The sequence below is a fragment of the Hipposideros armiger genome, unplaced genomic scaffold, assembly GCF_001890085.2.
Source record: "Hipposideros armiger isolate ML-2016 unplaced genomic scaffold, ASM189008v1 scaffold_16, whole genome shotgun sequence".
NCBI classification, from domain to species: domain Eukaryota; kingdom Metazoa; phylum Chordata; class Mammalia; order Chiroptera; family Hipposideridae; genus Hipposideros; species Hipposideros armiger.
This window is the reverse complement of record NW_017731366.1, coordinates 7,318,579-7,379,578: the sequence shown is the minus strand read 5'-3', so window position 1 is coordinate 7,379,578 and position 61,000 is coordinate 7,318,579. Positions and strand designations below refer to the sequence as shown.

General features: G+C 37.7%; 1 protein-coding gene across 1 annotated transcript; it reads left to right on the top strand.

Moving 5' to 3' along the window:
- The first annotated feature begins 32,678 nt into the window (after window positions 1-32,678).
- On the top strand, window positions 32,679-38,654 carry P2RY1 (purinergic receptor P2Y1). The gene has a single exon (XM_019627810.1). The coding sequence runs from the start codon at window positions 32,965-32,967 to the stop codon at window positions 34,084-34,086; it is 1,122 nt and encodes a 373-aa protein (XP_019483355.1). The 5' UTR covers window positions 32,679-32,964; the 3' UTR covers window positions 34,087-38,654.
- Window positions 38,655-61,000: the final 22,346 nt, after the last annotated feature.

Sequence of the window (61,000 nt, the reverse complement as noted above, 5' to 3'; positions counted from 1 at the left end):
CTTCAACCAAGTATTAGAAAAGACTAATGAACAATGCAACCCATGTAATGTTGAGATGGTGCCAAACCTGGCCCACAAAGGTATGATACTTGCTTAGTATTGGCCTACATGGTGCTTGAAATTTGGATTATTTGCCAACATATATTAAAAGGGGTTGCCTAGAAATCCAGATTTATGGCTTTTCTTTAAACGATAGGCATATAAATATACATTATACATATATTAAACTTTAAGTATGTATATAATATAATATACAACATAAATATATACATGTATCTCTACATTAAAATATAATATAATATAACAATAATCTTACATTATTTTGTGGCAACATTTGGCTTAGCATCTTTCCTCTTTAGAGAGAATGTGCTCTCCAGGTTTTCACAGTTCCCTCCCCTCCCAATTTCTCCCCGACACTGAAAAACAAGTTAGAGCAAACTGTTTCATTCGTACACATAATCTGCCGAGTCCTTGCCAGAGATTTTATTTTAATTCCCTATAACACAAGCATACTTTAAAAGAATGTAGTGATCATAATGACCATATGTTTTCCATAAAAAACATAATTACTTTACATTACAAATTGATGAAATGTACATGAATGAAATTGTTTTTTATGTCACCTTCTACAATAACCCAACCTTCTCTGGACCACCTGGTAGATACCACTGGTGGTTTGTGGAAACTACTCTGAGAATCTTTGGCTTATAGGATAGAGTAGTAAGTACTTAGCATTGTATTAAAGGCCAAAAAATATCATCAGGCTTTCCTTTGCAAGCTTGACTCATACAAAACCTATTTCTTCCCAAAACCTTTTTTCAAAATCATAAGGTAAGACTTATAAGTATTTGAATTTGCATGCTCATTTATAAATCCATTTGTTTATGCATTCCTTTGTCCAGTATTTTTGCTCACTCATTTGTCTATCTGGCAAAATAAATTTGGCTTATATATAAGCCTTCCTGATTTATCTGTGAACCTAATGAATAGGAAAATTCTTGTTTAATTTTGTATGTCCAGCATTTTCATAGTTCATGGAACAAATTAAACATTAGGTAGTTCAAAACATGCTTATTGAATGAATGAATGAATGATTGAATGAATAAATGAATGATATTGCCGTGATCAATTTGAATCAAACCTAAATCTACAAATTAGGTCAAAATCTAATCAACAACTGTGGTGATTTGTAGAAAATGTGATTCATGTACTGAGTCTTTATTTTCAGAAGATAACCTAAGAGAAAAGATTATGTGTGGGCTAGGGACCATTCCATTCAAGATAGCTCTCACATTGGAGGATTTTCTTTATGTCTCTTACAAAAATCTCTAGACATTCTAATATTTCACCCTATTTGTTGAAACTTTGGAATTATTAGAGTTATTGTGGATTTTAGATTACAGATGTTTAAGCAGGTAGGACCTATTAGAACATTATTTTTTATCCATTTAAACAGGTATTTTATTTTGTTAAAACTTCTCTCACAAAAGCAAAAACAAATGTTTTGTTTTGGAGTTCCATTTCTAAAAGATATTTCACAAAAAGTTATGGAGCTTTTAGAAAAGCTTAAACATTGGGTCACAAATGATCTGTATTGAAGAACTTTCTGGAAGAAACTTCACAATGAGATTCTGGTGTTAATTTTTCAAAATTATCTGGGCTTCTCCACATTAGATACCAATTCCTTGACAATCAACGACACTTTTGCAATAGTCTGAATGGTTTCCAGTGGTTGTCAGCAGTTATTAACGAAAGTTATCCACAAACGTTTGACTCTTTACATTGTGAAATTCATTGAATAAATACTGCCTTTTCATGGAACCAATTTTACAGTGGAAGGTAAATGAAGAAATCTAGTTTCTTTATTGCTTATCTATTCTTCCCCCCCCCCCTTTTACACCCAACAAGGAGTTGGTGCTATGTATAAAACAGGCAGCAATACAAAATTCCAATAGAAGCATGCCTTCCATGTGTGTAATAGGTTGGGGATATAAAGCAGTTGAAATGTTAAGAGTCCTAAGGCCTCTTCGTCCTTCCTTCCCTTTATTTTTCCCTGGCTGCTCACCAGCTCTGCAGCTTCTCGTCTTCAACCTTTGGGGCTGGATCCTGGGCTTCGCTCCTTCTCTGAAGGCATTTGTATTCAGGAGACCACTTGGGAGGAGGGCTCTGCTGAGGGTTAGAATGAACATCTTTTGGTGCCCAAAACAGCTTCTGCATCAGAAGCAAATTAGTTACCCCTCCAAATGTCATCAAGAATAGCTGCTATGTGATGTCAATTGACTGTAAACAGTTGTATTCTGCTTTCAATAACTGAAACACTATTCAGCTGAAATATAGTTTATCTGCATTTTAGTTGTAGTGATGGAAAGATTAACCTTTCAGAGAGGTATACTAATATCGAAATTGAAGATCAGATACCACATTCAGTTTAAAAATCTGTCAGTGAAAACAGCTGGAGTTATAGCTGTGCAAAAGCTTTAGAAATTACTTCATTATGGTGTATCACAGAAGTAAATGAGGGAACAAGTTTCTACTTCAATATTATGCAATTTTTGAATGCAGGCTAAAAACAAATATTTTTATTTTTCACAATTATGGACTTTAATAATGAAGAATACATCTCCTTGCATCATTAGTAAGTGGCTGCATTGCCCTATTTATTGAGAATAAATGTGCTACCATGGGTGCTCTGAGAAATGATTTTCTAATGTAAGGCACCAGTTGGTCTGGGGTACTACAATTTACAAGCCAATAAAAACGAGTCTGACACTGCATCGTTCTATCATCCAGCCACGAGATACATTTTACCAGAGGCAGTGGACAAATTTCAATAGAATTTGTTTAAGCTGGCATTGAAACATATTTCTCTCATCTGTTTCTTCAAATTATGCTAAGAGCAAATAAACTGAGTGAAATATTATTGAATATGAACTAAACTATGGTATAACAAGTAAGATCATATTTCCCAAACATGTAATCCATCACTGACCTGTTAGAGTATCCTATACTTAAAAGAAATCCGTTTTTCAAAATGTACACATTCAAAATCTACTCTATGTAACAGTAACTGACACATACTAATGTGGATGGCAATGAAGGAAAAAGCTAACCTAGGGGTTTCCCAATGTTTAATGTCAAAGAGTTTAAACATGTTTAAAAATAGAAACTTGACCAAGCAGTTACATTATTCTATTATCTTTTTGGTTTAGATTTCAATTGCACTTGGGAACACATGCATCACCATGGAGTGACTTTAAATATGTGGTTTAGAGTGAGAAAGGGGGAAAGACTAGATTCAGTGATCATTTCAGCAGGAAATAAGAAAAAAGTCATAATTGTAAGCAAATGTCTAGAGGTAGCCCTTCTTCGTTGATAATACACCAATGAATCTCAGCACATTTTCATGGAATCCTAGGATTATACGGAAATAAAAATTTATGAAAACTTTACCTAGAAACCCAGTTCCATTAAATTTTCTTTTTTTTCTGTTTTTCCTTTTTCTTCTCTAACAGGCAGAAAACTTCCTTAAAATTAATACAGTTGAGAGATAACAAACATTTCCTGATGATTAACTTTTAATTTATGACCCTTAAACTGTAAAAAGAAATTTTAACAGGAAATCTATTTAGGTTAGAGAGATTCTTTCTTATCTTGACAGAAAGGAAATGGCTGCCCAGCCCCCACCTTCCCTGGTGAGGAGCAGAGGAGATAATGTATGTGGACACTCTGAGGGTCTGTGAAATGCTGTATAAATGTTACTTGTTGAGAAGTCAGAGGATAAAGGGGGAGAGGGGTTAGAGAAGGGTACAAGGAGTCAAACATATGGTGACAGAAGGAGATTTGGTTTGGGGAAGTGAACACACAATACAATAAAATGCAATAAAAAGATTATGTATTATAGAATTGTACACTTGAAACCTATATGATTTTATTAACCATGTCACCCTAATAAATTTAATTTTTTTAAAAAAAGCCAGGTAATCCATAAGGTGTATTTACCTTTCGTGTGATTCTACTCCCCACAAATTTTTTTTTCTTCTTTCCCCTGCCTTCCCCCGAAATGAATTAAAGAACATTACAAGGTTGCCTGATATTAAGGAATTGCAATTTGTTAACCTGATACATGAAGAGGACCAATTATTGGGTTGTCGGAAAAGTCATGATGCATTTTGCAATGAAAAACATAGAAAAATCAGTCATGACTTTTCTGACAACCCAATAATTTAACACAATAGGGCAACATGAATTCTCGTCTAGCTCCATTCTAGTCTTCATCATGGACCTGCAATCCAGTTTAAGTATAATCCAATACAATACTCATAAAGCAACTTGTCTCTTCCATTCACTCAGAAAGCCTTTCTGCAGGGACTACTTGGTGTGAGACTCTCCTAAGGGCAGGGGAAACAACAATGGACCAAACAGGAAAACAAAAACAAAACAAACCCTGCTATCATGGAACTTATACTCGCTTGCTTAGGTACTTACTTTTATATCTGTTAAGAAAAACTCATTCTCTCTTAGATAAAAGTACTCATTTTCTTAGATGGTCTGCCCCTTCTCTGCTTCTTTCTCTAAGATGATATCCTGGTGTATATAAGTAGAGGTATGTGCTTATATGAGAAAGTGATGAGTCTGCTTTTTTAATGTATTGACTTCTCAGGTGTAATGTCCCTTGTCCACTTCGCGAGACAGTGAGAAAAACAAGTCAGCAGGCAGTGACCTGACAGTGTGGTAGACACATGTACTACTATGGCTACTACATGTAATAGCCATGGCTACTACATTGTGCAACTCTAGGGGCACCAGTCACACAGACCATGATGTGATAGCACCTGATGGAGTTGTGCAGTCCAGGACCTGGGCAGTACAAAGGAGAGGCATATAATTCAGGGAATTAGAAGGAATAACATATGAGTAAGACCTAAACAGAGGGCAGAAGTTAGCTGGAGAAAGGTGCAGGAGGGGGAATATATAAGAATCAGATAAACAAAGGCCTAGATTCGAGGCAGGGAAAATATAACTTAAGTTCAGTTTCTGGAGTGCTGAGTAGAAGAGGAAGGAGTAATGAGAAGTGAGGAGGGGGAAAGAGGCAAACATCATGCAATAAAGTATCCAGTAACTGTAATGAGAAATCTGACCTTTAATCTAAGGACAAGTGTGTACCATTGTAAGATTTTAAGCTGGGGAAATACCAAGGGCAGATTGCATATTAGAAGCATCGCATTTGGAATTTACAGGGTTAGATTTGCTTTTTATTTGCTTTGCAGTGAGTAGATGAGCAGTTGGGTGGCTTTGGCAATAATCTGACCTGAAGACAAGGAGACTTTGGCATGGATTTATATTTGGAATGGAGAGAAAAGAAAGGCTGAAATAAATATCTGACAATTGGGATTAAGAGCACTTCATTGATTGGATGTGGGGGCTGAGGAAGACCGGGGAGGTAGGGATCATGTCCTCTTCATTCTTGACTAATGTGGTAGATGGCTGAGCCATTCTCTGAGATAGAAACCTGAGGCAGGTGAGGCAAGGACTTGGAAGGAAAGATGAGTTCAGTCTTTTTTTTTTTTAATTAAAATTTATTGGTGTGACAGTGGTTAGTAAAATTACGTAGGTTTCAAGTGTACAATTCTGTAATACATCATCTATCTATGACATTGTGTGTTTACCATCCAGAGTCAGTTCTCCTTCCATTATCATATATTTGACCCCTTTTACACTCATCTACAATCTCCCTCTCCCCTTTCCCTCTGACTAAACTATTGTCTGTGTTTATGAGCTTTTGTTTCTTTCTTTCTTTGTCTTGTTCCTTTGTTGCTTTCAGTTTTATATCCCACATATCAGTGAAATCATATGTTTGTCGACCTTTTCTGTCCAATTTATGGCAGAATAATGTTCCATTGTGTATATATACACAATGGAGTTCAGTCTTTCACATGTCAAGTTTTAGGTGCTTGGTGGGCATCCAAGAAGAAATATCTAAGGAACTATTGAAATACATGCTCTGGTATCCAAAGGAGTAAATTGGTACAGGGGGATAGACTAGGGCCAAAGGGAAAAATTTATGGATGTTCACTAAAACCATGATATGGGAAGAATTTCCCAGGGAGGACATGGCTGTTTATATATCTTTTAGATTTTTGCGGTCACAATAAAAGTGACCCAGAAAATGAAAATACATATACAAAACATGTTATGTATATGGGGTGTAATGGGCTTCTGTAATTGTTGGTAGTTTCCATCCATTCATCTTTATTGCATACTTATATAACTATAAACAACATAACATTTAATGGTGTGTTTCTGACGTTTTATAAATGGTATCATGCTGTTCTGATTACTCTGACTTGCTTTTTTTTCATTCATTTAATCATTTTGACACATGTGGATCTAATTCATTTATTTAAGTGCTTTATGATATTGCAAGTGAAAATAAGGCACCATTCTTCCAGTTTCTTGTTGATGGGTTATATCTAACATATCCCTCCTTTTAAGAAGCCATAATGGGAATGCCTATGCATGATTCCTTGTGCACCTATGCAAGGTTTTTATCCAAGGTGTACACTAAGTCAAAGCATTTGAGCACTTTTAACTTATTACATGTTTCCAAATTGTCCTTCTCAGTTATTCAACCAACTTATGCTCCAATCAACATTAGGGGATTTACTCCATATTCTTTCCAACACTTGGCATTATCAGATTTAAAATTTTTGCCGATCTAATTATGAAATACTTTGTTGCTATTGGTCTAACTGAATGTTAAATATTTTTATACATTTCCGAGCATAAGCATTTTTTTTTGGCACTTGGATAACTTAGTCTCTCAATTTATGCTTTGTCCATTTATTGATTTTGGGGTATTTATCTTAGTAATTGAAATAAACTCTTTGTATATTATAAATAATAATCTTTAATTTTTTTATATAGTAAGCAAGCATATCTTTCCTTTCTATGTTTATCTTTTGTATTTCTTTATGATACCTTTGGAAAGCAAATCAATCTTTTATGTTACTGTTTTTCTTTAGTCTTATTGTAAAGAAATCTTTCCATACCATAAGATCATAAACTCAGTCTCTTAAATTTTCTTCTAAATACTAATAAGTTTTGTTTCTTGTTTTTTTGTGTTTTTTTTTCTTTCTTAAGCTGAGCCATCCTGCCACCAGTTGGCAGCTCAGCGGCTGCTCAGCTCGGGCCAGGAATCGAACCACTGTTGCTCAGAGCTCAAACTCTTGAGCGAGCTCTTAACCAACTGAGCCACTTGGCCAGCCCAGTTTTTTGGTTTTTTTTTTAAGATTTTATTGGGGAATCGGGGGAAGGGGGACAGACAAGTTGCTGTCCTTTTGTTCTTCAGTCTAGTTGTGGGGGATGTTGCTTCACTGGCCCAAGTTGGCACCATCATTGCGCTCTTCCCGGATGAGGCAGTTCAGTCGCCGGCCTCTGGACGGCTGCTCACAGCAGCTCTTGGCAGCTCACACTGGCTGCGGCTGCTCATGGTAGCTTATGGCAGCCCACTGCAGCAGGGGCTGCAGCCTACGCCGTTGTCGAGCTGCTGCTCACCATCTTAGCTGTAGAGGGTGCAGTGTCACTGGCCCTCAGGTGGGATCCAAACCCGGGCTCTGTTGCTCAGAGCTGGCGTCCCAAGCCAGTTTGGGTCTTTAGACCATGTCAGAATTCTTTGCTTAGGTTAAAAAGTATAGGTTTCTTTTATAATAAGAGCAGTACTTTTTTAAATGCAGTATTTTAAACAATATTTTAACAATCTAGCCATGTGTTGAATAGTTCATCTTCTCTCAACTAATCTGTAATGCTATTTATGTCACATTGCAAGGTTTCTATATGTGCAGGGCTCTCCATGATGTCTCATTGTTGTATTTGTCGATCCCTCTGCTGACATCACACTTTGAATTACTATAGCTTTATAATAAGCCTTGATGTTAGATATAGAGCTTATTGATGCAACTCTTCCTTCCCTTCCTAAATATATTGGTTACTCTTGTTCTTTTGTTCTTCTATGTCAGTGTATGATTATCTCACCAAATTCTACATAATTCCCACTGAGGTGTACATTGAATTTACGGATGACCATGGGTAGAATTATATTATCTTTGAATTAAAAAAGTTTTGAAAAAATATACCGTATTTCTCCATGTATAAGATGCACCCTTTTTCAAAAAATTTGGGGTCTAAAACCTGGGTACATCGTAAAAAAACTACAACAATGAGTGCAAAAACAAGCGTGAAAAAGTGGGAAAAGCAAGTAAAAAAATCTACAACCACTGTATAAGATGCATCCAGTTTTTAGACCCCGAATTTTTCAAAAAGTGTGCATCTTATACATGGGGAAATACGGTACATTTGAAATTAAGAAGAGCTCTATGTTACTAGATTATGCTATCCTGGGGGGCAGGGCCAAATTCCGTTTACCTTTTCACCAATAGCACAGTAACCAGCAGATGCTGAATAAATATTCCCTAATTAACTAATTGACACAATGAATAAAGAAATGAATGTAAGCTTCTTTATGATCCTATGTGGAGTGAGACTAATCTATATCTGTAATAAATGACTAATAAGGAATAAAGATGGCTTGTTTCCTTAGTATCTTAATCCCTTATGGTAGACGCCCATTATTCCTACTAATAGTGTCAAGAACATTTGACAATTAAATGTATAGGAGGTTTTGTCATTTCCTTCTAAGAAGCCTTTGACATGTAGATCATAAATCTTAGAAACAACTTGCATAGTCACCCATGCAATGTCCTTTATTGATGCCTACTAAGTTCCAGGTACCATTTTAGGTGCTGGAGATATAGCAGTGAGCAAAAGAGACAAAAATCTCTGCTTTCATGAGGCTTGCATGCTAGAGGGTATAGAGACTAAAAACTTAATAAGTAACTCAATGACATTGTGTGTTAAAAGTACTGGGTGTCATGGAAAAAATAAAGCAGACAACAGTTGGTGTTGAGGAGATTGCAATTTTACGTAGGATGAGAGAGAGACCTCAATGAGGCGATGACAATGGCATGAAGGAGGGGACAGAGCTAGGCATAAGACGCCTGGGTAAAGAGTGTTTCAGTACAGGCAGTAAGCAAGGCAAAAGACAGGGGCAGGACCCGATCTAGCATGTGTGAAGAATAACAAGGAGCACCGTATCACTAAGGTAGAGTGATCAGTGGAAAGAAGAACAGGAAAGGGACGACTGCAGACATAGTACAGGGCTTTGTAAGCTACTGTCAGGATTTTGGCTTTCAGCTCCTGGCTGCATAAACCTGCATTTCCGTGAAAATTGTTTCTAGAAGATTGCTCTCCTTCTAAAGGAGGTTTCCTTGTTTTTGTCCACTAGGTCATTTTTTTTTTAAGTTTGTTCACCTTCTAAGAAAATGTTGAAAAACTTTATATAATCATATATTTTTAAGTTGAGTTCTAAGTTTTTCATAATTATTTTAAATGCTTGCAAAGGATATGGCTTCTGATGTATTGTAAATATTTAAAATCAACTGTTCTATTACTCTTTCCATTGTAATGGACTCCTAATGCCTTAGCAATTTATGACATAGGCACATTGTCCCTATAAATGATACATGAACAAGCTCTTTTACAGTTGAAAACATTACATGATTTCTTTATCTCCTTGAATTGCTATTTCATTCCAAATCCTATGCAGAATTTTATTTTTATGTAATATAAATCTATACTTTAAACCATTTTACTGATCATCTTAACAATTTTGCTACATCAAAAAATATATATGTAAATTTACATTTAAGGCTTTATTGTTATTATTACTATTAATAGTAGTAGTAGTAGTGATAGTATTTCCCGTCACCATAATACTCTAAGTGTTAAAATATATTTCCAAGATTAGGCTACATTTACAATAGTAAAAATATGTTATTAATCAAAACAACATAAACGGGAAATAAGTTTAATAGGGTAATATTTAACATAAGGTATAATTTTATTGAAAATGATGTTGATAAGTGGGATTGCTTCCTAAACTGAGATAAGTTTAGTATCAATTTTATTCCTATTTTTCCTTTTCAATTTTGTTTGAGGGAGAAGGTAAATGCTGAGAAATGTATTCATATGAATTAAGCACATGAGACTAGAAGTGTTTCTGTTAGAACTGTGTTTCTCAATTCTTTGAATTCATTCAGAATTATATGCCAAAATCACACAGTGATACATCATAAACAACTCTAATGATCTGTCAGGGAGCAACTTATTTGGATCCTCCTTCAGGTTTGTTGAAATTAAATAATCTGTAACAACTCACATTGCACAAGAATAGTTTAAAACCAAGTCTGTAGAGTAACTCACTTTCTCAACACTGACACTGTATTAAAATATCTCTTTGTGTGTCAGAGATTTTTCTTCCTTGGGTCAATGAATCATAGTAAGATTCAAGATGGATGAGAAGGGCGATTGTAAAGGGAGCAATTCAAGTTGGAAGAGAACATAAAAGGAGAAAAGGAAAAGGATAACCCTCCTCAGGAACGTCCTATAGCTTTGTCTTCCCCTCTGCCAACCCAACTAGTTCCTCCCTGTGGAGGAAATACCAGAATGCATTCCCCAGGAATTCTAAAGTTCTCCTCAATTTTCCTTACAAATACAATTTCTGAAGTTTGCATAGTAAGTTTATTTTGAAAGTTATTTAAAAAACAAATTTAAATCAAGCAACTCTGTTTTTCAATTACTTAAGGAATTATAACTTTGAAGTTTTAAAAAAATTAACTACTTGCTTACTCTAAGCAGAATACTGTCATAAAATATATCATAAAAAGTAAATCCATAATAAATGCTATTGTAATAGAATCCAAACCTCTTAACTTGGCCTATAAGGCCATTCAGGTATGAATTCTGAATCTCCCTCCAGCACTCATTGCTGTTTTCCCTCACCCTCACAACTTCCCACACACTTGCCTCTTCAATTTTTCATCATTGCCAAGAGGGTTTCATCTTAAGACATTATTACTCCCTTATCCAGGAAAGCTGGTTCACCAGTCCTTCACTTAAACCTACCCTCCTTTAAGTCCTTGTCAAGATGCTGCCACAACCTTGGAAAACTTCCCTGACCATTGCTTTTAAAAGGGAAATTCTTTCCTTTGGCAACTTGAATTATTTTATTAGTTTGTTCATATGTTTATCCTCCTCTAAGTGGCAAGAACCTCATCTGTCTTGTTCACCCGTGTAGTCTCAGCATGTAGAGTCACACCTGACCCAAGACAGGTAGTCAAACGTGCTGATGCATGATTGAATAACAAATAAAAGGATTAGACCAAAGTTATGGAAGAAAAGTGGGTGTAAACAATGAAAATTTATACAAATGAGGTGGTCTATTTTCAAAGCACTCACAAATGGATTTTATATTTACTTAAATCTGTTTTCTTATATTGGAATATCCATCTCTTAACATGCACTGTTCATACATGTCAGGATATGTATGACCCGTGTATTGGGTCCCCTAATGCACATGGCCTAAGATATATTTCTTGACCTGGTTTAACAAAAATCTATTTGAGTGGTCCAGTTTTTCATTAAAAAGTTGCACCCCCACCGTTTTACATCTCAGTTGCCTCTGGCATCTATCTTTGCACCTCAATGATCCAAATATTTAACTACAGATGGACTTATAGGAAGAGTATTAATATCTTCAGGAAGAGTGTTGGCCAGGCACATGATTGATGCCTCTCAGTTTGGGTATGGAAAATCTACACCGGTGTTGCTTGACTGGTCTGAGTAGCTTTTTAAAACTTACTAAGCTAAAATGCACCAAAAAAGTTTCCTGATTCACCTTCCCTATGCCATAAAGTAGACAAAATTCAACTACAGGCTTATGGTCTAACCTCCCCAATGGCTCTTAACAAGTAGAAGGGCATTATTATGGAAGGCAGATGAATTTGCTTCCCTGGGTTTTTCTGTTTGGATGATATAAATCTCTCTCACTCCTGCTGATAAAAAAAAAATAATCTCTTTGTCTACATCTCAGCATATTCCCATGCAAGTGGCTCTTTTGCAAAAGCTGTTTAAATAATTACAGATCTTGGAAATAACAAATTATTAAGTCAAAAATTAGGCTTCTAAAATAAGTGTTACCTATGTCTGCATCATTAAATTTTCACCAGGTACTAATAACTTAATTCGAGCTTCTCTTTATGTAATTTTGGAACATTGTACACTTCGTGGGACAATGCCAGCAAGTTGTTTTCATTTTTATTTTAAAATTAAAAGTATTACTTATTTTAGAAAGTCACATCTCTATTCATTAAAGACCTAGGGCACCATATGAAGTAATAGAAGAAGCAACATTTGGGAATTATAATAGCTGGATCTCTGAATGCCATATTACTTCATTGTAAGTCTAGGTTCTAAAATTAAAGTAGCTTTAGTATATTTTATGGTTGTTAACCAAAATTGGGCTACTCACAATCTTTTCAGTCATGACTGAAAAATGAACTACACAGATTTTTTTCATTAAGCCCTTAGCATTTTGTGGTGTCTGTGTAATGTCAGAGAAAGATATTTTTTCAATACGTATTTGATAATTAGAATTACTTTGATTACCTATATTCAGAATTTCACTTTTTCTTTTTTTATTTATAGCATCAAAATAAGAAGAGAAAGGGGAAAATATAGATAAAACTTTATATTTTAAAGTTAACTTTTTAAACATAATACATAATAGCTTTAGTTATATAATTAATAATAGATGCCAACCCAACATAAACAGACATAGACTATTGTTAATATGACAACAAATCCACAGCTTTGTTTGTTTTTAAAACTGCTCTTTGTATGGCTATTTCCATGCAATTTCATCATACCTGTAGATATGTTGATAGGTAAATGCAAATATGTGAATCATAGGGCTGTAAAAATCTTCAAAGTGATGCCAGTTTTAGAATCTGACTAGACTGCTGAAGTCATCTGCTATGCCACTCACTGAGATAGCCTGCCTTTATTATCTACATTTTCACTTTATACTTAAAATCTTCTTAAATCATGTCCAAAATCAGAGGTTTTTTTCTAGTCACTGAAAATTACTATTTAATGCTGCTTTTAATAAATCCTTTTAAATTTATTCAGCTATTTAAAATACTGGCTAAATTTATGTCAGATATATTTATATATGTTCTGTTAGGTGACATTAAACAGCTTTTAATGGGTGTGTAGTTTCTATTAGAAGCTGTACATAGCTGGACTGAAGGCTCCCTGAGGGCAGCACACAGAGTAAGTGTTCACTATGTGGTCATTAACTGACATACCTTCCAAAATACTTGAATAAAATTATATATTAAGCAATTTCAAAGTGGTAGACTGAATACAATGATAAAAATACCTATAATTTTTGGTGCTGCATGCTGTACTTTATACATTCAACCCAGACACCAATCCTGGATTTTATTATCTCCTATTTTATGGGTAAGGAAACTAGAGATCAGAAAAGTGCATTAATTTTGTCAACATCTCACAGCTGATACTAGCCCAAATCAAGTTTTAAACCCAAATCTTCTGATTCTCACCCACAACACAGTCAGCCTTCCTTATATTATAATTTATTTATTTCCTCTGTTCAAGCAGATCAGTCAAAGACTATGAAAGGTTAAAGATAGTTTTAATATCCAGCTGAACAAGCCTGTCCCATCTTCCTCTGAGAGTCTAAAAACTAAGAGAGTGTTATAATTGGACTGCAATGAGGAGAAGCAATTAACACACTAAAAGAAGGAGCACTAAGCAACGAGTTTAAGAAGAGTTTTTCTGTACATGTGAGGGCAGCTTAAAAGTACAACACTTGGTCAATGTAAGGTATTTTACAAAAAATCTATTATTTAATATCAGGCTGTAATTGATGGAGTCTCTCATGTATGTTTTGGAATAGAAAATACATTCATTGTCAGCTAACCAATTTTATAGCTATTTTACTGTGATTGACTAAAAATTTTATTTGATTCATTTTATTAAGAGGCAAACAAAGCACATTTCTATCTCCAAGCTACCAAAAGGAACTAAGATAATTTTAAGAGACTTTTAATGCCCAGGTTATCCTTAGAATAGATCATTTTGTGCAAACTTCACGTCACAATTGGAGCGCTAGCTTCCCATTACGCACTTATTATATTTTTCTATACACTTGATAATTTGGCCATTGACATTAAATTATAATTAGAAGTTCAAGGAGGACCCTTGCTTTGGTAACATCATTACAAAAGACAAAACAAACAAAAACAGAAACAACCTCTAATGCACATCAGTATTGGGTATTTGTTATTTATCTTCCCAATACTTGTTGGGTTTCCATCCTCCCTTCACTCTGTTTTTATACTTAGATGGTGTGTGGTGGGTTGAGTAACGGCCCTCAAAAATACCCAGGTCCCAATCCCTGGAAACTGTGAATGTTATTTTATGCAACAAAAGTGATTTTACAGGTGTGATTAAGTTAAGGATATTGAGATGTTGTGGTTATCCTGCATTATCTGGGCGGGCCCCAAATGTAATCACAAATGTCCTTTAGGAGGGAGGCAGAGAGAAGTTTGACTGCAGAAGAAGGCAATGTGACCACTAACGCAGGATGTTAGGCTGCTGCCTTGGAAAATGCAGGCAGGGGCCAAGAGCCAAGGAATACAGCTCTAGAAGCTGGAAAAAGCACCTAGAGTCTCCTACAGGAAGTGTGCCCCCCCACGCACACACCTTGATTTTGGCCCAGTAAAATTGATTTTGGACTTCTGACCTCCAGAACTGTAAGAGAATACACACGTTATTTTAATCCATTTATTAAAAGTCTGTGATAATTTCTTAGCGCAGCCATAGGAAACTAATACAGATGGGGTTCTGGAGTGGAACAAGCAACCTAGATCTCAGCTAAACGTTATATCCCATTCTCCTATTTACAATTGTGAACTCTCAGGAATGGTTTACATTATCCCATGAGAAGTGAAAGGAAGCATTCGCCAGGGATGCTGGGCAGAGACTGGAGAATTCTCCCTCCTGCTAGACTGAATCTTAGAAGACGTGAGTGAGCCCTAGGACCGCTGAAGCCATCTACTCTTCCCAGTGGGAAACAAGATGGAGACCTGAAAAAGATGCAAGAACGGAGAGAGCAAAAGAGAGAAAACAGGAAAGAATAGAGGAGAGCAAAGGAGAGGGAGAGGATATGAGAGAGAGAGAGAGAGAGAGAGAGAGAGAGAGAGAGAGAGAGAGAGAGAGAGAGAGAGTCTGAGCGCATACATGAGTGAGCACAGGCCTGCCAACCTTCCCCTGTATTTCTGTTAAGTGAGAGAATCAGCTCCCTCTTTTCTTAAGCCAGTTTGGGCTGAATTTTCTGCCATTTGCAAGTGAAAGAGCTCCTTTGGACACATCTTTCAATTCTGAGGGTTTTTGTTTTGTTTTGCTTTTGTTTTCAATGACAAAGTATTATTAGTATGACTGGTAGCTAAAGTACTTCACTATGTAAATATAATTAGCATCCTCATCAACAAGTACATCTTAAGTCTTTTATTATAAGTGATAAATATTAGAGTTTGCCAAATAATCCTTAGAGAGAGAACTGGGAAGACAAATTCTAAGAAAAGAATTAATTCACGTGGTAGAATTTTAGTCCTATTTAGTTAGGGAAGGACCCTTTTTTCAAATCCTACTATGGGTTTTTCATACCGGAACTATCCAATCACATTATTCAGTCCCAAATGACTTATTCTTATGAATAAAATACTGCTTTAACTAGCCTTGTTTTCTGAAATTAAAGACCCATTTAGGGATTTCTTTTGGTACTGATTAGCTATTCAATCTTAGAGCAAATAAAGATCATCTTCCCCCCTCCCCCCACTTAACTTACCACCAGCATAGAACATTTTTTCTTCCATGAAAAAAATGAATATTGCATTAAAAACCTAAAGGCTATCACTTGACGTAGGCTTTGGAGTCTGCAAAGTTCCTGTGGTGAAGTAAATGACCTGATGTGGAAGTATTGGTATGTTCCACATTAGCTAAGAGACAGGGAAGACAATTCACAGACTGTACCTGAAGGTTTTGTAGGCTACAGTATCGTAAGGGGTTATTTCTTTATTATTTCCAAGAGTGGATTGTTCTAAATAGGAGTGGTGAGAATGGAGTGGTATAAATGTCCAAGGTATATGCACATTTTTCTTAAAGGTTTGCTTGAAAATAGGAATATTATATAACCCAGGCACTCACAGACATCTTTTAATTTTCCCTAAGCATTTGTTTTTCAGCTGGAGTAGTTGCTTTGCAGAGTGCATGTGATAGCTAGCATTGTAAATGACAACACTCATCCTTCCCTGAAAAAAATACAAGTTTTTTGTTCTAAGCCTTCCATTTGTTGAAACTGTCCTTTATTACTAAAAAAATTAACCATGTGGCAAACTATTTTTTCTGTCAAAATGCAACTGCATGTTGATCTAATATGCTATCTAGATTGTCAGTTGATGACCGGTGACTACATGGAGCTATCATATGAAGAAAGGGAGGAGGCTGGGGGCACAGATCCACCGTCAGTCAATGGTTCCATACGCAAAGGTGGTTGGTGTAACTATATTAATTCCGTTTCTCTCGTAAAGGCAGAAGAGTATAATTTTACTGTAGCACAATTGCTCTGGCAGGAAAGATGGGACCCGAAGTGGTTAGGAATTGCTGTACCTATCAACTCAGAACTATTTTATAATCTTAAAAACAAAAATAAATCTAGTTATGCTGAAGTGGCTTGCTGTTTTTCATTACATGATAGAGGTAGATCTTAATGCTTTCGTTAAAAACAGGGAACTAATATACTGTTTCTGTGTCTTCTTAAATGTGACCACAGGGTTATCAAACACCAGTCATATAATGTATTAGCTTCGGTTCCAGGTGGCTTCTTGAAACATTAATTTGCCAGTTCCTGGAGACATCTTCTAAGCTTTGTGATTAAGAACTCTTTAACTCAGGATTTTTAAGTGCAGTTTCATTATTCTTTTTTTCTCTGATGAAAGTTTATATTATAAATAAACATTTCAAACGATAATTGGAGAATTTCTAAACCACCAAAGAAATATTTATAAAGACATAATCTGTAAAACTTAATCCCCACTTGACCCAAATACAACAAAGTACAAAACTCTTTATGTATTAAATAGAAGAGTAAAAACAACATAGTGTGTGGTGAAAATAGTAGTCAAACATATATCAATGACATATATTTTGCAACTTTAGACACAATCTTAAAAACACTTTATTCATAATTGATAAAGAATCAGTAAAACTACAATGATTTATAATAATAACAAAATTGACTCCATCCTTAAGAAATACCAAGATTAGACTGTTAATTTAGGTGTGCTATAGCTAAATTAATTCAAATTAATCTTGTGTCATTAATTTGCTTTTCTGCAATCTGAAAAAATAAAAATAGATAAATCAATTATCACAAGAAAAATATCAGGGTTTTGTTTTTTTACTTGTGTTCTAGACTAGACATATATCCATTACAGTCTCTTACGCAGTTTCTATTTATATAACCAAAGTTGACATCCATAATGACTGACCCTGAATCACTGTTGAGTATTAAATCATCAGAAATCAAATTACTTGCTCTATACAGTATACTAATGTTGCTTTAAGAAAATAAATCATCAAAGACTTTCATTTTTAAAATGCAATCTGTACTTCTTTTTATCTATCGTCTATCTATCTATCTTTTTTTTTTTTTAATCACAGCCATTCATGCAAGCAGGAACAACAAACAGCAGTGCTAGGATGTATAGCCAAGTCTGTTAAATTTTAAATCCTTCTCCCCAGAAAAAAGACAGTGTCAACTTTTTAAGCTCTTTCATTAGGTATTTATCTCAATAGTCAATAATATCTATAGTGCTGATTTTTCAACTGTACACTTTATATATTACTGGTTTCTTTTAGGTCTTGGAGATTTACCTCTTTTAGCACTACCCCCATTCCCCTTTCTTTCCCCTATCCTCACAAACTAATCATATCATATTTTAAAATAATTTCCTAGCTTATCTTTCATTTATTATATGAATGCAATTATTGTTCACCTTGTTTCCAATCCTCTCCTGTACACATTTTCCCACTGGAATTAACAATCGATTTATTATAGTTTATTATAGTTACTTCACTAATTTTTGTGAGTTCAAACCTGATGTCACCCCAGTCTTCTATTTAACCCAAGGCTGCCTAATTCAGAGTCTCGGAGCTAGTGGTTGGCAGGGAGGGAGGCGTGGTCAGAGGCGGTCGCTTCCTCACTGTGGAGAGTGAGGGAGGCAACCTGGAGTCCTCAGCCCAGGCGTTCCTCCTCTATGCACAGGTTTTCAACCAATCCCCCCATGCTTACCATCTCTTTTGGTATCTGCCGTTTCCCAATAATCACCCTTTAAGTCAGAAATTCACTCTTTTCCTGTGGAAGTTCCTTATTTCAGATACAGCTTTCTTTTTTCTGCTAAGTCAATGAACACCACTATGCAAAACTCATTTAAATCTGTTACCTCTTAATTCCTCATTCTTTTTACCTTTTTATGGGTTAATGTTTTTTATCCATTACAACTATTTTAGCAGAGTATTGGAAAGAAAAGAATGTATCTACAATATTTAAGAGAATCCTAAAAAATAACTTTAAGGTCAACTATTGTAGATTTTTTACAATGCTGTTCTGAATACACCATTACTCTTGATTTTTCTCTACTGTCATTACAGTTATCTAAATTTAAATTTTTTATTTTCATTTTTATTTAAAAAATCTACATTAGCATTTTAATAAAAATATATTTAATTTATATTCATGAGGGTTCAAAATAGATAAGCTATTTAGTTTCTTACTCTGTACCTATATTCAATAAATATCTTTTGAATAAATTAATGAATGATTTTATAAAACAAAATAAAGATGTTACCTATAATAAACATCTCATTTCTCTTTTTTACTTTGCTTTCATCATAAACACTTTTTATTTAAATTGGCTTCAACAACAAAAAAATGGAGGTTTGAAAACTCTGGGAATTACAAGGGAAGAAGTAGAAGGATCCCTGTGCAAGCAGTAATTCTCTGTCAGGAGCGGATTTTCACTCCCTTCAGGATACCAGGAAAAAAAGAATTTGGAAAATCTGTCATTTAACTAGTAGATATTAAATCTATCAATTTCTCCTCTTCTTCCTTTCTCTAGAGGTTCCCCAGACATGCTGATTGTAAAGCAAGGGCTTCACATCAGATGGAATGACAAAGCAAGAGGGGAGAGAATTTGAACACTTAAGAACACAATGTCATGAAAATAAAAGTGTTTAATTTTATAGGAAGTTTAAAATGTATACAAATAAGCATTTTATTGTTAGCTTTGAATATAAAATATCACATAAACATATATATATATATTTATACGTATATACATGTGTATAATGTATACACAAGTATAGTCTTTCACTGCATCAGTTCATCAAGGATTTTAAAGGATAAAAAAATTGAAAAGGCAGAGGGTAGAGAAAGGAAGAGTAAATGTCATGAAGAAAGGTTGAGAGGCCCGAATTATCACAGAATACATGGGAAATGGAACAATATTGCCTTAACAGGAGGATAGGGTTTTGAAAGAAAGTCTTGGGGCTATCATAATGAGTCTTTTAAAATCTCAATTTAATGAAACTTGTAGGAAATTTAAGTCTTTTGATCACAGAAAACATTATGAAAGTCCTATTTAAGAAAAAGGAAGAATGAAAACATATTTTTGCTGCATACAGGTTTATATCACCTACTTCCTTGTGTTTCAAAAAAGGTAGCTTGTAATAAGATAATAATCCAGATTGCATGTTATTAAATAATAATGAAGCAAATGGTAAAAACAGGTACTTAGCAAACACTTTTATGATAGATGCTATATAAAGAGTGCATCATTGACTGAGTACAGGATCTCAAATACCTAGAGTTATGTTGCAAAACACAAGGTTATAGAACAACACTTCCTTAAGTTTATGTAGCATTGGTTTTTCCAAATAGCTCAAAGTGAAAGTCCATTATCTAATTCTCAAAATATCCCAAGAGATGGGTAGATACAGAAGTTAATACTCCCAATTCACAGACAGAGAAACTGCACAGGGAGGCAAAGTGCCCGTTGCCTGGCAGCACGGGAGCTGAGGCTAGACCCCAGTATGGATTCTACATTTGTAACCTAAGTGATATTTGTGTACCGAGGGTTTTGAGTTCTAGTCAATACTCATTTTTATCATTCCTGCAAAGTCATCCAAATTTACACTGAAAATACCTCATCATGTTAGTTGTCTCTATTAAACATTTTCACAGCAGAAGAGACACAAGAGACGTTGGAAGTACAAATTGCTGAGTTTAGAGAAGGAAAGTGTAAAGATTATTAGAAAGAATGAGGAATTATTACATGATTATCAGCACACTCTCCGTACTGAGGACAAAAGGGAAACTAATCATTTTCACAGGATTTACGGTAACTGTGAAGCCTTACTGTCTTTACTGGTGGAAAGCATGAAAATACGTAGTATTGAGATTCCCTTATTGAGAAAAAACAAACCACACATTGAGAGCACTGAGTTGTTATACTAGCTAGACTAGAAAGCAGTCATTCCCTTTTAGGTGCCTTGTGCCCCAAGGGGAACTGACCAAAGAGAACCAATTTGTAAGTCTTCCTGTAGTCTTCTTAATTTGACACCATTACAGAGAAGCCATTGGCATAACACTCGTATCTTCAATACCTTGAGCCTAATGGATCTGATTTGCTCATGTTCCAGAAATTAGCAAATGGAATAGCATTTGTGTTTTGATGTTTATTTTCTATATGCAATATTTTATCGTTATATATTCACTGTTATAGATATCATTTTAAAAGTACTACTTACGTATGCATGTATTACTCTTCCCCAACCAATAATTAGCATGGTTTTGAAAATCAGTTTCTTACATTTTCTTTATCCCTCAACTTTTTCTTCCTTTCTGTTCTATGATGTGCTTGACCCATCTTTTCTATAATGTGGCTTTTCCCTCTTGGCACATCCTCCTTCACTTATTTATAGGTTTCCCCATGATTAGGACTTTTGGATCATTTCTTCCTTCTAATAATTCCCAATGAATTTTTATTTAAACCTCCATTCGTGTCTGCTTCTTCCAGCTCCTTTCCTGTGACTTCTGCAGTTAATAATCTCAGCCATCTGGCTCCCAAATCTTTTCCTATAATACATTCCCTTAGTAGGAGGAACTTTACCCTTACATGCTTCTTTTGGAGAACTGCCATGTTTTCCTATATTGGTTTTAATCAGGACTTTGGGGGTTTTTACAAAACGTCCTGTGTGGTAGCTCTGCTTTGTTTAATTTTGTTTCCTGTAGCTTCTTGATGAGTTTTTGCATACCCTCATCATCAAATTCAGCAGCTTCTAGTTTGTGGGTATTGATTTTCTTGGACATTTCCTTGTATTTAACTTGCTCTATTTTCCTTTATTAGGTTTGGATCTTCACCTTTGTCTCAGTGCCTTTATGCCTCCTTATCTTTTCTGTTCTTTGCCTCTTGCCCATTTCTATAAAACCCTGCTTCTTCAGCAGAAAACTACCTTTTTATTATTTCCTAAGATTAAATTAGAAAAAATATAAAGTGCTGTGGACTTCACACAGTAAGTGCTCACTAAATATCTACTATTATTTTTATAACTATCTCGTTTATGGCTATGAATTGCCACCACACCTTAAACCACTTAGCTTAGCTCACTTTATTTTCAAAAACAACTATTTATGATCCCTTATTATGTTCACCTCCCTGTTTCTAATTTCTAATTTATCTTTGGACCTTCCTTATATTTTCCATGTAAATAATTTGTTGTTGTTGTTGTTCTTGTTGGTTTAATGGCTCTTCCTACAATTTCTTGTATAGGTTACAGTATATTTTAAATACTTCTCCCTTATGATTTTATTGTCTTTATTATTTCATCTTTGTCCTTTTAATTAATTCAGACTAAATACCCATTTCACTTTTGTACCTTAAATGCTAATTCTTCTGCTTTTTCTAATTTAATTTAGAACTACATTAAAATATTATATATCTGTGTCATCTGTCATGTTGATTACTTTCTATCTGCAAACTGGGCAGGAAATATTCGGTTATAATGATTTTGCAGTAACTTAAGGGATAAGAGCTTTATCTTTGTTATTGAAAAGAAAATTACGGTTTTTCTGATTCAAAGTCTTAATGTAAACTTAATTGATGCACCATAATATCTCTTAATGAAATGGGGCTCCATTTGTCCCATTATAGGGTGTCTCTGTATTTTATGTATCAAGACTTCTGCTATTGTACCAGTCTTTCCTGTTTAGTAATATCAGTAAACTCTAGTTTTCTTTCTTTTGACCTGTCGTCAGTAATGTGGTATTCTGTCAGCATTAAGAAAATGGTAAGATATGAGGTCAAACAATTAAATTTGAGAATTCATCCTAGAAAAAGTGCTACAAACCTCATTGTTGAATATCACTATGGTCACCTTCCAAGTACTCCCCTTGGGAAGCTATGCACCAATGCCAGCGCCTAGGCCCACCCTGCAAAGCAATTTTGGAACTCTTTTCCTGGAATGGCCATCAGAGCTGTCATCATATTACCCTTGATGTCCTGAATGTCATATAAATGTCTTCCTTTCAATATTTCCTTTATCTTCGGGTAAAGAAAGAAGTCATTGGGGGCCAGATCAGGTGAGTATGGAGGGTGTTCCAATAGCTATTTGTTTCGTGGCCAAAACCCCCCTCACAGACAGTGACCTGTGAGCTGGTGCATTGTCGTGATGCAAGAGCCATGAATTGTTGGTGAAAAGTTCAGGTCATTTTCGTCTTTTTCACGCAACTTTTTCAGCACTTCCAAATAGTAAACTTGGTTAACTCTTTGTCCAGTTGGTACAAATTCGACAGGTAGGTAGAATGCAAACATATAGGACCCTAATTTAAAATGTACACAGAAATGCATATTAACATGAATGTAATTGAAGGTAAAAATCTCTTGTTGAGTAATGATTAATATTGGCCCAGTGATGGAATTTTGCATCTGTTTGTGTGTGTGGTGTGTGTGTGTGTGTGTGTGTGTGTGTGTGTGTGTGTGTGTACACGCACGCATGCGCGATATCAGTTTTCTTCCCATAACAACCCTGTTCTTGGGTAATTAGTTGAGTCATTTTTATTAGAAATAAAATACATTTTAAAAATGATTGGTGAGCCTCTTTATTTAATCATACTTGACATTCTAACAGTCTCCCATAAGCCAACAATACAGGAGACAGAGTCAGTTCAAGCAGTCTACAGAAGGAATTCAGCTGAGGCCATTAAACTAGAAAAAGCTTCTTTTCTAAAAATGCCGTCACATCATTCACTTCTGGAATGTTGAAGTCTGATAATAATTAAATTCTTTCTTCAGTGCTGTCACCGTGGCATTAAACCATATCTTTTCTAATCGTATTTTAGATTATCCACATGATAATCAATAATCCTCCAGCTTCCTTTACTGAAGATCCACAAGTCCTCCTTCCTTCATTTTCCCTTTTGCTTCTTTTTATAACACACACACACGTGTTTCTGTGTACATATACATGTATGCCTTTCATTTCAGAATGCTATATAATCAATCTTGTTCAATTTTCTGAAGCCCCAAGTTATTCTTATTACATATTGTAACTTCAAGTTCTGCTTTATCCAGATTTGTAGCAAGTTTATCAATCCTTAAAGGTTTTTTGATTGTCAGCTTTTCTTTTACCATTGACTCTTTTCTTTCTTTCTTTCTTTCTTTCTTCCTTCCTTTCTTTCTTTCTTTCTTTCTTTCTTTCTTTCTTTCTTTCTTTCTTTCTTTTTTCTTTCTTTCTTTCTTCTTTTTTTTTTTTTTGCCTCTCGAGTAGCAACTGCTTTACTTCCCCTCCTGCTCTTGAAATGCCTACTCCATATCCTTTCCTTCTCTTAGAGCCCTACATCTTTTTCCTGCATTTTTTTTCAGAGCAGATGTTCCTAGCTTAATTCTTTCATTGCCCCTTTAGTTTGCTATAATATATAACATTATATTATAACACACAAGATGCTCTTGGTAAATATTATAAAGATAATCTTCCTCCCCAGCAAAACTATATGCAAATTTTCCTCTCAATGTCTTGTCTTTTCTTTTTAAAATAACGATGCATGTCAACATTATCCTCCATTTCGGAACCACTTTTCCGCACTTAGTGAACGCTAATTTCATGACTTCGTACAGTCTATTTTTGGCATTCCTCTGAATGTCCACATGCTGGTAATAACCTTTGTCTCTAAATGAAAAGTATTGGGTTGTAGTTAAGCTTGCTTCCTCTTGCCGTGGCTTCCATTCACACGTACATTTTTTGATCAAAACCCTTACCAGTCTGCCTCTTTGATCGTAGCATCGGCCACTTTGGAGTTGCTAATCTCTCATGGTGTCTTCCCTGCAAGCTCTAATGTATCCTACAGCCCAAATGTCATGCCTGAGAAAAATGAACAGAGCTTTTAGACATGACTGGTTAATGCAATCACCGCAAAGGTTCTCCAGCCTTGCTTTCCACTTTCTCTTGAGGCACTCATAATCTGAACCAAATCCAATTTCTCTGCTGCTCAGAGGCTCATGTCAAACTCCTCATTTCCAGGGACTTAAATTACTGTAACTATGTCCCTTGAGCTCCTCCCAACTGTATTAATAATTCGTGTCCCAGTGGCAACTAACACGCCTTGGGGCTGGTTTCCATCATGGAAGCAGAACCTCATAATTTATCTTTGATTGAAGGAAGACTGCCAGTTTCCTAGCAGGAATGCAGTTTTTCTTTCTCTCCTACTTTCCTTCCTTACATCCTTAGTGATGACAAATAGATGAGACAACAGTATTTTTCTGCCCTCTGCCTTCGTAGTTCATTCATTCTGTTCAGCTCCTCCATTTGCTCTGTAAATCTCCTCTTAGGAGCTCACATTGTTCTTAACTCTCACCAACTTCTCTGCCACAACAGTAGGCTCCCCGGGGCCTGCTCTCACCAATCCTGGAGCACTGCTTTCTCCACCAGGCTCTGCATGGCCATGACATGATCCTCTAGTTTGAGATTTGGGAGTTTGCCTGTCACAATTGCTTTCCCTGAACCCCTTTTCTTCCTCTCCTTCCCTCCCCATCCACCAATCACATCGACGCATGGTCACATTGCCTTCTGCACCAGAGATGATAACAATTTCATCCCTCGATCGCATCTTCCCTGAACCCATATCCCCTCTGAAAAAAAGTAGCCTACCACTCTCTTTACTTGGAGTCTGTCACTCAGCCCTGGAGGAAGGCTCTGATTGTTTGGCCCTTCCCCTTCTCATCCAGGCCAAATTGAACTGGACAAGGTCAGTCGACATTCTTTCCCCAAGAATTTATCACTGGAAATAATGCTAAGCTTTGAGTGACGTCCATGTTGAGTCATGTCCATGTAGAAAGAGAGAAAATTCATCAGCAGAGAGAAGAACAGAAAGAGGAGGAAGAAGAAAGGGAGGTAAAGAAGGAGGAAGGGAAAGAAAAACTGGTTGAATAGAGAAAGGCAGAGAACAGAGACACCCACGTCTCTGCAGAAGTAGAGAGAATAGGCAAAATCCCTGATTTTCAAGGTCTTATATCCACTTACTTGTGATGCTCATATTCCTGTACCCTTCCAAACAGAGTCCCTTTACTTACCCAAACTGCTTTTGATGAGTTTGGTTTCTGATATGCAAATGCCCCTTTATCAAGGTAAAAACAATACAAGTATTACAAATTATGGTGATAATAATGACCATAATAACTACTATTTATTGTGCACTTACTATGAACTAAGCACAGTCCTAAGCAATTTACATAACCACATTCTACAGCTAAATTGTGATATAGAGTTATTGGATAAGAACATTGATACAGGCCAGGTCTGACGATGTGTGTCTGGTTACACAGCTGTTAGGTGGCCCGAGCTGACCTTTGAACCCATTTCTGTCTTCTCCAAAACCATGCGCTACAGCTCGCTAATACATAAAAAGCACTGTAGGCCTTTTGAACTCTGTCTTTTGCTCGGCCGGCTCCAAACTCTTTGGAGTACACTTTCCCTTCTAATAATGGCCCTTGAGCCACTGCCTTCTGCTCGGGCCCGCTTCTATTTCTTTGAAGTGTGCTTTTTCTTTTAATAAACTGCTCTTTCACCACTTAAAAAAAAAGCATTATAAATAGCGCATGGAACATATGTCATAGTTCAATATTCCTAAAGCTTTGAGGTTTTTTTAGTCGCTGGATAGGAGGAGCTAGATCTGTTTTAAATTGGCATAGCAAAGCAATGTCAGGAGGAATCATAGAAAACCTTGCTACTCAGAGTGTAGTGGTTGAATAAGGAGCTTGAACATCAAAGGGAACTGGTTAGAAATGCAGTCTTAGGCTTCACCCAATACCTACTACCACCTTTGAGCAAGATCCCCTAGTGATCTGCATGCATATTCAATTCTGAGAAACTGTGCTAAGAGGCTCAAAGTAGATGGCAGTGAGCTAAGATAGTATGTTATCTACCTAGTTATAGTAACTATGATGCAGCCTCTAAGACAAGGATTAGCTGGAGTATCAGGTGTCTAGAACTAAAACTAAAGCTGAAAGATGTAAATCAGAATGAATTGCAGGTTCTGAGGTTTTGCTAAACCCTATCATTGAAAAACACAAGAATTTACCAAGAAGTAACTAATTATTTCTCAAACTTGAAGCATTATCTAGTCTCTATTTTGGTTCTTTGTCACCTCCTAATGACTGTTTCTATTGTATATTGATTTTTATTTTATTCCACTTCATTGTTTATATAGACAAGGGATGGGACTATTTCACCTAGTATGTTCACTCACTGGATGCTCTCTTTGGTCACCTGGTTATCTTCTCAGACGAGCGTCTGAAGTCTGGCTTGTTGAAGAAGACTCTGGGATTAGTCCATCATGCCAACATTGCTACAAGAATCTAAACTAAGAAGTTTATAAAAATGGACACAATGCTCATCTATTTTAAGTTGGTTCACATTTTGAGTGCTGCTGATGAAAACTTGTTATCATCTTTTCAGAGTCAAATTCCAAAATCTGAAATATGAGTGACAACAACTTCTATTAACTTTAATGTTGAAAAAATATGAAACACTCAGGACATAATTGAGATCAATACTCCCAGAGTGAGCCAATGGAAGACGTGACTTAACATTAAAAAACAAAACCAAAAAACATTTTTCCACATGATTTTCATTTGCCTATTTGAAATTTAGCTTATATATTCATTATACAGATGTGCTAAAAATCAACACTAGGGAAAATATAATAATGATGACAAATAACTTTAATAATGTCATATTCTTATCCTTTCTGCTACCCTGGAAAGCTTCCATGGGCCCATCATTATAGTGTAAGAATTCAGACATGGGTGCCTGACTCTAAAGATATTTGTGCACCCACAGGCTTTATGAACGTTTATTTCTCTGTCTTGTTAAAAGCTAAGTATATAAAGAAATTGTAGAAAAACTGGCGTGTAATATAGCATTTCTTATCTGTTGTCAGTAAATGTAAGACATGCCTTAGTAAACCCAGAAAGGTCAGAGACTAAGAGAGCAAAGGGAATATTTATCAGATAAGGATAATTAGAGAAAGACTGAGGCTTCAAAGTCAGGACTGGGGCCTTTTATTCTGGATTTAACAAAATTTTTTTGAAAATATTATACAGTTCCCAAGAGTAGGGGCTAAAGCTTCACATGGATGGGGATAAGGGAAGTAACTATTAAAAAGGGAATACAGGAAAGCAGTTCCCTTGAGCATCCTTAACTTCTGGGGGCGAGAAACATTCTGAAGGGTGGAAGATGTTAGGGGCCTGGGAGTTTATAGGTTCTTGCAAGTGGTAGGGCAAACCTAGCTCTATGTCACCTGCCAAGGGGCAAGTACTCAACAGAGACATTACTCTGACCACAGAAACATGTAGCCTGAGTCATCTCACCACCTCTCATACCATCCTCTCCTGACACCCACCCAGATTTAAAGCTGAATAATTGAAAAGCAATGCTCAGTAAGCTTTCCAAAGCCTCTACCTATTTCTCTGCAAGTACCTTGCTTTCTCTTCTTTCCTTTCCTGCACTTCCTTCTTCGTCTTGCCTCTCCCTTTTCCCCTGTCCCCTCTCTTACGCAGGGCCTCGCTGGTCTCTTGCTCTCCTCATTCCAACCTTGGAGCACCAGGCTGGCTGTCTCCTATTCTGTGTCCTATACCCCTGCTGTGATTCTTAATGAAATAAATGTCAGGAAGTCTACTGATTGGTTCCATGACAAGTGCATAATTTATAGGAGCAGCTGGGCCCTTCCCAGCACAGGACACTCAGTTCATTCTTTCTCAGTATCGCCTTTTCCACTCCCATTCCACCTCAGCCCTCTCGCCTTCTACTTCATTAGAGGACATCGGCTGCAAATTCCCTAGAGTCTTTCTTCTCCTATTTCTTTCTCCTGTTTTCTTCTTGGGGAATACAAGAGTCCCCTCACTTTTCTGAGGGATAGCTCAGAAGTTATCACATCTTATTTATTATACTTAAAACGCTCTCTTACACGCCCCTCTTATCTCCTAAATCAGGGTCTTATTGTCTCTCTCCTACAAAATCATAACAGTTGTCCTGCCCATTGACACTCCCTTCGGTCACACTGGCACCAATTAGGCTTAGCATTTGTAGTGTTGTGTTTATTTCATCAAATTTCATATTTCTTAGTCTCAACTTTAAAGTTGAGAGATTTTATGTTTATCAGGGTTTTTCCTTTTTCCTTTTTATGTTTGTTGCCTTCAGTTAGAATTTTTTTCAATGATCCTTCCATCCTCCATGATTGTTGAATTTTCTGTGACTTTAAGGAAAAAGAAGTGATTTCCTAAAGATAGCTATGAACATCTTTGTAAACACAAGATGGGCAGCCTTTTTTTTTTTTTTAAAAGATTTTTTTTTTATTGGGGAATTGGAGGGATGGGAACAGTGCTGGGGAATTGGGGGAAGGGGAACAGACAAGTTGCTGTCGTTTTGTTCTTCAGTCTAGTTGTGGAGGACGTTGCTTCACTGGCCCAAGTTGGCACCATCATTGCGCTCTTCCAGGGTGAGGCAGATCAGTTGCCGGCTTCTGGACGGCCGCTCACTGCGGCTGCTGGCCGCTCACGCTGGCTGCTGGCTGCTCACGCTGGCTGCTGGCTACAGACAGTAGCCCATGGCAATCCACTGCCACAGGGGCTGCAGCCCACGCCGTCGCCGGCGACCCACGGCAGCCCAGCTCCAGGTTGAGCTGTTGTTCAGCATCTTAGCTGTAGAGGGCAGTGTCACTGGCCCTCATATGTGGGATCCGAACCGGGGCCCTCTGGAATCCCAAGCGAGCTCTTAACCATCGCGCCACTCGGCCGGCCCTGGGCAGCCTTTTTATGAGTCTGAGGCTAAACAGACCTGACTTCCCCATAATCGTGAGTTCTTCTCAGATCATATATAAATTGTTGGCTATTTTAAATAGCATAGGTAAAGTAGAACATTTGGGAAGCTTCTGAAATGCTCAATCATTACCTTCAAGATCTGGCTCAATATTTTCTGTTTATAGAAGGCTTACGGGGATGACCCTTTCTTTGCTCAATCTGTAGTAGTCACTAAAAGATAACTTTCCTGTCAATGCCCTGTACTTGTGTGTATTTCATCATAGAATAGTGGTTAAATGTATGGGCTTTATGGATAGATGGCTGTGTGATTATGGATAAGTTACTTAACCTCTCTGTGCCTCAGTTTCACCATTTATAAAATAGGAATAAAATTGTCAACTATTATCATGGGATATTTTTAAGGATTAAAGGTGCTAATCCTTGTTAGACAAGCACAGTGCTGAGTATATAGGAAATGCTTATTATTATTGCTATTGTTATATGTTATTATTATGATTAGCTTAGCTATGTATGTTCTTTGTATTTCCAACTAAATGGTAAAACTCAAAGTCAGGCATTTATATCATTTTCAAATTAAACCAAATTAATACAAAATGTTTAGAGCAAGTCACTTAAATTTACAGAGCATATTCTTTTCATATCTTTAAGGTATTTATAATTGGTCTTCAAACAATAACTACGGACATGTGATTGGGTCTTTGATGGGTTTTATTTTTTCTTTCATTAAATCTATATTCAATGTTTTACAAATAGAGTTATCAACAAACATTAACTAAATACATGTAAATTATTTCCATGAGGCACAAGTTTGATTTAAAATATAACAAAATATGTAGTTAAATATGCAGAATATAAAAGCAGTGTTTACAAAATTTACCTTTTTAACATCATTAAAAAGAAGTCTGTACACTCAGGACAACTATCTCTTCCAAATTCCTAGGAAAGTGTTAAGTTTTCTGAAAGTACTTAATGCTATTTGGACTAAGTGTACATTTCAAAACACTCACATTATGAGTTAATGCATTTGCAAAGGACTTCTGAGTGAGGTTACATATTGCTTATGTTGCAAATGAAAAACGCAAAGGAGCGAGGAGTTAGGGCCTATTGAGTACCAATGAAATCCTTAATGGTTTTCAGGGCTTTTTTCCCCCTCTTAATAGAATATCAACCCAGTTAGTGCCATCCCAATCAAACAATCTGAAAATGTTTCATGTTAAGGCTCAGAATTATAGAATCACTTTATTGGGGACTGGAGTAAAACATGAAAGATAATCAAATCCAACCCCCTCATTTTATAAATGAGAAAACTAAGGCCTGTAGCACTTATTTCAATTAAGATGGCTTTCAAACAACATGCATGCCCTTCGTTTGAGTTATTCACTCTAGTTTTATCATTTATTTTCATGCTGCTCAATTGACCACAATTCAAAATACGAGTGTGCTCACCATTCCACATGTTTGGGTATGTTCCTTTCTGTATGTGTTTCTCCGATGGAATTTTCCTTTGTGGTATCAAAGCCAGCTCCTTTGAGTATTTTTAAAGATAAAACCATCATGCAACATCTAGGACCAGAAAGAAATCTTTATGGCATATATTTCACAGATATTTTCTTTTTGGATTTTTTTTTTCCCCTCTAAGAGAAAAGATGTTGTTAATATTTCACATAAAATATACTGTTAGTTAGTAAATGTCAAGAAATGCTAGATTATTTGCTGTGTGGGCCCATTCAAATATGTCTCTAAAGAGCTAGTAATTCTTTTATTTTCCAATTAAACGTAAATACAATTTTGAAATGCAGTGTTTAAAAATTTGATGCATTCACATGCCATGCAGAAACATTTTTCAATAAATGTGGTATTTAAGGAAGTCCCAGCCTATTTTGTTAAGGTAGGTATTTGGAGATAATTGTGACTAGCCACTTTAACCTACAGAAACAGGATTGGTAATAAAACCCAAAACCATACCTTAATCACTTTGGAGTTCTAATTGTCCTTTGCATCTACCCATATAAAGCTGTGTTCAAGTTATTTCCAAACGATATATTTTTAATTGTTTTTGTTTTATTGCAGCCTCTGATCTTAGATGTACTGGACAAGAGAATTTGGGGAGCTTGTGTTGTTGGTAGGTGGTAGGTATGAAGTTAAGTTGTGCTGTAGCAACCGGAAGTACCCACTAATAATATTTTTACAAGGCCCTTTTACCAAGTCTCATGTTGATGTTACCAGTGACGTCGGTTTATTAGCTTGCGGTTAATTAACAAAAACAATATTGAAATAAAAAGGAAAAGTCAGACTAGAAGAGCAGAAGGCGACTCTCCCCACCCTACTCCCAGCCCTCCCTCCTTTGAGAGCTCGAGCTCTCTTGGAGTAGCAGGTTCCTGCATGTGCCAGGAATCCAGTCTCGGAGCAGCGAGTCGCACTGCAACGCCAGGGCGTTCCCAGCGGGGGGACTGCTGGCTGCTAGGAACCTGCAGGCACCTGGTGTGGTCCTTGAGGGCCCTAGAGACTCCTGCCTCGGACGGGTCGGCTCTAAGCTTGTAGGCAGAAGGCTCCGGCCGGTCAGAAGGGTTTCCTGTGTGTCAGCAACTTCACTTTGCAGAGATAGCTGGCGGAAGAGCGAAGGAGCGCTGGCGGGCCAATCGCTCCCCAGCAGCCAGCCCTGACAGGGCGCGCCCCTCGTCCTCGCCGCCGACTCCGGTAGCAGCAGAAGGGCTGAACCTGAGCGCGCCGGACCCACGGCGGACCCCGACTCCGCGGCGGACACCGACTCCCCAGCGGACACCTCCGGCTCCGGACTAACGCCCTGGAGAGCGCCCGGGGAGCCGGGCGGGCTCGGGGGAGGCACGCCCCTCGCCTCCCGCGGAGCCCAAGCTCCGCCCACCATCGCGGGGAGCCGGCCTCTCCAGCCTGCCGCCCGCACTCGGGACCGTGCGGGACCTCGAAAAGGGTCCCGGAGCAGTTCTGACGGCGGACGAGGCTCAGCCCAGAAGCGCACGGGTCCGCGGCCACGCGCTCGGATGGCACCCAGAGGCTGAGCGCAGGGGGGCGCGGAGGCACCGGCGCGGGCTCCAGAAACAAACTGCTTGCTTGCGAGGTAGGGAGAAGGACGATGCCCACACGAAGTTGATCTCTGGGGAACGGAGGCTGGGGCGCGCCCTCCCCACGACGCAGCGCGGCACGGCGAGTTTGGCGGGACCCGCGCGGCCCCTCGGGAGAGCGCCGTTGGAAAGTTGTCGGCGGCGGCGCCCCGCGCGTCCTGTTGTGTAACCTCGGCGCTGCCAGCCGCACCGGGAAGTTGCTGGCGAGTCCGCCGGCCCGGTTCGGTCCCGGCCCCGGCCCCCGGGCGGATTTCATGGCCCGCGGCGAACGCGGGGCGGGAGCCGGCGTGGGCGAGCCCCCGCGCGCCCCCTCCCTCGGGGATCCCCGGCGCCCGCTCCCTTCCGTTCGCGCGCCTTTCCGATGCTGGCTGCGCCCCTCGCCGCCGCCGCCGCAGCCCTTTCGCCGCCGCTTGTCCCTCGGAGCCGCCGCCGCCTAAGTCCGGGAGGAGAGAATGACCGAGGTGCTGTGGTCTGCTGTCCCCAACGGGACGGACGCCGCCTTGCTGGCCGGCCCGGGATCTCCCTGGGGGAACAGCACGGCGGCCTCGACCGCCGCCGTCGTCGCCTCGTTCAAATGTTCGCTGACCAAGACGGGCTTCCAGTTCTACTACCTGCCGGTCGTCTACATCGTGGTGTTCATCGTCGGCTTCCTGGGCAACAGCGTGGCCATCTGGATGTTCGTCTTCCACATGAAGCCGTGGAGCGGCATCTCCGTGTACATGTTCAACTTGGCCCTGGCCGACTTCTTGTACGTGCTGACCCTGCCCGCGCTCATCTTCTACTACTTCAATAAGACAGACTGGATCTTCGGGGACGGCATGTGCAAGCTGCAGAGGTTCATCTTCCACGTGAACCTGTACGGCAGCATCCTGTTCCTGACGTGCATCAGCGCGCACCGCTACAGCGGCGTGGTGTACCCGCTCAAGTCCCTGGGCAGGCTCAAGAAGAAGAACGCCGTCTACATCAGCGTGCTCGTGTGGCTCATCGTGGCGGGGGCCATCTCGCCCATCTTCTTCTACTCGGGCACCGGCGTCCGGAAAAATAACACCACCACCTGCTACGACACCAGCTCCGACGAGTACCTGCGAAGTTATTTCATCTACAGCATGTGCACGACCGTGACCATGTTCTGCGTCCCCTTGGTGCTGATCCTGGGCTGTTACGGATTAATTGTGAGAGCTTTGATTTACAACGACCTGGACAACTCGCCTCTGAGGAGGAAATCCATTTACCTGGTGATTATTGTACTGACGGTTTTTGCTGTGTCTTACATCCCTTTCCATGTAATGAAAACAATGAATCTGAGGGCCCGGCTGGATTTTCAGACCCCAGAAATGTGTGCTTTCAATGACAGGGTTTATGCCACTTATCAGGTGACAAGAGGTCTAGCAAGTCTCAACAGTTGTGTGGACCCCATTCTCTATTTCTTGGCAGGAGACACGTTCAGAAGGAGGCTGTCTCGAGCCACCAGAAAAGCTTCCAGAAGAAGTGAGGCAAATTTGCAATCCAAGAGTGAAGACATGACCCTCAATATTTTATCCGAGTTCAAGCAAAATGGAGACACAAGCTTGTGAAGACACAAGAATTCCCCAAACACCCACTTTTGTAACATGGTAGGATGCTTAATAGAGCCAAGTGCTTCCTTTTTTTCCCCCTTTAAGTTTCTAAAAGTTTAGAGAAACATCAAACCAAGAAATTAGTGAGTTTTAAAAAAACAAAAACAAACAAGAACTGGAAATGCCCACACCCGCACCTAGCTTGTTTGGGTTTGGGTTTGCTTTCAAGGCCTCCCTCCCTCCCTTCTTTCTAATCTGAAGTATGTATAATAAAATAATACTATCCCAGTTAAACATTTACTTTCTTTTCTGCCTTTAAAATTTACAAGCTCTTCTGTTTAAAGTGCACTTGAGTACCGGAGCTGTTTTGAGGTTAATAATTTCTTCAAGAAAACTGACCACCTGAAACTTGAGTTTGCCATTCATCTAGCTTTTAATGTTTTTAATGATACATGATAGGAACAAATTGAAACTCCACATTCTCAAAGTTAGCATAGGATGTAGCAAAATTCTAATCTCGATTCATTCAGTATGAACAGATCTCAGCCGGGTGTCATTTTTGGTCCTGTCACCATAGGTGGTAACTAACTGAGTTTCTTGGAGACTTTGATAGAAAAGTAAAGCCAATGAATTTAAAAGCCTATAAAGTGATCATTTTCCAGTTATTTCTAGAAAACTGCTCAGTATATGTTGGGTCCTAAATGTTTGGCGATGGAAACCTGCATGTATTATCTTGTAGGTAAAATGCATTCAAAATAATCAAAGTGTATGTACTTTCCTTGTAAACACTGTGAACTCTGTTAGACTTCCTGTGATAAAGGGTATTTACTTGCATCACTGCTGTGCAATGCCTTAGGAGTTTGTGTTCCAGTACAAATGCTTACTCGCATCTGTAAAAACAATTTTAAAAATCACAGATAAATTACAGATGAAAGTTGAATAACTGAGCAAGTTGAGGGCTTGTAGGGCAGGACGATGGTATTATACTATCGGAGGGAGAGGGGTTGGCAGTCATTCACAATGCATAGCCTTCAAGCACATTCCCAAATGTACGAGCAAGTAGGGAGAAGACATCTTTAGAATAAGGACATTAGTTTAAATTAAAATTGTGGTGTAAAGGTTCTTCTTTGCTTCTTTGAAACGTTGGGGAACATTAAATGCAACATGAAAAGAAGGCAGAATGTGTTCAGGTTGTGTTGATAGAATGAGAAGTTATAATCCTTTACTAGATCCTATTTCCTCATAGTTAAAAGGGGAAAAAAAACCTTTAAAATATATGAGAAAAGGACATAAGGAGAATTAAATTTAAGTACCTAAGGTACCATAGCAGTGAAAAGTAAGTTGCAGAAACTACTAATAGTTTAAGAGAAGATCACTGGTCAGTGTTTTCTTTTATGTTTTTTTTTTCTGCGAGGCAGTAATGAGAAACCTGTAAAATACTTCAGTAATTTTAATAATAATTTTCAATGAATATTGATTCGCTGCATTTCTTGCCCTTAAAATCTTAAAATTCTACATAATATAGAATAATGAGGTGAGATAGCACAATTTATAACTCCAAACAAATAAATCCCCTGTCAAAGAAGTGTTTGATTGTGAGAACTAGCCTTAATAGAACTAGCCAACATCAGAGTCTGCAGCTGATGGCGGAGTAACTTGTTTGAAAGCACTTTATAAGTAAAATAATTTGGGGCCATGTCTTAAAGCTAGAAACAGCACCCGGTGGGACATAGTGACAGGTAAATCAGGGCTTGATTTCAGTTTGTGCAGTGCTTGGGTGGACTGCAGATTTATGAGACCTTCAGTTTCATCTTAGAGTTACTTCAGTTTATCCAGTCTCAGGCCACTAAGACCAATGAAGAAATGCTGTGTTTAGCTTCCTAAAAAGTTATTCTTTTTTGACATGTTCAGCGTTAACACACAGAATTATAGAAGAAACCTTTTAGATGAGATGTCCTACCTACACGTCCTCATTTTGAGGAAACTGAAGGTTAGCTAGGTTCTTACTTGGTTAGGGTCCTACAGCATTTTCTGTTGTGGACGTCTTGAAGAAAATGTCTAAAATATGTCATTACTATATTGTCCCTATCAAACAGAATGACAGCGAGACAGGATTCATATCACTAAATTGACCAAAGTGGAAATTTCAAAGCCTGTACCATCCTTGAACTCAAAGGCTAACGGTACACATTTCTATAGTATTTCCTCACCATTTACTTTAGTTTTCTTCCTTTTAGGTCTCAGGACACCCAGCCTAGTTTACAGTATGTGTTAAGTACATTGTTTCAGCTTCCAGAGAACTTTCTTACAGAGTGCGGATCTAATGAGAGATAGACAGTAACTAGAAATTCCCTTTTACTTCTTGGCATGTTTTTTTTTTTTCCAGAGTGTTTCTTCTTTAGCTCTATACATCACATCGTAGACAATAATGACATGTAAATGCATGTCAAATGGTAACAAGAATGATCTCACCAACTCCTTCCAGGCAAAAAGAGGTCTCTGGGAAGAGTCTGTGCTAATGGTGAAAACGTACAGAGGATCAAGAAGAAGCAGTGATGTATTGGCTGAAAATCTGATTTGTGACATATGATATGAGTCAGTATTTTAATAGGAAAGGCAAAAATCTGTTTGCATTTTGATGAAAGAACTAAAATTATAGAACTTGTCAGTTAACTAAAATTTCACAATGCAACACTATTTAAATGCCAAGTTCAAGGTATTTTATGGCACACAAAATACATCTCTGACTCTTTGAACATCAACATGTTTGCATTGAAATGATAAAAAGACAAACCAAGAAGCGATATAGCGTGAGTGTGTAGCTTCAGAGTTAAAACCATGACATTGCCACTCAGCGAGCTATGGAACTTTTGACCATTTCAGGACCATTATTAGTGGGTTAAAAAGGTTGGATGGCATCTGTCTGTTGGGGCTTTGAGGCATGTGGAAACATTTAAACTATAGACAGCCAGAGGTGTATTATATTTGTTACCAGGACTCTTCAATTCCTTGGCTCAAAATTCTTACAAAGTTCACCAGTTGTGATGTGGACCTATGACCTGTAAGTTTTCTCAATCTACTTGTGTAGTACACCAAACAGCATTTGGATACAAGAGATATCAATGCTTACAGCAGCTGGAATTGGACTAGTGACAATAAAGATGTGTAACTAGTTAGAGATCTATTGAAGCTTTAACTTTGCTGGTCAAATTGTAGCTATCATAATAGTATTTATTAATGAAGCTTACAGTTCTTTAGTTGTACAGGTTGAAAGACTTTCTTGAAAGACCCAACATACCGATGTAAATTATATTTATTACAATGTATAATATGAATGTAACACTGGTGTATTTTACATAATATATGATACATAGATAAAATGAGTTATTGTATATTATGATGCTTTTCAAATATCAGTATCCTGAAATGTGTAAGTCTTCAGATTTTTTTCTTATCTAAAATATGAAAATCTGTTTTGTGATACAAGTGATTAATTTTCTCTAGAAATGCTTTTGCATGTTTACCTTTTTTGTGTAGTGTTCTTTCTATACAGACACAATTTGGTGTCAAACTATCATAAGATCAATAGTAAATACAAAGCATCTTTAGCCAGACTGGATCTGTATTGTATACATTTTATATAGTATTATAGAAAAGTTTATATTGTCCTTTCAGAGCATTTAGAACCATGCCCTCAAATATGATCAGAGCTTCTATTTCTCAATGCAAAATGCTTGTCCTGAATTCACAGTAGATCTCTTAGGTTTTAGAAGTCTGGTGGGATGTGCATTATTGATACAGCATTAGAATTTAAGGAGAAACTTTAAGGAGATGGGGAAAGAGGCAGCTGGTGTAATCAGTTACAATGTTCAGAATCAGCTTAAATTTTTGTGTTGTGTTTCTTCTTAAGGTGAAATAGTATAATCTTAAGTTGTTAGAGATGGAGTTTCTAAGTAACACTACCAGCAAGTTTAACACTGCTATGAATTTTAATCTGTTTTATTTGTTCAGTGGATAATTTTAATTCCAAGTTTTATAGTGATAACTGTATTATATTTGGCTGCTGAATTCTGTTACAATTTTTATTCTGTTGTACATTGTATTATACACATCATTACAAATTAATATGAAGGGGAATATATGTGACATATCAAAATTTGTGAATTTAAATTCTGGTATGTTTTAGTGCTTTTGCAAAAATGTTTATTTTTATATTATCTGTGATTTTAATATAGATAATTGAACTAGGTTTCTTTGTGATTAATAGTGCCATTGAATGAGCGATATGGAAACAGTGTTACTTGACATTTTGAGCTTTCTCAGGTTTATCTAAATCAATGGTAGCTTAACAAATTCCAGACTAATTGTGCGCAGTTGTGTTTTTAATAAAAGGAATGTACATTTCCTATACGTTTGCATGCAGGAATGTACAATATCATGTGTGTGTGTGTGTCTAAGGCATGACAGCCAACTTTGCATCTGCTATTGATAATAACAGCAGAGCCTTGCTATAACCGTGGTCACTAGAATTGTACCTACCATAAACAATTAAAACTGAAAAAGTCTCAATAAAACTATGAAATGTGGTCTGATGCTTCTATGTTATTACAGTGTTAATAATCACAGGTTGGTTTTCTTAAATTTTGACATGTACTATTATACCACCTGGCAAATGCCATAGGATGTATAGAATCATGCCGTCATTTCTTAAGGTGTAGCTGGATTGTTAAAAGTGAAGAGTTAAAGAACAAATCCTGGTGTAAGATAATTGATAATATTATCGTTATTTGATATCATTAATAGGTATGTGACCTACTTCTTTAAAGAAAATACGAAATGCAACCTTAGTACATATTTCCCATGCTAGTGTTCTGTGTTTAAAACCTTAGCTGTAATGTTTTCTCTTAATTTGTAATCCATGCAGGTAATCATACTAAAAACCCTTTGTGGTTTCTGTTTATCTATTAGCCTACATTGCCGGTTTCTCTCAAGTTTATTAAAAAGTACATATCTGGTTCTGTGTGGTGAAAAAGTGTATAATGGAATGAAACCATGCTTAAAGCATCACTGTTTTTTCCTCAGCGTTAGAAGTGCACAATGGTCCTGCATTGGGTTTTCTGTTTGTCTGCTGAGACAGGTGCCCTGTCACAGAAACCTGTGGGAAAAAAAGTGCAAATCTCTTGCAGCCCTTAAAATATGTCTCACTCCATTTTAACTCCTTAACTAGCTATACCGTCCAGACTTCTCTGCTTGGGAATTGTCACTTATTAACATCAGCTTTGGTAAAGTTTTGTGGGTGTGTATGTATGTGTGTGTTTGTGTATGTTTATTTAGTGCATGTGTAGAAATTACACAGATAATTGTCGTTCTGATTTAAGAAGAATTTACTGTAAAGCTTTGAGAAACTTCTTTATTTTCAAACTCATTTTGGGATTGGAGCCAGTGAAACTTCTCTCTCCATCAGTAAATATACTGCTTTTAAATTCTCTTTTACTTTAGTGGGCTGGAAAGTTTAGATTCTTTTTTTCAGGAGGTTTAGAACATGGCCCCCAAATATGATCAGAGTTTCCATTTCTGAATGCAAAAAGCTTGTCCTAAATTCAAAGTTGATGTATTATGGTTTAGAAGTCTGATGGGATGAGGCATTAAAGACAAAACAGATGTCACTAGAAATCCATGTCAATGCTGTGCTTACTTGCTTTAACCTTCCAAGGTTATACCGCTATAGGGTCTACCCTATAGACCCTGGGGACTGACATTCCCAGGCACCATGGCTGCTGGGACCTGTGGTGTAGATGGACCGAGTCCCCTAGGCTGAGCCGCTGACAGTGCCACATGCAGTACCCTGGAAACAGACATGGATAAGGGGTCAGGGTGGTGCAAGGCACGGGAGAAGTCAGTACTGCACAGAGGAAAAAACATGCTGCCTTTTCTGATTACCTGATGAGGAGAAATTGCCTGCATGAAGGTTGAAAATCCTTGATGATAGATTTAAGCAGAAAGAGGCCTTGGCAATGACCCTGTCCCATCACCTCGGTGTGCTGGTGAAAGCCACGTTCTCACACTCACAGGTGGAGCTAGCTACATACTCAGGGCTCTCATCCTGGGAAAACATTCCTCTCACATCCCAGGGCTCTTCACATTGTGGTTCTTGACCCATTGGTGGGTCAGGAAATCAGTACAGTGGGTTATGACCAGCACTTATAATGAAACAAATAGAATAGAATAGAATAGATCAGAGTCCGTAACTCAGTGAGTAAGCATTGTGATTTTAATTTCAGACATGCACACACACACACACACACACACACACACACACACAACACAACACGTGTATTTATTTACATGTAACTTGGGCCACAGTAGACTTCTGATTTCTTATTGAGGACCTGGTCAAAACAGTTCCAAAACCACTACTCAGTAAAAGGTGTCATGGTGTTATAGGAATAGGGGTGAGAAATTGTTTCCTAAAACTATTTTTAAATAAACACAAACACAATCAGTTGTTAATTTTGTTATGTGTCCTCTTTTTTTTTAATTTTTTTTCTTTTGAAGACTATATTTGAAATTCCCAGAGACATTATTAAAGCAATATTTAGCCTATATCTAAGGATGACTATTTGCAGTTAAAGATAGAATAAACGAAACTCAGATTTATGTAAACTTTTACAGCATAACTCTTCATACTGTTCTCTCTACTATGAACAGTTAACAGCAAAACAGCAAACAAATGTCCACCATGTTTAAGAGCATCGGCTTTGCAGTCAACATGCCTTAGGTTTGGAACCCATCTCTGCCACTTGCTACTTGGGTACCTTGGCAAATTACTGAAACCCTTATGGCTGTGTGTTCCTCAACTATAAAATGGGCATAATAATTTTCAGCACATAGGATCTGGGGGAATTAAATCAAATAAAATGAAAAGCATCTATCACATAATACATAACAAATATATTTCTAGATACATCCTTCTTAAGGCTTCTAAGGATTTTGCTACTTCATGGGCTGCTTTGTTGTAGTTTCTGTTTCTAGTATTAATATTTCTATGGTTTTTCATGTCATAGAAGCTTTGGGGTCTCCTAGAAGTTCACATTGTGGGGTTTGGAGCGGGTCTCCTAAAAGTTCTTGTTAGATTGAATGCATTTAATATTGTTCTTTTGGACACTCCATTGACTATCGGAGGTCAGATAATAAGCAAGTATTCAACTTTTTGATGCTTTTCATTGTGGTATACACTGTGTGGGACAAAGACATGTCAGGCGAAGTGTGTGTGACTAAAAATATATCAACAAGAAGAGCCTGCTGACCTCCTTAGCTGGACCTCTCCTCTCAGGTTCATGGTCTATTTTCAATCACCACCATCCAGAGTCTGGTCTTCAGTTTAACAGGTCCAGAAACTCGATCCCTCAACAGTTCACCTAGAGTTCACCAATGCAGGGGCACTGACTCACACCAGGCAGACTAAGAGATTCATTTACCAACTAAAATGCCACCGTATGAGTATACAACAACTACATCCCAGGCACAATAACAGACATCTGCCTTTCTGATCTAATTATGTATCAGAAGGTTGCCTGCAGGTTTTAAAATAAAGATAAAGAGAGGTGGTGCTCTCAAAAGGCATTTTCTGTAAGGCAGAGGAGCTGAAAGAATTGCCAATACCTGGAGATATTGGTCAGGATAAGCAGCATCTATCCTGTACTTGAAAGAATTCTGCCTGCCTGGGACAGCTTAGCAGCACAGAGACTGAAATTCTCACATTTGCTTATTTTCTTCTAAAGTCAGTCCCACCATTATTACTTCTTTGCTTACAAATAAAGTTTTAATAATGTCTCCCAATGGTGGGTGTGGCGGGAGGGTGCTGGTGGAGAAGGCTACAATGCTTGCTAAGTTGGAGATACTTAAAGGACATCCAGTTAGAAAAGGTACAGTACGGCACTACAAATGCTATTCCAGAGCTCAGGACAGAGTTATAGCAAGAGACAGAGGCCTGGGAATTGTTCGTGTACAAATGATAGCTGGGGCAGGGGGTGAACTGTAGGCAACACCAACATTAGGATGGACAAGGAATACTGAGCAGGAAAAACCGGAGTCATAAGACTCTGGACCGCCTCCTGAAGAAATCAGTCTGAGAAGAGAGTTTTAGGGAAGAGGTAAACCTGTGTCACTTGTTTCAGAAAGGAACATAAAGTGTCTACTGGATTTAGAAATTAGAAAGTATTGGTGTTTCACTGAGATCACTTTTAGCCTCTTTTTTTTTTTTTTTTTTTTTTTAGCTGAGCCATCCTGCTACCTCTTGGTAGCTCAGCGGCTGCTCAGCTCGGGCTGGACTCGAACTGCTGTTGCTCAGAGCTCAAACTCTTGAGCGAGCTCTTAACCAACTGAGCCACTCGGCCGGCCCTTCATTGAGATCACTTTTAAACCATAAAATTAGTAATGACTACTGATCACAGAAGAACTGTCTTCGTGACAATCTTGAGGAAAATAGACTAGTAGTTTGAGGAAACGACAGAGATTAGAGAGAGCAAAAAGTTTAAAGAGAGATGTTTTTGGTAATGTCAGAGGAAAGCAGGCCCATGGGGAAATTGGAGTAGATGAATGACATCAACAGGGCAAAGAGGAAGCGACAGGTGAGGGAAGGAGCTGCTGTGGTTACTGAAGCTGAACAGAAGGCCATCAAAGTAGAGGAAAGCCATAAGGGTGAGTTTGGGATACTAGACAGGTCACCGAGTAAGCGGAAGACTGTCAGAGTAGTGGAGGACACTGATGCAAAGCCTGGTGATGAGAGCTCTGGGTAATGGGACAGCTAGCAAGGACTAGCTGGATGACTCTCAAGAGAGCGATTTACATGGCAGGAGGGGAATCATGTCAAAAGCAGTGGAGCGCTGGGAAAATGCCTATCCCTTTTCTGGTGTATTAGGGTAGCACGATAGAATAGCCTCTACTAGGAAAAAGGAAGGAGCAAAATATTTTACTGGGGTGTTGTTAGCAGCTTTTGGTAAGAGAAAGTTCAGGGTACAGAAGTTTCATTTGGAAAGAGTTGTATCTCCAGAACACATAGCTAAAAACAGGGTAAGAAGCATGGTCAGCAAAGGTAGAAGGGGAGGTAGTCCAAGCTTGCCTTTCATCTGGGGGAGAGGTGTGAAACAATGAGCAAAGATGGCAGATTGGAAAGAGGGTGGGCTTGGGTAGAAGAAAGGGAGAAAACAGATTCACTGTGGCTCAGGGGGTGAGAGAAATTAAAGTTACTTAGGCAGAATACAACCATACTTGGAAAAATAAGTGAAGAGGTTTGCGTTCATGTAGTAGGCAATAGAAAGCCATGAAAAGTTTGAAGTCTGGAAAATAACATTATGGAGAATCTAGCAAGGGGATAAAAAAGAGAGGTGCTAAGAAAGTGTTGCTGTCAGCAAGCTATTCAGAGAAGGGCGGCGGTGGGAAAGTTAGGAGGCCGAGCATGACATATTTCTCAGGAGGGAACGACCAGCTGTGCTGTCTGACACTGGGGAAGAGACAGAAAAGTCAGAGATGACTGAGGTTACATCTGGAGAATCCAGAACAAGGGTCATGATGTCAGATGCTGGGAAGGGAAGCAGAAGTGTACAAAAAGGCGAAAATGTGTATGATTCGACGGTTTCCGTGTAAGAAGTATCACTCCATTTATTTTTCTGTACTTCAACTTAATTTGTTTGTTTTTTTAAAGAAATGTTTATTGGGGAACAGCGTGTTTTTCCAGGACCCATTAGCTCTAAGTCAGGTAGTTGTTTCAATCTAGTTGCGGAGGGCATGAGAATTGAACTGGCAACCTTGGTGTTATGAGCCTGCACTCTAACCACCTGAGCTAACCAGCCACCCCAACTCAAGTTGAGTGCAACTCAATTTTTATAAGCCCTCTCCTGTTGATCTCACAGAAATTTATTTTCACTTTGTTCAGTTCCCCTGCCCTTGTCCTTGAAGTTGTGATGTAAATTCATAAAGGAGTGAAGTTGAATGGAGGGCACGTGGTCCACATTGTCATCTCTCAACACCAGCAACTCAGGAGGCAGCCTGTGTCTGCGCCATGCACGGCTTAGTCACCCCTTGTTTTCATTCACAAGAGCCCTTCATTTCTGGTTCTCTGAGCAGATACTCTGGCCTTCCTGGGATAATAGCATCTTATTGCTAGGTGTGGGGCAGGCATGAGGCATCTTCTGAGCTCTCCGAGCCCATCCCCTTAGGTATACCACAAAGCTACCTATTTGTACTCAGAGGTTTTTCAGCCTCCCAAAAAAATGTAGAAAGAAAGAATTTTAGAACATCAAAAGAGAAGGACACAGTGAGTTGAAGTATGAGTAAACAGAATAGATTTATTTTCCTTCCGAGTTTTCTAAAGCATATTTGATGCTTCAGGCAAAAATTGTAGTACTGTTTCATTTGGTTTGAAATGTACTCGTATGTAGAGGAAATATTTAAGATGATCATTTTATAAATGGGGGAGAGTGGAGAGTAGAGACATAAAAGGAAGTAAGATTTCTACACTTCACTTGAACTGGTAAAATGATGACAACAGTAAATGGGAAAAGTTATATCCATATAATCTAATGGCTAGAGCTATAGCTGTAGAGTAGTTATACAAAGAGCTACACTCAAAAACAGTATGGATAAGGCAAAATGGAATTCTAAAAAAATTAAAGAACACCCAGGAAGGCAAGAAAAATAAATCAGAGAAACAAACAAACAAAAACAGAGAGAATAAACAGAAAACAGCAAAAACAAAAGAGATAAACTTAAACATTAAATATAAATAGGTCTAAATATACCAAGTAAAACTCACAGATTGGCAGACTGGATTTAAAAACATGATCGAACTTTATTCTATCTGTAACAAACTCACTTCAAATATAGAAAAAGAAGAGCTAAAAGAAAAATAAAAACAAAACAATGGAGAAGAAAGAAATAAAGATAAGAACAAGATTTAAAGAATTTATAGAATTTAAAACAAAATTAATAGGAAATATTAATGAAATGAGGTCTTTGAAAAGATCAATAAAAGTGACAAACTTCTAGCAAGACTGACAAAAAAATACCTATTATCAATATAATGAATGAAAAGCAGTATAACCAAAGATGCTGCAGACATTAAACAAAGTAATATTGAAATACCACAAACAAAAATTTGATACCTTAGATGAAATCGTTCCAAAACTAAAAATTTATCACAACTCACCCAGTATGAAATAAATAATTTTAATAGCCCTATAACTATTAGTGAAAGTGAATTTGTAACTTAAAATCCTCCCAAAAAGAAATCTTCAGGCCTAGTAGGTTTCACTGGAGATACAACCAAATGTTTAAAAAAAAATTCATACCAGTTCTATACAATGTCTTCCAGAAAATAGAAGAGAGAACACTTAACCAGTTTACTATATGAAACTAGTGTTACCCTGACACTAAAACCAGACAGTACAAAAAACCAAAAATAAACTATAGACTGATATCGCTAATGAATATAGTTACAAAAATATTTAACAAAATATTAACAAATAAAATACAAGAATGTATAAAAAGAATTATGACCAAGTGGGACTTGGGATACAAGGATAATTTAATATTTAAAAATCCATCTATATAATTATTGTATTAACAGACAAAAAAAGAAAAATCGCATAATCATATCATTGATGAAGAAAAAGGATTTGACAAAATACAACATTTATTCATGATAAAAAGTCTCATCAAAATAAAAAACAGAGAGGAATTTTCTCAGCTTGATAAAGAGCATCTATAAAAAATACAAAAACTACAGATAACATTGTACTTAATCATGAAAGACTGAATGCTTTTCCCCTAAGATTGGGAACAAGGCAAAGATCTCTGCTCTTACCACTCTTATTCAACATAGTGCTGTAAGTTTTAGTCAGTATAATAAGGCTAGAAAAGCAAATAAAAGACTTCCATATTAGAAAGTAAGTAACAAAATTGTCTCCCTATTTGTAGATGATGTGATTGCCCATGCAGAAAAGTCCAAGGAATATCCAAAACAAAACTCCTGGAATTATAAAGTGAGCTCAGCAAGGTCACAGGATATAAGCTATATATACAAATATCAATTGCATTTCTACAAACTAACAATGAACATGTCCGTGCTGACATTAAAAATATAATACCACTTAACAGTAGTTCAAAAAATGAAATAATATCTATCAAAACATATACAGGACTTGTATGCTTTAAAACCACACAAGTTGACAAGAGAAATAAAATTGCTAAATAAAAGAAGAGACATAACATGTTACTGAATTAGAACACTCAATATAGTAAAGATGTCAATATTCCCAAAACTGATATCTAGGTTTAACACAATTTCTATCAAAATCTCAGCAAGACTTTTTGTAGATATAGACAAGATTATTCTAAAATATATATAGAAAGGCAATGGAACTAGAATAGCTAAAACAGTTATGAGAAAGAATAGCAAAGTGGAAGGCATCAAGACCACATTATTTCAAGACATTATATAGATATATTAATGAATGCTGTGCAGTATTGGATGACAGATAAACACATATATAATTTAACAGATTAGAGAACCCTGAAATAGAGCCACAAAAGAATGCCCAATTGATTTTTTGACAAAGCTTAAAAAATATATTGAATGGCGAAAAGATAGTACTTTTAACAAATGGTGCTAAAGCAACTGAACATCATCCATGGCTGTAGGAAGAAAGGAAGGAAGGAAGGAAGGAAGGAAGGAAGGAAGGAAGGAAGGAAGGAAGGAAGGAAGGAAGGAAGGGGAAAAAGAGAAAAGGGAAAGTGAAAAAAGGAAGGGAGGAAAGAATGAAAGGAAGAAGAGAGTAAGCAAGGAAGGTAGGAAGGGGAAAAGATCACCCTAAACCTCATACCTTATAGAAAAATTAACTCAAAATGGAGCATGAGCTTAAATGTAACACATACAACTATGAAACTACAAAACACACAGGAGAAAATCTTCAAGGTCTAGGACCAGGAAAAGAATTCTAGGCAAAACCAAAAGCATGATCCATTAAGGAAAACTTAATAAATTGGATATCACCAATCTTAAAATATTTGCTCTATAAAAGACCCTGTTAAGAGGATGAAAAGACTCAGTTGGGAGAAAATATTTGCAAACTTCATATCTGACAAAGATCTAATATCTAGAATATATTTTTTAAAACTCAACAGTAAAAACACAAATAATCCAAGCAGAAACTGGGCAAAAATCATTGGGATATTCAGATGACAAATACGCACAAGAAAAGATGTTCAACATCATTAGCCATTAGGCAAGTGCAAATTAAAGCCACAATGAGATGACTACACACTTATCATAATAGCTAAAATTAAAAAGTATGACAACACCAAATACTAGTGAGGATGTGGTGAAACTGGAACACTCATATATTAATGGTGTGAATGTAAAATGGTACAGGCTCTCTGGAAAACAGTTTGGCTGTTTCTTTAAAAAAAAACAAAACCCAACAAATAAAAACTAAACATTCAACTACCGTATGTTCCAGAAATTGTCCTCTGGACAATTTATTCCAGAGAAATGAAAACCTATATTCACACCAAAACCTGTACAAAAATACACAAACTTTATTCATAATAGACTAACATTGGAAACAACCCAGATATCTTTCAGTGGGTAATTGGTTAAACAAATTGTGTTACAACTGGCTTATGGAATAATACTGAGTAATAGAAAGGAACAGACTATTAATGTAGCCAATGACCTGGATAAATCTCCAGAGCTTTATGCTGAATGAAAAGAAATCTCAAAAGGATACTGCTACATTACTCCATTTACATAAGATTCTTGAGATAAGAAAATTTTAGAAATGGAAAACAGATTAGCCATTAAGGAAAGAGTGTGAGAGGGTGGGACGTGGATGTAACTGTACAGTGGTAACATGAGGGATTCTGTGGTGATGGAAATGTTCTGTATTTTGACTGCATTAATGGCAATATCCTACTATAGTTTTGCAAGATGTTACTCTCAGAGGGAAAAGGTGCATGATATCTTTCTGCATTGCTTCTTAATGCTGCGTGTGAATCTATAATGATCTCAAAGTGAAAAGTTAAGTGAAAAAATAATGAGAGAGGGAAAGAGAACTGCAGTAGCCAAACCTGGAAATAACTCAAATGTCCATCAACAGATCAATGACAAAATGTGTTAGTCCTTACAATGGAATGCTATTTAGCAACAAAAAGAAATGATCTGCTAATACACACATCACGAATGAATTTTAAAAATGCTACACTGAGAAAAAGAAGCCAGGCACAACAATACATTCTGCATTATTTGTGTGAGATGCTGGAACAGATAAAACCAACTTATAGTGACAGAGGAGAGATTAGTAATTGCCTAGGGCCAGACTATGTGGGCATGGGGATGACTGAAAAGCTGCACAAGGGGATTCTTGGGGTGATGGACGTGTTTTCTATCATGACTGAGGTGATATAGGAATCTACACTTGTCAGTGCTCACAAAAGTGCATTTTTGTCTATTTTTATTGTATGTATATTATTCCTCAATAAAATTCATTTTACAGAGGAAGAGAGAGTGCAGTTAAGAAACCAGAGTTGACACTGTTTTTTCTTAGTGGTGGTTTTTTTGTTTGGTTGGTTTTTTTGGTCAGAAACTTCAGCAAGAAAGGAAAAAATATACCCGGAATTCCTTTTACACAGAGTGGCAAGACTCAGAGTAGGAAAGGCTTTCTAAAGCAACAAAAGATCAGTTAGTGATGAGAAAGTCATGAGAACCGTATGAGAAGAAAGGAGTTTCTAGGCAGATTTGTGCAAACGAGAAGATGGAGGTAAGGTCTTGTAAACACACAGATTTCCAGGGCTGCTGGAGAGAGGCCCGTCTTCTCCTAAGAGCTGGGCCTATTTCCCTTGGGGCGGAGGGTAGACTGAGAGGCTGAGAGCTGAAACAGGTGCCTGTGGGTGAGGAAGATGTAAGGAGGACGGAGCAAGCAGGTGGTCCAGCGAGGCTGATGCTCCCAAATGCAGGCAAATTGCTTGCAGGGCGGCTCGGTTTTAACTCACGGGACCTGTGAGGAGACACAGCCAGGAGCAGAACTGGAGTGGCCACGCCAAGCATGCAACCAGGCTGACAGGTCAAGAGGAAAGCAGAGAGAGGGAGCTGGCCAGCAATGTGGCTAAGGCCCAGACTAAGACAGAGGAGGAATCCGGCTCATGAGACACAAACTTGACTAGACCAGGAGAGAACTAGGGAAGATCAGGGACAGGAAGGGTTGTTACAGTATCCATGGTGCCATATGCTGTCACAGAGCCCAGCCGTGACCCTTGTGCTGAGACTGAATCTGGATCCTTTTGAGAGTCGAGCATCAACCTCCCCCCCAGCTTCACCAGTTGATTTGTGAGCCAACATCTATTAGTTCAAAACTGAGTCTCCAGACCCTAGAATGTCATTATAGGACAGGACTGTGCTCATCAAACACCTGAAATGTGCAAAGAAAGGCCAGACATTGCATGTGCAATGGACGTCTCTTCCCCGACTTGCCCTGATCTCCCTTGGCCAGGCCACGAGGAAGAGGGGTAATCGGGTTACAGTGCAGACATTCAGATGTAAAGGAGCTCAGTCACCAGATGTGCAGTACGAGATGGAAACTGTCTAATAAATGAGGTGTGGGTAAAGAAAATCACAGCATAAAGTCAGGGCCAGTCTTGTTAGATGAATGCTTACAAATTACGGTCCAATATTCCATAGTGTTTAAGAGTGAGACTCAATTGGATTCAAATCCCAGCATAGACAGTTATCAATCATGAGACATTGGGCCAGATGCTTACCCTTTCTGAGCCTCAGTTTTCTCTTCCAAAAAATAGGATGGATAATATTTACCACATTGGGTCCTTGTGAGGTAAATGAGATCATCTGTATGGAACTCTGTGCAACTGCTAGAACTTAGCGAGTGCTCAGTGGGTGGTGAATGCTGGCGTGTGAGACTGGGAACCTAAGAAGCAGAACTGGCCAGAGGCTGCCTGAATATGTCAATGGAATCAGCTGTAGAGAGAGGAAAACGTGAGAGGCTTGGAGTCAAACTAAAAGGACTCAGCTGAGGAAGCCAGAACAGGATACCCAGAGAAGAACAAAGAAGGAAATACGTGTCTAAGAAACTCAGATGGAAGTAATGATCAGCAGGGGTAAATGAGGAAAGAGAAGGAGCATGGAGAGAGACAAGAGTGGTAGACAAGCAATAAGGAGGTGATTAGAGGGGAGGGTTAGGAAGCCAGGGGGCCGAGGGTCAAGAAGGAAGTGTTAAGAACACTGCGTTCTCAGGGACCGATCAAGAGAAGCAGTTGTTCTGAAAGGTTGAACAGCAAAACGTATTGATTCTGAAATGTGATGTTGTTGAATGTCTTTGTTTATATTGTTGTTTTGTTCAAGCCTCAAACTCTAAAAGAACAAGCAGACCCTGGTTGCCAGGATGTATTACTCCTGCTGCTTCCAAATCCGATTCTGGCAAGCGCAGCTGTTCCCCATGGTATTGCTGTTAGCATTCATACAGCACTCATTAGGACTTGAATTCTTTTCAGCCCTGTCAAATTCCATTATATGGCACAACAAATCTTGTAGGTTGTAGTGTTTCTTTTCATATCCACTTGGTTTCAAAATCAGCTGCTGAAAATAATATCAATCTTTCTGTGTTCTTATATTGATGCCCTTCTCCAAAATAAGAAAAGTATCACTGTAGTAGGTGTTTAGCAATCAAAAAATAAAACCTCCTTGTACATTTCAAGAAAAGAAAAATTAAAATACCAATACTGGGTTTTTTCAAGTGTTTCAACTAATCCATTATTTTCTACATATTTACATCCCATCAGAAATATCCAAACATCACTTTTAATCAGCCAGAAGAACAAGTAAATAAAAATAATAAAAATATTTAATACCACAATTATCTAGAAGTTTCAAGATTACTCTTTTTGATAAAAATAAATAACTTGGGGTGAAATTAGTTGATCTTAATTAGATGCAAGTAATATTACTAGGAAACTGCTTAATTACACCATTTGAATAATATGAATTTCCCACAATGCATTTAACTCCATATTGCTACTATTATATCTTCCAATGTTACTTAAAATTTACTCTGCTTTGCCATGAAAATTACCCTCAAGAAACTTCCTCTTTTCAATTGTTTTTTCTGGAATGTTTGACAATGATTCTTATAATACTACTTTGCCATTGAACAGCAACAGAACATTTTCTTCAGTACAAATTATAATATTAAACTGAAACAACTTCAGTTTCCAAATCTATACCCAATAAGAAAAGCTTTAATTATGTTTTTAATTATTTTTTGCAATTATATTTGATGTCATTTAGAAAAATCTATCAAATTCTTGGAACAATAATGTGTCTCAGGGTTCTCTTTAACCTTTTGGGGAAATAAAATATATTTTATTAAAAATTAAAAATCGTACTTGTTATCTATTTGCCTAAAAGTCTCTATATTTTTACCAATGAAATCTAGAATTTTCTTTGAGTTTTCAGTATGATTTTCCTTTAAAACATTACAAAAAGATGAGATATTAAACAACATCTTAAAGTAAGAAAATTTTTGGTTTTTATAGTCAAAATAGGGACTATTCCAAATGCAACAAAATATGTTGATTGCGTGATCGTTGAGATATGATAGTTGAGTGCATGATAGTTGAGTTGGCGCCCAGAGCTTGAGTGGGTGCCCCTGTGAATGACCAGAAAAGATATTTAGGAAGCACAATCAGTAAGATTCATTGAATGTGGAAGAGATGAGGGAGATGGAGCGGTGGAGGCTTCTTATGACTTCCACATGTCTAGCTTGAGCAACGAAGGGGATGCATGGAGTAGCCATTCTCTAGGCCTAGGAAAAAGGACGGAGAATTAGTGACTTCCTTTTTTGATTAATTGGGTCCAAAAATGGAGTTCTAATAAATATAATTTGTGTTTTCCAGCCTATTCATTTGCTTCTATTTAAAAGGTGTCTTATTATAAACAGAGCAAGATTTAACTATTCTGAAGAAATACTGGTTAGAGGGCCATGGCAATTGTCATATTATTGCTAAATAAGATTGCTAGGGTCATTTGGTTCAGAATTGGGCCTAATATCCAGTTTCGTCAAATAAAGAACATTTTTTATGCATTCAACAGATAGATTTTGAGTGCTTCCTGTATATCAGGCACTGTTCTAAGAACTGGGGATATAATAAGGGAAAAAACAGGCAAAATTCTTGTTCTCATCGTTTATAACCTGCTGTGAAACTATAAATGATGAATAAGCAGTAATGAAAATAAATTCATCTCTGACAATTATGAGCGCTATGAAGAACATAGTCAGGAAAGAGAGACTATGGTGGGGAGGAAGAACATGGCATAATGCCTCTTTGAAGGGCTGGCATTTGAGCTGAGCCTTGCATTGTGAGGAGCCAGCTGTGTGGCGATAGAGAAGAGCTTTCAGTCAGTGGACTGCAGACTTTCTATACAGCGTCAACAGTGTGGCTAGAAGTTTGAGGGGAGCTTTTTGGAAATGACATTTGCATAGAAAACACATCCTGTTTACTTACGGGACATATTTATTTGATACAAAACGACAGGTGACTGAATGTACTCCCTGCACACCCACCAAGCCGCTCTTTGGGCAACCGGTTAGAAGCAGAGAGCAAAAGTAAAGGCACAACTGCAAAATCTAGCTTGACTCTCCCAGGGGCGGGCAGAAGGCCAGGAGGCGGGAACACATGAAGAAACAGAGGCGTGAGTAGGAAGAGATGAGCTGGGGGAGGGGCCCACCTTGCCTGGCTTGGCAGACCAGTAAGAGGATTAGAGGGTCTTACATCGAAGTGAAGAGGCGGGAGGGTGATTTCTGTTTTATATACTAAATCAAGTCATCATTTGGTGTGATGGTCATTGATTTTAATAGTCACTGATAAAAAAAATAGTACATTTAGAAAAAAAGGCAAAATATTTGTTGTTACACTTTCAGTGTTTTTATGTAAAATACCTTTTCTGGCTGCATCTAAGTTAGAGATGCCATGTTACTATTTATCATTAGCACCTTCAAAATGTGTGTGAAGAGCTTGTCTTCAGGAGGAAAAATACAGCATTGCCTCAAAATGGCATTTGGTGCCACTGAATGCTATACTTTCACTCATGTTCTGAAGAGACGTTCTGGTTGTCACATGGGTAATAATAATAACAGTCTTAAAATTTGTTGAACTTCTTATTAAAGATAACTTGTATAGTTAAGGCAAGTTGGAATCACAGACAAACTCTGTGATCCATGAAGCTACATATTTGTCTCAGGACACTGGTCATGTTCTTCCATCAGTGTTACCAAACATCTGATGATATTGAAGCATTTTCTTTAGGGCAGGGTGGAATAGTGTATTAGATTTTAAAATTGTTCCTTAACTTTATCAAGTAAGGAGAAATCTCATATCTTCTCTAGCAATTTCTCATCAGTACATGCAACTAAACAGATCAATTGCCTCAGAATGTCATGATGATTTTCTTACATGAAATTGAAAATATATATGAGAGACTTTTTTTTGTATACACACACACACACACACACACACACACACACACACACACACACACACAGAACCCATAACAAGTGACAACCTGATCAAAGAAAGCAAGAGGTCTGTTTCTCTCTTGAAAAACCCAAACCCAAAGGCTTTTAGGATGAAAAAATGCTTTTAAAGTATGGTTAATACCAGGTACTTGAGATAATTGATTGGTTGATTGGACCATTCATTCTCTCATTCATTCATTCATTCATTCATTCATTCATTCATTCATTCATTTACAAGCCAATATATAACTACTGCTATTTTGGGTGATATCCCCAAAAACACAACAAAATAGTTACTAAATGTATTGTTTTTATAATCAAACTGTTTACAGCCTAGTTGATGAAACAAAGCAGAAATGTATAAAATATTTACAAGCAAGAGAATTAACATGAGACAGCAGAACTACCACAGAGCAGGACAGGGTTTTGAATGCTATAGACACTATGAATCACTCAGGGTGCTAAGAGCCCTAAGCAAGCTGAGTTCACTCAGTTTGGCTCCCTCTCGTCTGGACATTTTACTCAAAGTGTGCAGACAGGTTTGTTCAACAGTTTACACCTCACTGAGGTCAGATCAGTGTTGAAGTTTACATTTGAACAACAGAAAATGTGTAAGTCTCAAGTCAGTTTCACTATTAACAGTTCTACAACCTTAAAAGGGAAAGTTTTCCCCCTTATTTCAAAGATCTTTCATTTATTCCATGCTCTGTTATTTTTTTTACTGAACAGACACTTTAAATTTCATACTTGTAAAGCTTCTGAAAAAAACTTTTCAGAAATCCATCATTAGTCTTCTCTCCTTCAAATGATTAGATACTCTCTCTGTGTTCTTTGCTATAAACTCAGGAGGCACCACAGACAAGCATTAAGAAGATTTATTTAAAAGGATTTTCAAAACAATTTCTGACCAGTATGCCCAAATAGAGGTAAGAATTGCCTAAACGTGACTTGATGGTTTCCTTATGTGAAACTGAGAAAATGTAAGAGGAAAAAAAAATTGTTTTTAGTTGCAGAAATTTAAAGCTACATAGTTTATTGTAAAATTGTCATTTGGGATCTTTTTTCTTCTCCCTGCTCCTTGTCCCTTCCTTTCCTGAACAATTTAGTCCTAATGCCATTATGTGGAGCAGAGTGAGGTAGGCATCTGTGCTAGCCTGGGGGAGAAACAGTGACCCAGTGCCAGAGCCCCAGTGGGTTGAGAGGGCACCTGTGTAGGAGGGCAGCCGGGCATGGGGTGTCAAAGCCTAAGCAGAATGAGGGGTTCCCTGCATGGCCCAACCAGGGAAATATAGACATCAAAATAAATAATGTAAGGATGAATGATAATCCGCTTAATAATCATGAGTCCATTCAAATACAAATAAATAAATGAATAAATTTAAAGCCTGATAAGAAATGGGACAGTAACACAGTTTCTAAGTACCCTCCACAAAACACTTATTGATTACAACAGGGAAAACTAACTTTATAGTGGAGAGCTTTTACAGACTCAACCTTAACTTAGTGATCAAAAGAAGCTTCTTTGGTAGTGGAAGTAATCAAACTTGTGTGTCCTCTGCTGAGATACAACAATACAGCATTACTTCTCTGATATTCCTGCCAAAGATGCACAACCTGAATTGAACCATAAGGAAACATCAGACAAATCCAAATTCAGAACATTGTACAAAATAGCTGGCCTTTAAACTTCCAGTGTCAAGGTCGTAATAGCCAAAGAAAGATTGAGATTGTTCCACAGGAAGGAGGCTAAAGAGACTAAATGCATCCTGTGATTCTAAGCCGGATCCTTTCATTATAAAGGTTATTATTCAAACAATTGGTGAAATTTAAATGGGATCTGAGGAATAAATGTTAGTGATGCATTTGTGGTAATTTCTTGATTCCAATGATTGTAGTTGTGTAGGAAACATCTTTGTAAGAAATGCACACCATAGTATTCCCATAGTATTCTGGGGTGATGGGGTATTAGGTTGGCAATTCACTCTCAAATGGCTCTGAGCAATAAAAAGCTTTTTGTACTATTCCAACTTTTCTGTAAGTTTGTGATTGTTTTGAATTTCTCTAATAATTAATGGTAATCCTTCAGTTTTAATCATGCTTATTGTTGCTGTAAATATCGTTTTATTTAATTAGATAATCCAAGTAGTGTTGTAAAGCATTTTACTGATCACCTGACAAATGATGACAGTACAAACTGTCACTGGGGTTTCATTAGTATTCAAATGGTCATGTCGCATATTTTTTCCCCATTAAAAAAAGAAAAAGAAAAAGGTCTTGGTGATCAAGTGCTTTGTTAATACGAAAAAAGAATGATCTCTTTTTGTATTATATTTTCATTATCAAAGTCCAAAGAATGTAATTTATTTTTTGGAAATAACAGCAGAATAATAGATACAGTCTCATGGTTCAAAAACAGTCATTTTTTACTCATTAAAGATATCAGAGGCAGATAAGACATTGTTATCACAAAATTGACTAACTTAACTGCTCAATCCAATTTTATAAATTAATTTTATAATTTCTTGTATGCCCTCAAACTTATTCTTGGTTTTGCTTTTTAAAAATGCATAGAAACTTATCTAAATTGAACCTGTGATGAAAATACCCATTCAAAGAGATTGAAACAAAATTTAACCCCAAGTCAGAAGGAATAACAACAACTAACATTTATTAAGTGGTCATACATGAGAGAATGTTTTTCTATATAGAGATCCATTGTTCAATAGCTAGAGGTACATATAAATATACATGTGTATATAGATTTACAATAATATAATACAAAACTATGTGTTAGGTACTATTATCAGACTTATAGTGCAAATAAGTAAACCAAAGTCTAAGAGGTTACATAAAGCCATACAGGTTGATAAGTGAAAGGCATAAGTTGTCACGAGGAAATGTGTCTTACTGTCCATGCTCATAAATGTCTTTGAGTGCCAGTCTTCTGAGGTGAGTACGGCTGTTCTTTAGAACTGCACAGAGCCCAGAGCAATTACACGCCTACCACCCCCGTATCCTACTACTCCCAAATATTAGTGTTCCTAAGAAATCTGGTTAAAAGCCGTGTTAAAGAAACTCAGAGTGGAAGAAAAGTAATACAAGAACAAGCCTCTTATAGGTAGCGATATGGAATGCCTCATTTGAGGGGTGGGGGATTTATAGGTTTATTGTGTTCATCTGAACCTTGTCTTTTTGACACCAGTGCACAAACGTATCACTTTTTTCAATTAAGAGTCTCCCTGATTCACTGACCTAAACCAACAGAAGCCCCAAAGGGAGGGACCCAAGACAGTCCGTGCCTCTCCCTATCTACCCCAATTACCGTAGTCATTTGCATTTACATTGACTGGGGAAGGAGGCAACAATTAAGAGAAATTTCAAGTCCAATCTGTTTTAGGAACAAGAATTAAGGTAACAATACTAATACAATCCCATGTTATGGCCCATATTTAGAAATTCATATATCATTAATTGCTGGTTTATTATTTTTTTTAAATGGACTATCTTGGGTTATTATTTTTATTTGAGATATAAAATTGCTTTGAGAAAATTAGTCTGGGCATAGAGTAAATCTCAGGCTAATTTTATTTCACTAATCTAATCAGCAACAAAATACTTTACTGCTGTGGACTGAATGTGTCCTCAGCCCCCAAATTCCTATGTTGAAGCCTGAACCACCAATGTAACTGTATTTGAGATGGGGCTATTTGGAAGTAGGATAAATGAATTCAGAAGGGTGTGATGCTAATTGGATAGGATTGTTGGCCTGATAAGAAGAGGCAGAGAGGGAGGTCTGCCTCTCTTTACACAAACACATAGAAAAAGGCCATGTGAGCCCACAGTGAGAAGGTGGCCACCTGCAAAACCAGAAAGAGAGCTCTCTGCAGAACTCAAGCATTCTGGACCCCTGATCTTGAACTTCCCTCCTTCAGAACTGTGAGAAACGAATTTCTGTTGTTTAAGCCACCCCACCTACAAGTATGGCATTTTGTTATGGCATCCTGAGTTCACAAAGACATCTCCCAAATGGACCTTCACTTTGGAGATAAATTCTATGCAATTATATTGAATGCCTAGTTTCAAAATGTCAGAATGTGAGAAACACCCAAACCTGTGGAGAATTTTTATAAAAGTTTATTTGAGCCAAGCAGAGGATACATCTGGAAGCAAGATCTCAACATACTGAGACAATACTTCTGAGAAGAACAGTTTGCAGTTGCTTTTCTGCATGTGAGATTAAGGACGGAACATAAGAAGCACTGCATAAAGGTGGGAGGAAGCAATTCCAGCATTGGATTACAGGACAGTTCACAAGCTTAGGTGCTCTCTTGGGGGTGGTTACAGTTTATTGCAAAGGTGTGTTAACCTAGATGCACAGAAACAATGGGCAGGGCTTGCCTGAGGCAAAGCTAAACCTCTTACTAAATAGTTATGTGCCCAGGACACAACTACCCACTATGACCTGCCAAATTAGGAATTTATGATCAGGTCATCCTGTGAGATTATTTTCCATAGAACCCCTTTTTTCATTCACAAAAAGCTACTAAAATCATTACTTCTCTTACAGAATCTCCTTATTCTTTATTGCTGCATAAGGAAACATTTTGATTTCTTTCTCTTTTAAAGAGTTGCCACAAATTGCTATCAGGATCATGTGATGCAAAATATTTTCATAGTGCCACAATTAAGGGGTTATGCAGTATTTCAGGAGGATGATTTTCAAGCTTACAAAATGAGTTACAGTTATGTCTGATCTGGTAAGTGAATCAACAAGATGCTAATGAAGTTAGAGAGGGGATGTGACCGGTCCAGTCTCAACTGAAGAGAGGGTTAGCTAAGTTCCCTTTCAACACAGAACATCCTAGATTCTGATTCTCAGACATTGTGCAGAGTTTGGGAAGTGGGGCATCTCTTTCAGATGAAGTTAGTTTGCCAACTGAGTCATTATTAGTCGAGTATAATCACACGAAAACTCATGAGACGCCAAAATTAAGCAATTGACAAGGTCTGTGTGCTAACAGTATAGGCTTAGTGTAGGGGTAAGAAGTAGGCGGATATGCTCTGGAGACAGATGCCTGAGATAGAATCAGCTTAGACTTCCACTTCTTGTTATGAACCTGAGACAGCCTCTCTGCGCTTCAGTTTCCCCACCTGCAAAATGGGGATGATCTGTAAACACCTGATCTGTAAGCTTCCCTCTCCTTGCCTCGTCCCATGTCGGGGAGGTAATACCATTGCTCTTCCTCGTCCTGAGAAAGGGCACTCGATGATCCCTTGTTACGTCCCTTGTCTTTTTTTTTTTTTTTAAAGATTTTTATTGGGGAATTGGGGGGATGGGAACAGTGCTGAGGAATTGGGAAAGGGGAACAGACAAGTTGCTGTCCTTTTGTTCTTCAGTCTAGTTGTGGAGGACGTTGCTTCACTGGCCCAAGTTGGCACCATCATTGCGCTCTTCTCTGGCGAGGCAGATCAGTCGCCGGCTTCTGGACGGCCGCTCATTGCGGCTGCTGGCCGCTCACGCTGGCTGCTGGCCACACACGGTAGCCCATGGCAATCCACTGCCACAGGGACTGCAGCCTACGCCGTCGCCGGCGACTCATGGCAGCCCAGCTCCAGGTTGAGCTGTTGTTCAGCATCTTAGCTGTGGAGGGCAGTGTCACTGGCCCTCATATGTGGGATCCGAACCGGGGCCCTCTGGCATCCCAAGCGAGTTCTTAACCATCGCGCCACTCGGCCGGCCCTCCCTTTTCTTTTTTATTCAATATTATTCAATATTTTTTCCCTTCTGCTGTGGGTTCTAACCAATACAGATGCCTTTAGTTTGCTGTTATGTTTATCTAATTGATAATGTTCTTGGTGGTCACTTCTAATTTTCTTCTTTCTACATTACGTATTTGAAATCCCAATATGCCTATTTAGAATCATAAAATAAATGAACTGGAAATTATTGTAAAGCCAGATGATTTGACCTCTGCCCCAATACAGAAATTCTTTCTATATATTACACAGATTTTTTAAAAAAATTATAGTCATATAATTTATTAGTACCACTCAAGAATAGTGGTACTGACTAAAAGTCAATTCTGAAACTAAATGCCAGGAACACAGGCAAGGCCTTAAAATAGGAATATAGCTAATGCTTTTCCCTGTCATGAAGACTTTTTTAAAAACCTGATTGGTTCACCCAATTATTAGCACCACTGTGGATGGCATATAACCCAGTTATCTGTAACCTCATGCATAAATTATTACAGTCAATTCTTGAGAATTCTTCCACTTGAAGATGTGGCTTGGAAAATGTCAAGAGCTAAGCATTTTTTGATTTAAGGGATTGAGAACTGACAGATTAATTTGTTCTTTCTATCCTGAAGCCAAGCCGAATTATTACTATCCTAGAAATGTGAGGCAAACACATTGAATTGAGGAAACAGTACAACATCCAAGTACATCTTCATAAGAATGTGAGTCACCAAACCAAATGGTTGACTGTTTCTATAGAATATTTAACAAAATCTCAGAAGAGAGACCAGAGCCATGGTCATATTATAAAGACAGCATAAAATGTTGGCTGAGCTCTTAACCCCACCTTTGTCATTCTATTCATCAACTGAAAATGGATAGAAAACAAATTATCTGTCAAATAGTAGAAGGCCACAAGAAACTTAAGAAGAGTCACAAGTGTATTCACAATATATCAGAAAAAAATATCTGAATAGAGCTGCTCAATTATGAGTAATGTGAAAGCAAATGCCATGGCAGATATGTAAACATATCATAGCAAGACGAAGCGAAAAGTGCAGAGAAGCAAAAACAAGCAAGCAAGCAAGAAATGTAACTTTTGATGGAAATATTAAAAAAAATAATTAAAGGAAACATACTTCAAAGCACAAGAGAATTCATCACAATACTCTCACCTTAATGAAAACATGAATTCAAGATCTCAAAGACAAAATCATCAACAACAAAAATAAAGGAAAAGGAGAAGGTTGTAGGTTTAGGAAAACAAAAGGAGGCTATAAACATAATTACAGAAATAAGTAAATTAACGAAGGTAAAGTAAACACAGACTTCACTAAAAATCCAAATACTGACCTGGAATAAAAATTTGAGAAATTTTTTGTAAATGCACATGAAAGAGGAAAAAAATTTAAAGCAACCACAGAATAGCCAATGGATACAAAGGACGAAGAAACCCCAACATAAGGACGTACAGCACTCCTGAAATAAGGAATCTGACCAAAGAAAAGCAGATGTATCTAAAGATAGAAGGAATTTTTCCTGAAACGAAGAATTCACTGAAGTGCTCTCTCTCTCTCTCTCTCTCTCTCTCTCTCTCTCTCTCTCTCTCTCTC

Coding starts and splice junctions, on each gene's coding strand:
- P2RY1 (XM_019627810.1), top strand. CDS start 32,965: ATGACCGAGGTGCTGTGGTCTGCTGTCCCCAACGGGACGGACGCCGCC.